The sequence below is a fragment of the Xenopus laevis genome, chromosome 2S (assembly GCF_017654675.1).
Source record: "Xenopus laevis strain J_2021 chromosome 2S, Xenopus_laevis_v10.1, whole genome shotgun sequence".
NCBI lineage: Eukaryota > Metazoa > Chordata > Amphibia > Anura > Pipidae > Xenopus > Xenopus laevis.
The window spans coordinates 84,982,497-85,037,780 of record NC_054374.1 but is presented as its reverse complement, the minus strand read 5'-3'; the positions used below and the strand labels follow the sequence as shown (position 1 = coordinate 85,037,780).

Sequence of the window (55,284 nt, the reverse complement as noted above, 5' to 3'; positions counted from 1 at the left end):
GCATACCTCCCAACATTTTGGAATTAAAAAGAGGGACAAATTTTTTTTTTCGCAAATAGTGCAGCAACATTTTTTACCACGCCCCTTTATGTGGCCACACCCCCTAATTACCTTGTTCATTTTACAAAATTTGCAGGTTATGAAAGTTTGAAAATAATTCTCCTTATCTAAACTGGTTTTTTTGTGTCTCAAAATTGTTACAAAGTATCTTATTTGCACCTGTTAGCTGTTCTGGGCTCTCTGCTAAAAGCCAATTAAGCTAGAAACTTTGTTTCTTTTTCTGGCTCTTCAGTGCAGAGAAAATAGGGACTTTCCAGTACAAATGAGGGACTGCAGGTTGAGCTGTCAAAAGAGGGACTGTCCCTCCGAAAAAGGGACAGTTGGGAGGTTTGCTATAGACAGTTCCCTTTCTTTGTACAAATGGGCAAACGAGTGTATCAAGCGTTGGAAAAATCCAAGTTTACCAAATCTGCTCTATCAGCACTGCCCAGCCTTCCCCTTAATGCACCATAAGGGCAGAGACACACGTGGAGATTCGGGGAGATTCAGTCGCCTCTTCTTCGGGCGACTAATCTCCCCGAACTGCCTTCCCGCTTGCTAGAATCTAAATCGCCGGCGAGATGGCAGTCGGAGCACTTTGTTTTCCGAAGTTGCCTCACGGGCAACTTCGGAAAACAAAGTGCTCCGAGTGCCATCCCGTCGGCCATTTAAATTCTAGCCGGTGGGAAGGCATGTCGCCAGGTGACTAATCTCCCTAAAAAGTAAACTCATTAACTAGACATGGCCTGTCCTTCATGAAACAATTATAATTACTACTTATAATATCTATTTGATATAATCTTAAAAGTGATCTCTTGACAAAACTTTAAGCTTCATCAATACAAATGGCAAACTTATAGACTTGCATTGCTTTGCTTAACTGTTTTATTATAATGTCCTATGTGAAGCCACTGACAATTTGGTTAGGATAAGCCTTTTGAATGACTATAGTGTCCTCAGACACTACTTTATTGTATATACTGAGGAAAAGTACTTGTTAAAAGGGAAAACTCCACCAATAAATGTTTGCATATTAAAAGAAATGCAACTTTCAAAAATACATTTATTAAATAGTCTCAGTGGTTATCAAGTTATTTTAAAGAGGCTTATTTATTAAAAGTTTAATTTTAGTGGTTTTAGGATTTTTTGAATTCACGACTTATCTCGCAAAAATATGGTCACTTTCAGTTTGGGTCTGAGGTGTGAATAGTACAGTTTACAAGTGTGAACAATATAAGTGCTACAGGTGTGCACAATCCAGGGGGTATACAGGTATGAACAATGCACGATTTTAGTAAGCAGTCACAGCAGGCAGACTTTCATGTGGGGGGCACACAAAATGGAATCGCAGGGCCAGATGTGGCCCATGGGCCGCCAGTTGGACAGCGCTGGTCTAGGTGGATTTGGACAGGCCATACATGACTTATATTTCTAATTTATTGGCATGGTTCACCCAGGCAGAGTGCTAAGAACCCAAGCTTTTTTGGGTGGGTTCCCTTCCCTACCAACAAAGTAGTATGGGTTCAATGGTTTCAGATGGTAGCCCTGTGTAGTTCTATGCTTCTTCTGAATATATATGTGCCAAAGTAAAGAGAAATTAGTTTTTCTGTAATTCCATGATTACAGACCCACTGGGAAAATTTAGATTCGATTATTTAACTCATACTTTTTGCTAATAAATGCATTGTACTCAGCCATGCTCAGGAGCATATCTAGAAACCCACAATGGTAATTTTACACTAATTTAAATAATAAACAAATAAACTGGTGAATTTGCATCCAATATTTATAAAGCTGCTGCCAAGGTACTCCTTAGGTTATGTCAACAATGTCAAAATTCTGGTTTGTCCAAGTCCAATATGTTTTATGCCAAAATAATACACTTGCCTGATTTGTTTTTAGCAAAAAAAAACAAAAACACAATTTAAGGCTGAGAGAGCACACTAATAAACAATTTTAAACTTATTAGCAAAAATGATTAGGTGCTTGTTTTTAGCTATGACAGTTCCCTCTATAAAATTGAATTCATGCGAGACTTTTATTATATCACTGCATGCCAGAAATGCATTATGATTCTGTATATATTAGCTATGAACATTATACAAAAAAGGTGCATTTGTGTTGCAGAATTCAACAACTATTTGTTGTGTATACAGACAGCATATTTTGTACTGCTAACCAATAGTGTCTATATACACAACATTGTACCTTGAGCTCAACTCTCCAGCATAAATATGTTGGCCAGTATAGCTTTCATACAACAAAACTACACCAATCTGCTCAGATGGAATTTAAAGGGGAAATACTATATACTTACCAGTCTTGTTATTTTGTTGCATGTACATGTTGCATGTACTTTAATCCCATGTACTGTAGATATACAGTAATTTTTAATATGTGTAGTTTTTTCCTGGCATACGAATAGAAAGTACAAAAGCTTTCTATTGTTTCCAGGGTCTCGCTAAACCTAGCAATGTGAAAATTTGAAATATGAGAGAAAGAGTAGCTAAATAAAAACAGAAGTACTAATAAAAAAAATGTATAATTAGAATGAATCTGCTTTCTAGTTACCAGATATCACTGACAATGCTAACTAAACATATTACTTTTTAGAGAAAAGAGAGATAATTAAAAGTTATAATTTAAAAATAAATAAATTAAAAATAAATTCATTTTAAAATTATATAAAAAAAGAAGAGCAATTGCAAATTGCTTCAGGATATCATTGACTATATTTTCAGTTAAATTACATTGCTAGTAATACAATTACTACTTTCCACATAATAGGGATTGCAATGGAAAAGAAAGGGTTCATTTAGGGGCCGATTCACAAAGGGTCGAATATCGAGGGTTAATTAACCCTCGATATTCGACTGGGAATTAAAATCCTTCGACTTCGAATATCGAAGTCGAAGGATTTTAGCGCAAATAGTGCGATCGAAGGATTATTCCTTCGATCGAACGATAAAATCCTTCGAATCGAACGATTCTAAGGATTTTAATCCAACAATCGAAGGAATATCCTTCGATCAAAAAAAGTTAGCCAAGCCTATGGGGACCTTCCCCATAGTTCGGTAGCTTTTAGACGGCGAACTAGGGGGTCGAAGTTTTTTCTTAAAGAGACAGTACTTCGACTATCGAATGGTCGAACGATTTTTAGTTCGAATAGTTCGATTCAAAGTCGTAGTCGAAGGTCGTAGTAGCCCATTCGATGGTCGAAGTAGCCCAAAAAACACTTCGAAATTCGAAGTTTTTTTACTTCGAATCCTTCACTCGAAGTTAATGAATCGGCCCCATAATGCACAAAACTCTTTCTGAAACCTTTAGTAACTTCCTTTAGCATTAAAGAGGAATAACACACAGCCCCCACAACCAATCAAATCAGAATGCAGAATAATGTTTGGTTGGTTTCGTTTCTCTTCAAAGGAGAACTAAATCTTAACTAAAGAAGTAGGCTAGAAATGTTGTACATTATGTTTTGGGCTTCTGTACCAGTCCAAGGCAACCACAACCCTTTAGCAGTAAAGATCTGTGCCACCAAAGATGCCCTAGTAGCTCCCCAACTTCTTTTCTGCTGATTCACTGCACATGCTCTGTGCTGCTGTCACTTACTGAGCTTAGGGACCCACTCACACTATACAGTACACATACAATAGAAATGTCACAATATGAGGCTGATTAGTACTTAATACAGATAATTACTACATGACAGCTCAGAAACCAATGCGACTAGCTTCAGAATTTAATAATCATCCCTGTAGCATCAGCTTATATTGCAGACAAACCTTATTTTCTGCTTGTAAATTTGCGACGACCCCTAAGCTTAGCTTCTCAACAGCTGCTCAGAGCCCAGTGATCATGTGAGTGTCACAGACACTTTCCAAGATGGTGACCCCCTGTGACAAGTTTGAAGTCCTGGATCATTGCTGCTTTTGTGATGCTGAAACTTTAGGCTGGTACAATAAGTTCAATACAGTATGTAAAATCAATAGGTCTTCCAACTAGCAGGTCAATGAAGAAAAATACTTTGCTTTCTATTTATTTTCTAAGTTATCCAGCTGAAAGAGCAGTTGTATACAACCATTGGCAAGAAAAAAACATTTTGTATCTGTGAATGACTGTAAATAAGTTTTCTAGACCACTGTCTATCAGAGCACTAGGAGAAATATCATGTTTATGATTCAAGAAATGGCAAAATAGCCATGGGGTGCAACATCCAAGGGGTTTGTAAGCAACATTTTGCTCATGAACCACTGATTGGGGACCACTGTTCTAGAGCATGACTATATTCCACATGGTTAGGGGCTGCTCATGTAGCAAAGGCTGTAAGTAGCTTTACTTTCCCTTTTCAGTCAAAGCAAGCACGCTGAGACACTGAAGAGGTGAATTAGCAGCATGGGAAAGCTAGCCATACATTTGTAATGAAAATGATTAAAATGATTAAAAGGAATAAAATCTGTAATTTTGGCCATTTGAGGGTTACTGGCAATGAGTGGATCAGGCAATAAAACTTAACTCAGATGTAAGGAAATTAATAGGAAAAAAGAGGAAATACTCACAGGAGCAGAGGTGAAATATTCAAGGAACACACATGGCACCATACTTTGGTGGCACAGATGCGACCAGAGACGATTGTTATGGCATCTCTAACCTATAATTATTACAGTTATTTTTTTTTTGTATATCAAACTCTGATGTATGCATTATCCAGTGCTTAAACTCAATGACATAATCATAGTACTGTGTAAAGTTACTATGGGTCAACTTTACAAAATATTGCTTTTTTTTGCCGCAATGGTAAAAAAAAATAGAATTTAAGAATCTTTTACAGTATTATTTTAGCTAAATAAAGCTGGAAAGATGTAACCAATTGGTGTCCCTATAAACATGCATTGTGTTAAAACTAAAGGGGACATAACCCCCAACACTGTTTTTACATAATGAAAGAAAATGTAATTCTAAACAACACTCCAAATGGGTTGTAAAGATCTTTGTAAATGTAGTTACAATTGACAGCATTTTTTATTTATCCCTTTCTGTTCTCAGGTTGTCCTCCTATCAAAGTAACGCACTCACATGCAACAATTACAAGAGTGCTTATTAGTCACCCGATGATTCTGTTTGTATGTCCACTTGGAATGTCTCTGTGTGGATATGTCGGCGTTCATTTCCCTGCCTCATTTCATTTACACAAACAGTTCCATGAACATCTATTGATACTTGTTTGCAAAGCAGATTTGAATAAATTCCCCCAAGGGAAACGTTTTCAGTCCTCAAGCAAAAACACAACAGTGTGAAAAAAAAAGTACCACTACAATTTGTATCATTTGTTTGTTTTGTGTATCTTTTTTTTTTTATTAAAGAGGTGGTTCACCTTTATTTTTGTCCAATCTATGTCATTCTGATTTTCCCTGTAGCCTGGATGAAGCACTTCTGCACATGCACCCTTAATTTGCATATCCATAATCTGACTGTCTGATGCGATTCATCCAATTGGATCAATCAACAGCAAAAACAGCTACGGAAGAGGCTTTGCCTGTGCCTCCCCTGTGTTGTGAGTCCCTGGCTTGCAGAGAGAAGATATTATATCCAGCACTACCACTGCAGGTAGATATATTAAAAACAATCCGTTTCTTTTTTAATTAAACAAAATTACAAATATCATGTAAATGACTGTCTCCTTTTTTTTTAAAAAGCTGTAATGAAGGTTAACTACCCCTTTAACTAATGAAAATTACAATTATGGATATTATAACACTGGGCTGAAAATGTATAACATTCTATTAAATATATTACTAAAGCATAAATCCTTTGTTATCAGTACTACTGCCACTTAGAAAATGAAATCGTTTTGCTGGTGCTTTGTGAATCATTCTTGCAGTAAATAGTTGGAAATGTGCAGATGAATATACATGGCCTTTGGATATCAGCTGAACAAAGCTTGCGTGTTCACTAAAGATGGTAGCGGAACAGACTGGCAAGCATTTAAAGAAAGCCACATGCATTGTTCAACGTTCAGCAAAAGTTATATCAGTAGAAGTCTAAATGTCACCAGCCAATGCAGATTTGCACAAAATATGACAACCACACAACCCCTGCAGGGTAGATCTTCCTTCTATAAAGGGGAACTGCACTCTGGTCTATAATATATCAATTTTTTTGACAGCACAGGTATGAGGTCTATTATCTAGACACCTTTTATAAGAAAAATGTCACTGTAATTTCACATAGCGCTCTATTTCATCTGGACTCTAGTAGACAGCTCTAATTGCAAACCGGAGAGCTGCTGAATAAAAAGCTAAATAACTCAAAACCACAATTAATAAAAAAAACAATTGCAAATTGCCTCAGAATGTCACTCTGTACATCAGAGTTAATTAAAGTTAACTTAAAGGTGAACAACCACGTTAATAAGAAGGCTTCACAGCTAAGTAGAGAATGTGCAATTCTAGGTCATAAGAATAACTCTGCTCACTTTCCATACCTGAGGTTAATGCCACTCCATTGAGGTTTTTGCAACCATGTTCCTGCTTTCAGCACAATGCAAATATATGTTATCATAATGATATGACTTGTTACCCAACTATAGAAGATTGCTCCAACTGCGCATGCGCTGATGACGGCACTTACTTCCTGAAGATTATAGCATTATAATAGGGGGGGTTGTGGGGAATGAGGGGGTTGCGGGCAGGAGCAGCTAAGAGCACTGCCCCCTCCCAAAAAATACCACATTCCCCTAGCACACGGTTGGCCAAATTAGGCAAAGATCTGCTCATTTGGCAACCATGCCAAACAAGTGAATCATAAGTGAATGGCCTTTACTTAGAGGAGAGACATTCGAGTTACTTCTTTATTAAGTCTGTTAATAACTTAATTACTTATGTTGTCTGGAGATCATAAGTAGTGATGATTTTCTAACCTGTCCAACATATACATTTTCAGACCAGAAATTAGTTGGATAGGTCCCATACATGAGCCAATAAGTTGTTGAATTGATCTGGAGGTGCTTTCGCTAATATCAAATACAAAATTTCAATATTGTCACTATTACAGAGGAAAGGGAAATCAGTCAAAAAAGTATGACTTGAATATTTAAACATCAGTCTATGTAAATTGGATTTTAGAGCTTTCTGGTTCATGGGCTTCCAAATAGTAGATCCCTTAGGTGGCCATGCAAAGGCCAATAAAAGCTGCAGACCAAGTCGACAGCTTATTGGCCAGTGTATGGGGCCCTCCAGCGAGCTTCCCCAACCAATATTTGGCTGAAAATTGTTCAGATGTTGACTGAGCAGGTTTAAAAATCTCCCCGGATTGAAGAGCACATCAGTTCGTTGATGCTTTCCTTGCCTGCATTGCTGACGTTGTGTTCCGATCATTGGACCCTAGAGTGGTGGGTTTATGGGGCAAGATCTGTTTGTTTGGCGACCTCTCCAAATTAGCAGATCTTCCCATGTATGGCCACCTTTTGCCTGTAAACAGATATTAAAATTGGAGTGGAAATGAACACCCATTCAATAAAAAGCACAACAAGGCATACAACTACAAACAAATGAAAAATATAATACCTGTTTATATAAAACTCAACAGGGCATTCTGTTATTAAATTAAAAATTAGGATGTCTCCTTTAAATTTATGTTGCTGGGTAATGATCATTTTATGTTGCTGGGAAATGGTCATTCTGAATTCTGCTAGTTGTATATATTTATAATACAAACACATCATTAGAAGAGTAGCAGCACCCTCTTGTGTCATTATGGAGATAGTACATGAATTCATGTTGCTCATGTATAAATATACATTATCTGCACAATCTCTACAGTATCTCTAAGGGCTCTTACACACAGAATCAGGCCCAGACCATCTCACTCCTTTCCTAGTGCAATCATAAGCGCGCTGGATGCATAGGAATAGGGTCCAGACCAAGGGTAGGCAAGAGAAGAGGTAAGTGCTTGACATCTGCAGTTTGTTGCACCCTAGGCGTGTGCCTCTTCTGCCTAACCCTAGTTCCAGCCCTGCACGGGATTTTCTAAATGTGTGTGTCACGTATTTTAGACATGGGTTTCAGCTCACCTAAATGCATCAGCTAATTGATTCCATTATATTCTGCCTGGCTGTACTCATGAGCATTCAGAGTTGTAGTTTATGGTGTTCGAGTTTCATCACGTTTATTTTAGACACCACTTGCTGCATGTTCTTGTGCATGAAGTGCCTTCAGAAAGCAATAGAATAGAAGGTTGCGCACTTAGGTGTGTTTTAAGGAACAGTAACACCAACAAATGAAAGTGTCCTAAAGTAATGAAAATATAATGTACTGTTAACTATAGTTTATATAAACAAGCTTCTGTGCAGTCATTCAAAGCTGAAAAAGGAGAAAAGGCACAGGATACACAGCAGATAACAAATACGTTCTTTACCATACAATGGGATTCTTCAGAACTTATCTGTTATCTACTATGTGTCCTGTGCTTAAATGGCTGTCCCCATCTTCTTTCCTTTGAAAAAAACCTTTCGTTTTATGGTGTTACTGTTCCTTTAAGAAACGCATATAAATGCAATATGTGTTTTATGCATTTATACACACATTAAAAATTAGGGATGCACCGAATCCAGGATTCGGCCTTTTTCAGCAGGATTCAGATTCGTCCGAATCCTTCTGCCCGGCCGAACCAAATCCTAATTTGCATATGCAAATTATAGGTGGGGAGGGAAATTGCATGACTTTTTGTCAGAAATCAAGGAAGTAAAAAATGTTTTCCCCTTCCCATCCCTAATTTGCATATGCAAATTGGGGTTCGGATTTGGTTTGTTATTCGGCCGAATCTTTCACAAAGGATTCGGAGGTTCGGCTGATTCCAATAAAGTGGATTTGGTGCATCCCTATTAAAATGTCCATGTGTGAGAACCCTAATATATATATGCAATCAAAGAAATAAATTAAAAGCATGGGCAAGGCCAACGCTGGCATGTAAGCAGATGCGTGTCCCTGCAGCTCCATCACTGCAAGATTAACTGCACTTGGCACTAAGCAAGCATCATTTTGGTGGTCCGGAGGGTCCGATGCTCCAAATTACACAGCCTAAAACCTCTTCACCAGGGAGAATCCAACAACTCCTCAAGTCTGTTTTCCTCAGCTCACAGCAATCTAGACCCAGAACAAACTGCAGATAAATATGAGCACATTGCACGATCGCTTACTAAACACAGCTTAAAGAAGAACTAACCCCCCCAATAAGAATAGCCCCATCTACTACCCCAGATAGTCCCCCCCTCCCTGCTTCCACACCAAACAGTACATTATTCCAAAAAGTGTCCCTGAATATTATTCTGACTTTATGCAAAGTAGAACAACGGAGCTCATGGGCGACACCTTTTGCAAAAACACACCACAGGATCTTAAAGCTGACCTACAAACTATAGAAACAAAGTTAGTTTCTGTACACAATAACATGGCTGACATGGTTAATGCTCAGGAGGAACTTCTGCAAACACTAATTGGCAGACACTGAGGACCGTTCCATCAGGTTTAGGGGTGTCCCTATGGACATACTGCAACAACAGGTATGCCAATATGCACAGAACTTAAAGTCAAAGTAAACTTTATTGTCATCTCAGCAGTATATGAATACACAGTGAGACGAGACAACGTGGCTCCAGCTAGTACAGATATCAGAGATATCAGCCGATTCGGTAATCTTCGGGTCTTCTCTCGGCGCATCGGAAATTTCCGTGAGTTCTAGGCAAAAGGAGCCCCCTATAAGATATATTGGATCATTTATCTGACACCCAACTCCTGAATGAAGGCAGAATGAGGAGAAACAGATGCCGAGAGTGAAGGTAAACTTGATTATTCCAGAAATGGTACAGAATTTATAATTGATTGTATTTAGAACGTTTCCTATTTCAGTATGCTGAAGCTTATATTAAATTAAAATTTTCGCGATAGTTCCCCTTTAAGGGGGAATTAACCCTAAAAACAATATGAAGTAGAAAAGACATTTTATATACTGAACTTACTGCACCAGCCTAAAGTCTCAGAACATCTATAACAATAATGATTCAGGCTCAAAGATGTATGCAGGGGGTCACCATCTTGCATTCTGTTAGGAGTGTTAGTGACACTGCGCATGCTCAGTGTGCGCTGGGCAGCTGTTGAGAAGCTAAGTATTCTTTAGTAATCTACTGTCTATGGTACAATTGTGACTATATGGGGGTGTTATGTAACGAACGGTCTAAAGATTGCTACTTGCCTAGTAACCCAATGAGCAGGTAGCATTTACTGGTCAGCAGTTTGAAAGGACATATTTGATTGGTTATTAATATGTTCCAGAAATGGCCAAACTTGAAATCTTTTTTTCTTCAAATGATGACCATCAGAGACGTCAATTCCCTAGATCTGGTTTCTGGGGTTTCACCCTGCCCTGGCCCTACACTGTTACACCCAGGCCATTCCACTACAACAAGCAAGAAGACTTATACAAAGTACAGGACAAGTTTCAGCCTCTTTCTTTTAGGGAGAATTAAGGTGGCCATACACGGGCCGATAAAAGCTGCCGACAGACCGAGTCGGCAGCTTATTGGCCCGTGTATGGGGCCCCCCAACGGGCTTCCCCAATCGAGATTTGGCTGAAAGTCGGCCAGATTTCGATCGGATGGGACAAAAAATCCCGATGAATCGCGGCCGCATCTGTTCATTGATGCGGTCCCGCGATCCGACCTCCCGTTTCCCATGCGTTAGGATCCGATCGTTGGGCCCTAGGGCCCATGATCAGATCAGCCCGATATTGCCCACCTCAAGGTGGGCATATTGGAGCGACATTGCCAAACGAGCGGATCTCTCCGTGTATGACCACGTCAAGAAAAGCAGGGGACATGGCTGCTACTTCGTGTACTACTGTTGGTCACAGGCTGCAGGGATGCTTTTAATTACAGGGATTAATTTACTGGGTCCCATGTGATGAGCAGTGTAATTAAGTCATCATACTGTGCTGATGCATAGCTTTATTAACTTGCTCTCATAAGAGATAAGAAGCAATTAAAAAATGAACCTCAGTTGCACAAGCTATACAGATGCTAGAAAGGAACAGTAGGGTTTCTTATATTTTGATTTATGGCAAAGAACTATGGCAACGAAATATCGAGTAATGGCCTATTTTTCCAATCGGACTAGTCCCTGGATCAACTAAGATCTAATAGCTACTTTCAGTAGCCCTGTATTTTCTAACTTGCTACCAATGTACATGTATATTAACTGGAGGTCAGTTTCCACAATTTTGCCCTTTTAGACTTACGCAGTGCATATTGTAGGGGAAGTTAGTTGCCGGGTATAAAGTGTGGGCAAGTTTCCCACTAAATTGCACTTGTGAAATGCAGAGGACCAGAAGTATCATCAGTGAAGAATGGCAATGTGGGAATGAGCAGTCTTCATCTGAGAAGTGATAGATGAGTGCAATCGGCTGCAAGACTTAATGTGCTCTGTCCTGCACAATGTTACTGTCTGCTGCCAAAGAACAATGTGACTAGGGAGGGAGGCTTGTTTGTATTTGTCTGACCCTAAATAAAGTGTCCAAGCGGCAAAACAATTGGTCTTTATTATTAGCACTTAAATTATTTGACTTACTTTTCTAGCTTTCAAATGAGGTCAGTGACCACAGCAGCAAGAAATATATTGCTCTGTGAGGCTACAATTTTTATTGTTATTTGTTAACACTTATATTTCTATTCAGTCTCTCTCCTATTCATATTCAGTTTGCTAGTGTAAATTGGACCCTAAGAAACAGAAAGCTGCTGATGCCATGCCCCCATGAGGGGTGATGAGGAGTAGTTTAGCTAGTGCAGGGAATGCATTTATATAATCTCTTTGCTAGAATAGCTAAAATTCTTAAAGGGGAACTTCCGGGTTCTGGCAAAAATCTCCCAAACTCCTATTTAGATTAAAACAACCTTTTCATCAATAGGAATGCATTTTTTTGTTTCACATTTTTTAGTCAATTTTGTTCCAAATTCCTTCCTAACGGTTACTTAGCCCTTATCCCTCCATCATCTCCGACTCCTGTTATAGACCTCTGAAGTGTAAAGTAGTCGGCATCACAAATCTTGAGGTTCTCACGCTCAGGAGAAAGCAGAACCTTAATCCCTGATAACCTCCCTTTCTTTCCGCCCCTCAGCTTGCGTTCAGAGATCCTTGGGCAGTGAGATTGATTAAGGTGATTAAGGTAAGGGGCAAGGGTGTTTTAACTTTTTCCTAGTTAATTTTTATTGCTGCTTAGGAGCTCAGATAGATGTGCAGGAAGGGGGGTGGGAGGAGCAAAGAAAAACGTGGTAAGAAGAAGAGCCAAATCACTGTCCCGGAGACTAATAAGCGACAAGGAGAGGCATTATGGGGGATGTAGTTTTTAGCCATGTAATTTGAAAAAGTAGTGGCGATGTCAGAAGCATGTTTAACACACCTACATTGGGAACCTTTTGAAAATAAACAGATTAATGCGGCTAATTTTCTGCATCAGAAAAGAGGTAAAATCATATTCCAAGATATCTTCTGCGCTCCTGCTCTTCCCAGCGGCACTGACAAGATGATGGCACCCAGGAGCTGCATGTGCCGTTGCGCAGCGCCGTGATGTCAGTGCGTAACGCCGGCACATCTGTAAGTGGTGCCAAATTTGAATTTTAAAGGACGCTGGAGCACCAGGTTACTTGCCTGAAAATAGGTTCCATACCTCCCAACTGTCCCTTTTTCAGAGAGGCAGTCCCTCTTTGGACAGCTCAACCTGAGGTCCCTCATTTGTACTGGAAAGTCCCTCTTTTCTCTGCACTGAACAGCCAGAAAAAGAAACAAAATTTCTAACTTACAAGAAGTCATCTGTAGTATGGGTACTTCAATGTGGTAAACAAATTACTCCCCACGCAGGGAAGTGGCCCAGGTGCACTGCCCTGAGCCCTCAGCATAGGGGGGGCGGACGAACCGAAATGTAAAAAGGAGCAGGCACTCAATGAACGCAGACTTCCAGCAGGCACCAATTCAAAGTGTTAAGATCTTTATTGTGTCCAAAATTTCTAACTTAATTGTCTTTTGGCAGAGAGACCAGTACAGCTAACAGGTGCAACTAAGATACTTTGTAACAATTTTGAGATAAGAAAATAAGTAATTTTAACAGTTTAAATAAGGAGAAATATTTTCAAACTTTTATAACCTGCCAAACTTTGTAAAATGAACATGGTAATTACGGGGTGTGACCACAAAAATGGGTGTGGTCAAAAAAAATCGCTGCACTACATGATAAAAAAATTTTTGTCTCTCTTTTTACTTCCAAAATGTTGGGAGGGATGGGTTCCACATCGTGTGTTCCTGGGTGCGCTGTTGAACTACCTTCTGATATGGATTCCCTGATCCTGACCTCGGCTTGTTTCCTGACTACAAATCTCTTCTGCCTGGATTGACCTTGTTGCCTGCCTTTAACCACAAACTTTCTTAACCCCTTGGATACATCACACTCGGACTTTGTTGCTAGAAGCTTCCTCTTTGGTCCTCCTTACTACCATTCCGTAGCCGTTGGCCCTGACATTCTGTGTGTCAGAGTTATTACATCAAACTATAAGTTCTGATATATAATTTCTGGAAAACAGTACTTAAAACTATAGGAAAGAGACTGAGATAAATATCAAACTAGTGTGCTAAGCATACAAGCAACATCATGTGGCCAAACTGCAGAGAACCAATTAACGTACCCAATTGGCCACATCTGATAACAGTAAAAGGGTTAGTGCAAACGTTCTTGGAAACAGGGTTGCAATTTAAAGCGGGTTTACTGAAATTTGTGAAAAACTTTGTCACATTGTATGTGGTTAAAGATTAAAAAACACATTCTCCTGAATTTGAAATGGATACCGATACCAACATAATTATTTCTATTTTCTCTTAATATTTCTTTTTATTTGATCGACTGAGTCCGCTCAGCTGCACCTGCTGGGAGAAGAAGACAGGCAAGGTGCGTGTGTCCTCCCAGATGTTGTGCAGATCCAGTGACGAGCGAATAAATTCATAGTCATGCACATAAAATTGTTGCGCGTCAAAATTTTTCGGACACCCATTGACTTTAATGCATTTGGACAAAATAGTCACGTGTATAAAAAAATCGGTGCTTGCTTCAAAATTGCTGTGTGTTAAAATTATTTTGACACCCATTGACTTCAACGTGTTTTGCAAATTTTTCACTAACTTTGCAAATTTTCTGGAAAATGCGCAAAATTTCCAGTAAATTTTCAAAATTTCTGTTAAATTCATGAATTTTTCAGCGAAACAAATGGCACCGAATTTTCTACGTGACGTCCCTGGCGCATGCCAAACCTGACCCATTGTAGAGAGCCTGTGTGCACATGTGAATGGATCTGCATGCATCCGGACCCAGCAGTAGCCTAGAAAGGGGACTGGATAAATAGTTCTTTCTACTCCAAATGACCTGAAACTGAACAGTTTTGCTAAAACAGATGTTTTTTTTGTGACATTTCTGAAAATCACTTGTGTGTTTCGCTTACAACAGGGCAGGCAGGAGTTGTATAAAGGTTACATTGAGGTTAGTATCTACATACATACTGGCTGCCTTTTATAGACCCGCCCGCCCGGCTGATGATGTCACAAAAGGTGTGGGATGAGCAGGCGCAGTGTCTATAAAAGAAGAACCCGGAAGTCAGAAGCAAGATGGCTGCCACCCGCAAAGAGGAGTTCAAGGTCAGCCCACACCTGCGGGTCCCGCGGCTATCGGGCCGGCCTGCACATCACAGACACACATAGAAAAAAAGTATAAAATAAAAGTGAACACTATTTATTAGGCCAATAAGTTTTTATTTTTTTTTAGCAATTACAGAATATAACAATGTTGGTTCCAAATATTTTCTGCACAGGTTTAGGATTTCAAATTACTGTGGGCGCAGATACAGTATATGCATAGACTAGAATGGAAATGACTGAACAGCAAGATATGTTTCTATAAATCGAGGCACAATGAGCAGCACTTTTCCTCCTTTCCGCATGAAGATTGAGCTTGGGTTTCATTTTCAGATTACAAATGGGATCAAGCCGCTGTCAGTACATGGGAATAGGAAAATAAGCAGATAAGTACCAAAGCTGGAAGATATTTTTACCATTATCATTAATTGACCCTTTTTCTTGAAACACATCATATAAAATTCTGTTTTTGTAGCTGCCCTAAATCCCATGGGTGGGGGCAACAGAGATATTTCCCTCCAGTGCAGAGTTTGGTGTATTCTGTTAGCATCAATATGATTTAGATTTCATGTGAGTGACCCTCCCACACGTGTGTTTAATGGGTGTAAATATGATACATAGTACCGGCAACCACTTATAACCAACACTGTACTTGTGCACCAACAACCCAATTTTCTAGAGATGGCTATATATTTCATATATATTTATATATATTTCTTTATCATAAATTTACGTAAAAAATGTCACTTTACCAAACTCACTAAGGCAACTCATGCATTAGATATTCTGGATTGAAACCGGATTGAAAGATTCCATACTAATAGACAAGACTTAAAACACATAAGTGAAGGCCACGTTCATTGCTGTGTAACTCTAGTAAAGATTATTGTCACAGACCAGGAGGCATCAACGCAGAGGGCAGATCTCACCCCTTAAGGATTTAGTGGTAGAGCAAAGTGTGGGTTACAAAACTGGACTATACAACCCCATGAGAAACATATCCCGTATTATACACTAGTGATCAGTGTAGAGTGATAAGCACAGAGAGCACTTGTAAGGCAATTCCTAGATGCTCTTTTCTTGTCTCCCACTGCGTCATTCCCAAAGCAATAGATCATTTGCCTGAAAGACACAGCACTGAGCCCCCCATCCACTAAATAAAACCCCATTTGTTGAAAGCAAGCACATGGTATTAGCACCCATATTACAAAGTATCACAAACAACACCACCTGCCATAAGTACAGGACAAATCATACCAAATGTTCAAAGTATCACATTTTAACGAAATATCATTGGTCCCAATTAATGCACTGCCCAACATACTGCTGGTTTTCCACATATTCCTATGGAACATCAGTACAAAACGAAAGGGCAGGACATGAGGAAAATGAGATCAAATAAAAAAAAAAAAAAAAAGAACACTTGCCAGATTTTTAGCATTTTTAGAAGGAAAAGGGGAACTGCAGTATATACTGTACCTCTTTAAATTCCACAATAACAATTAACATACCTTTTATGGTGTATATTTATTATGCTAAGTAACCCCATGAACCCCGACTCTAGTTTGTGGTAAATCAAATTGTTTTTATTGTATGCATCTATACATCTGACGTTTCGGCCCACATTAGGGCCTTTTTCAAGGATAAATGTATACAGGAATCTAGTGCATTTATACATATATATACACATATATATGCAGGGTACAATATAAAATAATTATATTGTATTTGTGCTCCTTCGAAAAGAGGGAGAAATCAATAATGAAGTGTATATATATATATACATACAGTCACATGAAAAAGCTGCCATTCACCTGAATATATGTGCAGGGTGCCTGGGTGCAAAGTGGAGAAAATGAAGTTTTGTATATGAAAAAAATCCACACTCACAGGTAAATATGAATCTCTTGGTGCTTTATTGAGCAGGCTAATGTTTCGGTTAAGTCCCTAGCATTTTTCATATAAAGCACCGCGAGTGCGGAGAGTGCAGTTTTTCCCATATGCTTTAAATATACAAATATATGCAGCAAAATGGCACCATTTGCTTCTTCAGCTGCAGGGTTTCTATTCTAAAGAACAGAATTTCATTTCTTGGTACTAAATTCGATTTTGAAATAACATCTATAAAAAGATAAAATCAGTAAAGTATTAAGCAACACTTCTTATTCTGTAAACAAAAAAAACAGTATACAAGAGTCATTGGGTTGTAACAGTAACCATATATGAAATTTGAGAGGTATTCCACAAATATGTGAGCACAAGACCTACTTATTAGAAGCAGAGATGATGCAATGTGTATTGGACAATATAATCTAGGGTAGAAACAGGCTTAATAATGACAAAAAAGTGCACAGGCAACTGGCAACCAGTGTTTCTCCCAGATCATTTTTGTTGGGCACATCGCATGGCATTTTCCCTCCACAACTGCCGTCTCCACTTTGGCCCCCACCACTCACTCCTATTGAGAAGCCGGTAGGAGCAAACATTTTATTTGCAGAAGCCCCCAGTCCAGTCAACTTCTCCTAAAACTGCTGTAATAGGGTACGAGAGGTGGGGAACACAAGGAACCAAGATGCTAAGGCTGCTTCTCAATCCAAAGAGAGGAGTTCTGTGCATTTGAAGCATGTTATGTTGAAGAAAGCACCATGTAATATTATATATATATATATATATATATATATATATATATATATATATATATATAATTTTAGCGAGAGTGAGATTTTTTCCCCCTGGGCCAGCAATGCTCTTATAATAGATTTAATAATACCCCCTTGCATTTAAAAATGGCAACAAATCATGGCAGATTCTCATTCTGTGCATTCTTACACAGACTCAGTACAACTTGCTCATAGGTTACGTCACATTGCTGTTTGTAGTAGAACCATAGTACATGTACATCCATTGTGTGCAGCCCTTTTTACCATGTGTCACATGTCACCTTCACTCATACCAAGAGGAGAATGTGCCGAGCGCTACTATAGTTTTTCATTTACTTCTAGGTACTGCTACCGTTAAGGGAAGGGATGACAGTTCCAAAAGGCAAGGTTTTTGCATTGAATTCAGCAGTAAAAGGCTTTTGGTACTTATGCCAAGGTGATTTATCAACAGAACCTACACACCAATCACCTTAAATGTTCAGTCAGGTTACTCGTAGCATCATCCTGCAGCCATTCAGCACCCCTGCCACCCTATAAACTGACTCCTATGATGGTGATGCCCTGCTCATCTTGTTATAACAGCATAGACTAAAAGTGCCTTAAAGCCCCAGCCTTCACTCTCAGGCCAGCGGCACACGTAGAGGCCCATTTGTCAAAGTCCAAATTTATCTCATTTTCTGAAAAATACTACAACCAAACCCACACAGTTTTTTTCCCCCGTTATTTATCAATATATTTTCCTGAAAATTTCCTGCGGGGGAAAAAAACCCCGAAAAAATCGTGAAAAAATTAATCATACACATTTTTCAGATTTGTTGTAGATCACATGGGCACCAAGTTATTTTCTGTTGCTGTAGGTGCATGTGGTGTAAGGTATAAATCTGCACAGCAAACACAACTGTATATTCTTGTGGGTACAAACCCTTGCTAAAACACCTCCATTCAATGCTATTTGTCAAAGAATCATCAGTGTAACAACAGCCAGTGTAATAACTGCTGCAATATTAAATACTGTTCAGCCTTGGCATAAAGTGTGTTTAATAGGAATGTGCAAAAGCCATATTAATTTGGACAATTACACAACATAAAGATAAGTGAATCCAACACCTAAGCCATGTAACTAGTACCACTACTGCTCAAGTCACATGTCTAAATCCCAAACCAAACCTTGCATTTGGGGCATCTCTTATGCAGTAAATGCAGTCAATACACCACTGGATGACTTGCAATTTTAAGGTTCCTTTTTTGTAAAACTAATTATACTATGTTATCATTATACTACTCCTTTGAGTGCTCTGGTCAAGAATGGGTCATATATTGTAATTAATTGTAAAGTATACCCATTTATATGCATGTATGCAGGAGCTAACATTTAGCTTGTTTTGGCCAAGGCTTACTTGAGGTCTATATCTCCAAAGTGGTTCTATCCATAGGCATAAATATCCCATGTGTTGAATGAATGTGCTATGCCCAAAATAAGCAATGTCTTCAGACTTCCCAGTTATGGCAAGGATATAAAAAGGTGGCAAGTCTGTATTTATTTATTTCAACCAAAGCCCTTAGCACACTCCTACAAGCAGGGCTGCGCTGGCTTTCCTCCCACCAAAGGGTTAAGTGACTGGTGCAGGAACAGACTCTGGGCAATTCTATGGACATTTTACCTGCTCTTATTTAAAGGGAATTATGCTGAGAAGTATCTGGAGACTGTTCCTGTGGTCCCCTAACCTTCCACCAGGCAGCCCTCTGAGCTATTTCTTTTATTAATGAACTGCATGTAGTGCACTAGAAGGTATATCCACATATAGTTTTGAGTTTACTCCCTTGTACAGGCTATGCCCTAAGAAATAAGAGGGAACCAATAAAGTTGGTTTACTAGAGAAGGATTTTATGAAGAAATCAGCCCTTTTTTTAGTTGCAGCAAATATTTATATTAAAATACATTTAGATATCAGCATATAGCTTGTAACATATATATTTTAATTTAGTGGGGGTGGAGGGAGGTTAGAGTGATTAAATGCCCTGAATTGCCCAGAACTATTGCTCTAAATGAAAACCGACACATTTAGGCTGTCGGATTTTTTTTTTTTTTGTAAATAACAGAAAGCTACGTAACATTTTTATTTACTTGTATAATCACACATGACATACAGGCCAATATAGTCTCTAACAGGAGACGGAGTTGCTCTGTGTTAAATTGCCTACTTATGTTACTAGTAAACTAGGTTACTGCATATAGCAGCCTTATGCTGTAGTCTTGTCCTTACCTACATAAGTATCAGCTACTGTATTACCTGCCATACTGAGATATACATGAAAGCTTTCATATTGGATGATGAGGAAAAACAGAAATAATCACTAGAATCTAGAATAGCAAAAATGGAACATGGACTAGCAGAGCTAAACTGGAAACACAAGAGATCAGGGGCCTAAATACACAAGAAATAAACTCTGTGACTGCTGAGGCAGCAGGTCTGGACTGGGATTCACAATAGGCCTTGGCATTCCAAGTACACAGAGGACAAAGCAGCCCCCACCAACCCAATAAATAGTGACTGTCTATGGCAGGGATCCCCAACCTTTTGAAGCCGTGAGCAACATTCAGAAGTAAAAGGAGTTGGGGAGCAACACAAGCATGAATAATGTTCTCGGGGTGCCAAATAAGGGCTGTGATTGGTCATTTGGCAGCCCCTATGTGGCTTGTCAACCTACATTGAGACTCTGTTTGGCAGTACACCTGGTTTTTATGAAACCAAAACTTGCCTCCAAGCCTGGTATTAAAATATAAGCATCTGCTGTGAGGCCACTGGGAGCAACATCCAAGGGGTTGGAGAGCAACATGTTGCTCACGAGCTACTGGTTGGGGACCACTGGTCTATGGTAACTTACAGCAGCCCCTATAGCATTTGCCAGAACCCACAGATTGCCAGTCCAGGCCTGGCTGAGGGGCCCAGTGGAAAACAGCTTCTGGCTTGATAAGCAGTTTCATTATAAGTTGATGAGAAAATCCCTTATTACAAAAGTTTAGGTGTGGCCCCACAATGATTTTACTGTGGGAACATTACCTTCTAATCATGCCAAGCACAAGATTTTTGGCTCACTCCATCTACTGAACAAAAGGATCACTGCCCAATCTAGAGATGGAAACTGGTTACTGTGGTGTATGTCAGTCTTTTCCTCTGTTTTTGCAGTTAGCAGAAAATGTAGAAGCAAATAGTGCTTTCAGCTGATGTTACATATGGACAGGATCATCAGTTGGGTAGTGTGCCTATTGAGTATCTGGTGGAATGACAAAGCAAACTTGCAAGTAGCAGCACACAATAAAATGGCCTTTAAAGGACATGTAAAGCCTACATTTTCCTACCATGTATATAGTTGGGCATGTCTTCCCCACCCAAGCCACATCGTTTTTACTGCATATACCCCCTTTATTTGTCAGCACCATTACATTTTTCTAAAACAAATAGCAGCTTTCACCCGGCGGCCATTTTCCATCTGACACATCATCAGTAACATTGAGACCCGTTTGCCGTATGCAATGCAGAATGCAGGTTTAAACAGGCACAACATACTTTGATAAAAAGTTCTGCTGGGGTTGAGCAATGTAATGGTAAAGCTGAGCTCAGGAGAAAAAAAATAGGATCAGACAGCTAGAGTTTTTATGGGAACCAGCAATGCGATCTCTTCATTGGCTGTTAGACTGGAGGGTGTGTTTAGTAATCTGAGCTGAGAAGAACTGAGCATGGTCATGAGCCAACAGCCAGAGCAAATTCATGAGGGAGGAAGCAGAGTGGGTTAGAGGAGAAGGATTTCTAAGTGATTGAGGGGATGATGCAGCCTTACTGTAAACCTTTTAACAACCAGAGTGGCAGTTTTCTAAAGATTTCAAAGAGGCAGTTCATTGATTACATTTTTGTGTGGGGGATTTACATGTCCTTTAAATAACAATGTAAATTTCAGGGTTTTTTCAAGCTTCTACAAATATAACATTTTGGTACTGGGAAGAGCCAAGTTAAGCAGTTACTCGTAATTTACTGCGTCTAAAAATACAGCAAACACATTAATCATTCACACAAGATTTCCTTCCGTGGCAAATTCAGTATGCCAGTTGAGATGGAGCTTTAAAAATAGTCTGGCTCTCAGCAGGCTGAAATGAAAATCCATACAAAAATAATAATTAGAAAATTGAAAATCATCTCTAAAAAGAACCAAACAGCTAATGGTTAAACAACACATACAGAAGACTAGGTGCCATTTGCTATGGAAAAGGTGTTTCTTCTTTTCAATTATTGCTGGATATAATATTGGATCACAACTACCTGCTTTATGATTTCAGCAGGCGTCGATAAAGGCAGCCAAGTATTAAGAGGCCTTACCTACAGGAAGGATGCCTTGTGCATTCAAATTCAACACTGAAGCAAAAGCAATCACTGAAAACGGCATACTTACATGGGTTTTACAAAACATGCTAAGGAGGCAGTAAATAAATCAGTTCACATAGCCGGGAGAAACAGTGACTTGCATTCCCTGTCTCTCTACTGAATGTAATACTAGACTATGTTTTCCTCCAAAAGTTGGCATGGATTAGGACTAGCTGCAAGAGGAACGTGTCACAGTTTGGAGAATGTGCTTCCCATTCATACACTGAATTGCTAGGGTGAACTAAAATACCTGTGTGAAAGCACCTGGCCCATGAAAAGCAGGGGGAAAAAAAAATCAATAAAACATTTATAAACTTATTAATTTTATTTGCATCTTCCTAATGGAGCTGCAAAACAATTTGAAACACAAGTTCAGTTTCCTCCTGCTTCACGTAGAAAAGGTGGTTTTAATTGGATTCCAGAGCAAACCTTCTACTCAACCCAAATCCGTTATCTGGGCCATGTTCCAAGAAGAATTTCTCTTTTCTTGTAATGTTTTTACAATTTCACAGTATGGATTTTTCCAGTTGTATGGGAAAAAAACAATTCTCAGTTTGTAGTTTTTTTTTTTAACAATTCTGTCCTTCCATGGTCTGTGACATGAGAAAAGACTGCACAACTTCTTCTGTTGATAGAGGGCTGGTGTTTACATCCTCAAGGGCATCAGTGACAGAAAACTGACGATCCCGTAACCGATTCCAGTTGGCCAATATATTGTGGTACTCAAATACTTTTTCATAATTGCCAACAGAATTATAAAGTTTTATGAGCCCTCTGTAGTCATACTCCAGTCCACTGTAACCTTCACCAAACAGTTTTTTCCCTAGAATTGGTCAGGTGAAAAAGAAAAAATGGAATTAGTTAACAAATCAATACCAAACAAAAAAAATTATCATTTGAATACTTACAATTGCTTCATTACACACAACTACACATTACAAATGCATTCACACTTCAGGCCAACTTGAGCAACTGATGACCATAAACACAACCCTCCCTTAAAACAGGAAATTGTTTATACATACCGTAATTTCTGTTTCCTGGTCACTCTCCATGGCAGCATTCACCAATGGGTTAACATCCCCGTGGGCCAGCGGACAGGACCTCCCCCAATAGTTCAAAAGGTTACACTTCCCTTCTCCCCTCAGTCTAATTATAAAGCTTGTCCTCAATGAGGGTGGGAAACTCCCTGGTGAATGCTGCCATGGAGAGTCACCAGGAAACAGAAATTACGGTATGTATAAACAATTTCCTGTTTTCCCATAGTCACCCATGGTCAGCATTCACCAATGGGAATTACCTAAGCTAAAATGAGGGGCGGGAATAATTGCATAACAGAAATTTTTATTCAACATAGTGTAATACAGATTGCAACACTTTTCTCCCAAATGCTGCTTCTTGGGAGGCCAATACATCTAATTTATAATGTTTCACAAACGTATTGATTGAAGACCACCTTGCTGATTTACAGATGCTGTCAGGCGACACCCCAGCCTCTGTCGCCCAGGAACTCGCCAACGCCCTGGTAGAGTGAGCCTTCAACCCTTTGGGAACCTTCCTGCCTGCCACATTGTAAGCCTTAGCGATGGCTGCAACAATCCAGGAACTGATGGTTCTCTTAGTTGGAGCTTGACCTTTCCTTGAACCGTTAGGAATTACAAACAGTTTGTCTGATTTTCTCCATGTCTTCGTCCTTTCCAAATAGATTTTAATGGCTCTCACTAAATCCAAAGTATGCCATACTACCTCTTCTTCTGACTTAGGATCTGGACAAAAGGACGGAAGAATCACCTCCAGATCTGAGTGAAACTTAGAAACGACTTTAGGTAAGAACCCAAATGCAGGTCTTAACACCACCTTGTCTTCAAATACCACTGTATGTGGCTCCGAGGCTGCTAAAGCAGACATTTCCCCTACTCTGCAAGCCGAGGTTATCGCCACTAGTAGGACTACTTTTAAAGTCATGTTCCATAATGAGGACTTTTGCAATGGCTCGAAAGGTGCTTTTGTTAATACTTTCAAGACAAAAGGAAGGTTCCATGGAGGAATAAAACTTTTCTTCATTGGTTTTATTCTTATTAGGGCATTAAAGAATCTCTTTACTAGAGGATCTTCTGCCCACGTATTACCAGTCAGGGCTGAGATTGCCGATATTTGACCTCTTAACGTACTTGATTGTAGATTTTTCTCATATCCTGAGAATAAAAAACTTACAACCATTGCAGAGGATGGAACCAAAGGATCTTCTCCTTTCCCTGCGACAAACTCCGCAAACTTTCCCCACACCTTGTAATATTGAGAAGAAGTATTACTTTTCCTTGACTTCAATAACATATTTATAACTTCATCTGTAAGCGAGAGGCTCCTCAATCTTTCCCTCTCAACCGCCAGGCCATCAAAGATAAATGATTGTGCTCTTGTATCTGGATTGCTCCCTGCGACAACCATCCTGGGAAGTTCGGAATTATCATTGGTTCCTCTATTGCCAACTTCTGGAGAAGAGGAAACCAAGGCCTCCTGGGCCAATAGGGAATTATTGCGATTGCCTCTACTTTCTCTCTCTTTATCTTTTTCAATATCCTCCAGATTAAGGGAAATGGTGGGAAAACATAGATCAAGTCCTCCGACCACCTTTGGCTCAGGCCATCCACTGCATAAGTCCCTTTGCAAGGGAATCTTGAATAGAATTGGCGACATTTCTTGTTCTGTGGGGATGCCATGACATCTATCTTTGGCTGCCCCCACCTTCTTACGACTTCCTTGAAAATGTTTTCGTGTAGGCTCCATTCCCCTGGGTCTATCACTGTTCTGCTGAGGAAGTCTGCTTTTAGATTCTCTCGGCCTGGAAGGTGCATCGCCGTCAATCCTTCCAGCCAGCCTTCTGCCCATTGAAACAAGGGTTTTACTTCTTCCATCAGTGACATGCTTCTGGTGCCCCCTTGTTTCACCACATATGCCACTGCCGTGGTGTTGTCGGTTACAATCTTTACTTGTTTGTCTTTCAACAGGTGTGCAAAAGAAAAAAGAGATTGCTTTATGGCTCTCAACTCTAGAATGTTTGATGAAACATTTTCTCCTTTCCAGGTGCCTTGCACGTATTTTTCGCCTATGTGGGCTCCCCACCCCACGCTTGATGCATCGGTGGTTACCATCACCCACTCTGGCTCTTCTAAGGGCACCCCTATTGCCAGGTTCTGCCGACTGCACCACCAAGTTAAACTTGTTTTTATCTCTTGTGGCACCTCTATTTTCTTTTGTAAATGTAAGTGAGGATGTCTCACCTTCCTTAGCAGAAAATTCTGCAAGGGCCTTGTGTGCCATCTTGCCCACCTGACTATTTGACAGGTTGCCGACATGGTTCCCAACACTTTTAAACATTGTTGTACTGAGACACTCTTCTGCTTTCTGAATGTTCTTATCAGCTCTATCACCTTTCTTTGTCTCTCCACTGGAAGACTGACTAGATTTTGATCTGTCTGAAAAAGGGCCCCCAGATATTGAAGAATTTGTTTGGGGTCCAGATTGCTTTTTCCTTCGTTTACTACCCATCCGTGGGCTAGAAGAAATTCTTTCACTCTGTAAGTATGTATCCTGGCTTCGGATCTTGAGTTTGCCACCACCAGAATATCGTCTAGATAGTGATACACTGCCAAACCTTCTTTCCTGAGTTCTGCTATAAGTGTCACTAGCACCTTCGTAAAAACTCTTGGAGACTGGGATAGACCGAATGGTAGGCACCTGAACTGCACATGCAGATCTCCTACTGCAAATCTCAAACTTCCTGTGCATGCTTGCCACTGGTATATGAAAATAAGCATCTCTCAGGTCTATGCTCGTCAGCCAATCGCCCACAGACACGGCTTGCATAATGGAGGCTAGAGACTCCATCTTGAATTTTCTGGCTCGCAAGAACTTGTTCACTCTTCTCATGTCGAGCACCGGTCTTAATGTTCCTGATGCCTTTTTTATCAGAAAAAGTCTTGAGTAAAGGCCCTTGAATTTTTCCTCTGGAGGAACTAGTTCTATCGCCTTTGACTCGAATAGCTGGTTCAAGTATTCTTGTACCACCTCTGCATTTTCGTTTCCTACTTTGAACACTGACTCGATGAAAAAATCTTTCCTGGGTACAGACTTGAATTCCAGTAGACATCCTGTCTCTATCACACCTTGCACCCAGGCATCTTGAATGGTTCTGGCCCAGACATGTGAGAACTTGGCTAATCTGCCTCCTACCATGCTCTGGGCCTTGCCACCTTCATTGCTGATTGGAAGTAGAAGGGGCTGAGGAGAAACCACTCGATCTTCTTGAGGTCCCCCTAGAGTTTTGACGTCCTGATCTCCACGAGGTTTGCCTAGAATATTCTCGCCCCGGCTTATATTGTCTGGAGCTTTTAAATGTTTTATCCCTAGCTTTTCCATAGCTGGGTTCATAACGGCCTTTCTTAGCTGGATTTTCTTGTGGGAGAAACACACTCTTGCCTCCAGATATTTTCTTTATAATAGCATCTAGCTTTTCACCGAATAACATTTCTCCTTCGAACGGTAGTTGGCATAGGTTAGATTTGGATGCAGTATCTGCTGCCCAAGATTTTAACCATAGTGCTCTCCTGGCTGCCACTGATAAGGCCATGGATCTAGCCGACAAATGCACGAGATCGATTGAAGCTTCCGACATAAACTCTGTCGCCATTTTACAATCTGATAGCATTTCCAATAGCTTTGGTCTCTTTACATTAGATGAAATTGCCTCACCAAGCTCGGACAGCCATACTTTTAACGCTCTAGATACTGAGGTTAGTGCAACCGCTGGCTTACAGGCTGCTCCTGCTGCTCCAAATGCCTTTCTCAGATTAAACTCCATCTTCTTTTCCATTGTTTCTCGAAATAATGCCCCATCATCTACTGGAAGGGTCGTCTTTTTGGCCAATCTAACTATGGCTGCATCTACTTTTGGTGGTGACTCCCAAAACTTCGACTCTTGTTCCTCAAAGGGGTATTTCTTATTGAATTTCCCCGCTGTTTGGGCTCTCTTTTCCGTCTTCTTCCATTCTGTCATGATAATCTCCTTGATGGAAGAATGCACAGGAAAACCTACCGCCTTCCTCCTTGAAGAGGGAAATAGCTTATCTGCTGAAGAGACTTTTGCCGATTCCACCGGAAAAGTCAGGGTTTGTCTGACTGCTTTTATCAGGGGATCAATAACAGCTATATCAAAAGTGGATTCTTCTTCTGATTCCACTTCTCCTTCCTCTGATCCCACCTGTGAAAAAGCTTCGGGATCTTCCGACAAATCTCCTTCTGAGACATCAGACAGTGATTCCATCTGTCTTGAATGTCTAGGTCTCTTTTTGGCATTCGATACTTCCTGGAATCCTTGAATAACTGCTTGTTTTATCACTGAAGCCAAGGACTCCGCAAACATCTGATTTTCCTGCGACATAGAAGTACCAGGTTCCTGACGTGCTTCTGCAGAAACTGAAGGCTTTTCAGGTGACTTTTCTTTTCTTCCTTCTGAGGCAGGAAGGCTGAACATAAATAACAATGTATTAAAATCAAGCCTGCTGTCCTGCATAATTATTCCACTCTCTTAAAACCTCACCTTTTCCCTCTGGGTTGAGAGGTTTTCCCCGTCATACCAGGTTCCATAGTTGAACTAGGTAAAGAGAGTAACATAATTCAGCAACTTTCCTTTTTTACAAAAAGGGGGTTTTTCCAGCTGAAAACTTACATAAAATATCACATACCTGTAACAAGTGCTCTTACTGCTCAGCATACACTGCTTGGCAAAATGGCACCCACAGGAAGTGTGGTCTCTTTAAATAGGGGGAGGTTGAACTCTGCCCCTATGAACTTTATCCCAGAGTGTAAGGGCCTTGCGCAACCTTGCGCCTGTATAAGCGCTACTTTTGCTTTACTTTTGGCGCCGCATCGTCCATTCAAACTTGCGCTGCCTTCCCTTATCCAAAATGGCCGCCCGGCCACTTCCGCCCTTACCTCCTGTCTTCCCCAGCTATGCGTCTCTCCATTACCAAGATGGCCGCCGGGAACTTGCACGCGGACATCATTTCCACTGCCCGCATGCTGCTATGCAAGTCTTCCGCGTCTCTTTCAGCGCGCACATCCCTGCACCGGCTTCCCCTAACCCATTCACAGGGAGGATCGCCGTGAGACAGCACACTGTCCCTCTGCTTACAGAAATCACCTGACCCGCAAGCGGGAGGAGAGATCTTGCTCCAGGTAAACTCGACCCTGCTAACCCCTGAAAGGGGAGCTTTTTAGGCATTTACCCTCCTGTTCCATAGTTAGTCTTCTTCCTATAAGATAATACTATCCACCGGCCCGGACAGGACAAAAAAGACTGAGGGGAGAAGGGAAGTGTAACCTTTTGAACTATTGGGGGAGGTCCTGTCCGCTGGCCCACGGGGATGTTAACCCATTGGTGAATGCTGACCATGGGTGACTATGGGAAATTTGCATGCTTACCAGCATACCTTCTCACTGATCTCTCTCAGAACTCTAACACAGAAACCAACCCAAACACAGATTTCATCTGAAGTCTCAGATAAACCCAGGCTGTTCTTGCAAATAGGAGAAATTAGTAATGTGAAAAGTGGAAGCCAGGGCCCAAGGTGAAAACTGAAATACTTCAAAGCAAAAGTGAAAGCACAAGAGTTGGAGGCTGAGCATTTGATGTGATATATAACAATAAAGGGGGGTAGGAACCCATATAATATTCAGAATTACCTATTATTTTATAACCAAAACATTTTCAACTGTTCGTTGTTTTATCTTACTGTGCCATTTTTTAGATAAATACTGTGCATAAACATGCACTCCTTCTCAATAAGCAATTTATAGCACAAAACAAGAGACCTGCGGCACAACTGTTGCAATTGAATAAGTGATTAGTATTTATTCATCTCATATGAGATGAATAAATACTAATCACTTATTCAATTGCAACAGTTGTGCCGCAGGTCTCTTGTTTTGTGATACACAATTTTTGGGCTTTTTGGGCAGTATTGAGCCCGACACCTGAAGGCACCTGACACCAACCCGGTGATACAGACCTGTGACAGCACTCCAATCTTGGGATTTAAGCAATTTATAGCGACATGCTTTGTTCCAACATCCTATTTATCTTATGACCTAATTTCTGCCTCATCCATGAACAGTAATATATTTCCCCTTTAAAGTACCAAAAATGAAAACACACTGACTATATTTGAGAGAAAAAAAAAAATATATATAAGGCTACCCACCAATGGCTATTGACCGCAGATAAAGCTTTTCTGCATTTTCATACTGACTCATGTCATAGTTGTACAAAGAAGCCAAATGCCCCACTGATAGAGCTACTTCATAATCCTCTTGACCCAGGAGCTGTTCCTTTATCTGGATTGCTTTGATGTGCATTTCTTCAGCTTCCTAGAAAAAAACCCATAAATAAATAGTGTTTAAGACTACATGAGTAAATTACCACCTAGCTTAGGGTTGGGGCAGACAAACAGATTAGCGGAGATTTAGTCGCCTGGCGACTAATCGCCTCTTCTGCGTGGCGACAATCTCCCCGAACTGCCTTCCGTATGCTTGAATAAAGAATCGCCTTTGCGAATACACTCTCGCCGCCTCGATTTCCGAAGTTGCCCGAAGTTTCCTCGTGGGCAAGGGGAACACAATCTACTCCAAATTAGTTTATTGGCAAAGAAGCTTATATTTATGGCAACTCAAAAACAAGAGATAAAGTATACAAAGCCCATTGTGCCTGGCTGCTCAAAGTTTTCTGTGACAGAAATTAAAAGGGTAGTTTATCTTTAAAATTAGCTGTGTTTTAAAATATCTCTGTCATATCATATGTGCAATTGATCAAAACTTTAATACCTTAAACTTTCTCATGGACTGATACAGACGGCCAAGGTTTCCATAGTGTTTAGCAGTCTGTACATTGAATTCTCCAAAGGCTTTTTTTGCCAGCTGTAGTGAAGATAGATGGAGGTCATGCGCTTCCTGAAGCAGCTTTTGTTCTGTCTCCTTGTTGTGACAATCAATAGCAATTTCCTCCAATATTAGTGCTGGACAAAAGAATTTCCGCAGTATTGAACAAAATAATTATAAATGTAAAAAACAATGCATGCTGGCAATATAGGTGAACTTTACTACAACTGCTTTCCCAACTACAGAGGTCTGTTACGAGACGTATTGGAGATATGCACATTTCTTTTGGTTGTTCCCAAAGTAATCAGAATACACTGTCCAATACTAACACGCTATAGAATCCCAACATCTATCCCTTAGTGGGGTTTATTTAGTGCAGGTCCTATTAGGATTAAAAAGAGGCACTAGACAAGGGTGCTCCCTGTCCCCCATCCTAATTGTGTTAGCCATCAAAACTTTAGTTGCTCTCATTCGCCAATAATATCCGACAATATAATCTTAGCTATTCGACCGAGACACCAAATCTGCAAATAATTTTTCTATGCAAACACATACTTATGCTTATTACCAAGCCCTTGACATCTCTACCTAATCTAATTCACCTAGATAACCTTAAACCTATAAAATAGGGACCCCCAAATGTATTATTTTTATTCACAAGTCACATTCAAATGTAAAAAGAGTTGGGGAACAACACAAGCATGAAAAAAGCAGACATGGAGTGCCAAATAAGGACTGTGGTTTACTATTTGGTAGAATCATGTTGACTGGCATCCTACAGGAAACTCTGAACTCTGAAACTCCTAGTAGTGCACATGGTTTATATGGCTCAAAAACTTGCCTCCAAGACAGGAATTATAAGCCCCGAGGTCCCTGGGAGCAAGATCAAATATGTTGGAGAGCAATGTGTGGCTCATGAGCCAATAGTTGGGAGAGATATATATATAATAATATATATATATATATATAGCTTTTCACTGAAGTATTGCGTTAAAAATGTGAACAAGTGCTTTACTAAGACAGATCAATTTTTCCACTTTTGCTTTACCACGTTTTCCTAATCTTAAATTAAGGTGCCAATAAACAGGCACGGATAGCAATTCTCAGCTAAAAAGGACATCTATTGTCCCTTCCAAATCATGTGACTAGGGCACATTCCAAATATAGTATCAGCTTAGCAAACACAGCCCAAGGCAATTTAATGTAAGCTAAGGCGATTTTTAATAAGCCCAAAGGCCAAAAGTTTGCATTATCAAAATTCAACCAACGGTGTGGCTGGGTAAATTAGGTAAAAACTTGCCTATTTAGCAACTGGACCAAATAAGCAGACTACCACATGTATGGCCTTTCAGATAAACTTCTGTGCATGATTATTCTCCAAGGTAAAGGTAATACTCCAGTAGGGAAAGTATAATCTCTTTGTGTGCCTTATACCTTGATTTGTTCGTTTCACTTTATTGAATTTCGTTTTGTCCTTTTATTAATTTACCATTTTTGGATTATTACTGTGATTGGACTTATGGATCTAAATGGACTATTGTTTCAAATAATGTTTTTTGAGCAAAAATTTTTCTTTTCTGTAAGAACAAAAAAATGTTTTTTGAGTAAAGTTTTTTGACGTTTTTTTCTGTTGGTGGGAGGGCCGATAGGCTATTTAAGGGCTGTTTGTATTAGCTTGCCATATCACCTGACGAAGGGGCCTGCCCCCGAAACGTTGTGCTTGTTTGACACAATAAATGCATAGGGGTATATCCCCTTTTGCATTCAACTCTGTGTGTCGTTTCCTCAATTCTTCGTTTCCTGGCTATATATTAGGACACTTTACTTAGTTTATTTATTTGTTTGCTCCTGTACTATTTATGTTAAGTGTTTATAATATCAGCTAAAAGAAATGGAATACACAAAAAATAAGTAAAAAATTATTTTGAGACCGTGCAGATTACCTTTTACTCTTTTAGAAGAGGCAAGTAAAAGATGGTCTTCTGGAAGAATATGAGTAATGATCTCTATGGCACGTTCAGCATGAAATCTAGAACAAAAAAATAACAAAAACAAATCATAAAATAAACCATTTTCAAGAGGAGTGCATGCCTATATAGGGGGTGGAGGCTGCAAGATATACAGTAGTTAGAATAATTATATAGCATTAGGCTGTTCAACCAAAAGTGAGCAGTGTGTAACTGTCAAATTCCACATACCTAAATATAGAATATATTATAGGTAGGAACCCAACATACCTTCACTTTTCAGTGCCATAAAAATTGACGGGTACTCTACACACTCTTCTAAACAATAATTTACGCTGCCAGAGAAATTACCTTTATCATTTCAAAAGTCACTCAAGAAATACTGTGGTTAAAGATATAGCCTTAATAAGTAGTGATTAATATAGATTCATACTGTATGATGTTTCAATGGTGCAAGATTCAGTGCTTGCAAAATCCCTTGTGACTTCTTAATGGATATTAGGGCACGGAATCTGCAATTAAGTCATTAGGTATTAGGAAAATAAATCAGTTGTAATACTCACAGTGCATTGTCAAACTTTCCCGAACTGTACTGATGAACATAAGAAGAGTATGCCAAGTCTTCATGAGCTGTTGCCACATGAATATTTTTACCTCCAAACACTGACTGTCGAATATCAAGGGCAGTCTAAAACAGGAAACAAAACATTCAAAAAGAAGTTCTTGTAGCACCGAATAACCAAAACCACAGCTGCACTTGCTGATGTATGATATGGATAGAATATACCCTCTTTTAACATTAGTTTAATGAATAGAGTTGTGCTGAACATACCTTTTTCTTGTTTTATTTAGAAAGGTTTATGTTTTTTAGATTTTTTAAAACAAAGATAAAATCTTAAACTGAAAGTAAAATTCACATTCTACTTGAGGTTCGTATGAGCATGCCCTCTATAAAATTTGCTACCTTTATCGAAAAGCCCAACAAGCCAATGCTGGGGGGAGGGAATGGTTTGTTTATACAAAGTGCTGCTTAGTGAAATGCTGATTTGTTTTGATTTAGTTTTTGAAGTACTACATTTAATTTCGTTTTATATTTTGCCCTCTGTTTTGAAGACAAATAATAAAAAATAGTATCAATAAAATGCTTTCTGGTTGCTGGAGTCAGTAAACAACTGTGGGCCGGTCCATCCTAGTAGGCCTGAAGCAGTGAATGATGGCTCCCACAGGACGGTCAATTGGGGCTGCCTTGTCAAGTCATGCTTGGAAACAAAGATTTTGTTTGATAAAGAACTGCACCCATGCTTACCATACACATGAATGGGTGGGAACAGAGAATATTTTGTTCCCCTCCTGTAATGCCAATAGCCCCTAGAAATCACCTGTGTGCTACTTTGCAAAAGGAAGTTTTCTTCAACATGGCAGTCTCAAGATTACCTGCTTAATCCTCAGTAGGGTGACATTATCCTTAGAAAATGTTGAATTAGTTATTATATTATCATCATTCATATATATCGTGCCAGCAAATCGTGACGTTTTTTATTATAATGAAAATAACAGGGAATATTGAAATAATTAGACAAACAAGGGTTACAGAACAAAACTTTATGAACTATAGTTTCTAGCATGATATTTGTCATCCCAAAAATGTCAAACATGTTAATATGACACAAACTGTAATAAATTTGAAAAAAAAACCAAGTCCATACCTGATATATTGCGACAGACTGACAAATGTTATCTACATTGAGAAGGTAAAATCCATAGTCTAGGAGCGCATCAGAATATTTGGGATGTTTAGGACCAAAGTTTTCCCTGTAGATAGATGTTCCACATTAATAATTCAAAAAAAATATTCAGTGTGAAAAAAAGTCTATTCAGAAAAAAAAAAAAAAATTACCGTGCAAGGTAAACCGCATGCTTTATTAACTGCTCTGCCTTTTTGAACTCCCGCTTTACTACACAAGCCTAAAAGGAAGAGATATTGATTTATGAATGCAATACAGAAAAAGGATAGACATAAACAAGCTTCCATTACAGCAATAAAACACTTCACAAAGAACTGTTCTATGTAAGTTGTAAATAGGGATGCACCGAATCCACTATTTTTTACTTTTTCTCACGGTTATAAAAAAAAACAATTCGACCAAACTAGCAAACCTGAATCCCCTTAATTTACCAATAATTATTTTGAAAAAAGGGTACAACTTTTTAGCAGCTTTAGAGCTTAATATATCTAAAAAAAATTTGTTTTTTCCCCCTCTTAAAATGTTTTCTCCCCTTTAAAAACTCGACCAAAAAAATATGAGGTTTAATAAATAGGCCCCTTAGTCTACCTCCCAGTGGATCAACGATTTGAATTGAATACATATTCCCAATTCTAAATATTTGAAATCTTTCTATTGCAGAATACATGATACAACAATATCTTCAACTACCAGTAATCTTGTTATGAATGGTAGCCCTAACCAACAAATTAACTGGTAGTCTTACCTTGGATGCCTGCCTTAAAACATCCACAATTACTTTGACAGGAAGTCCACTTGTGATTTCCTTCATAGCTTCTATACACCATTTATATGCCTGTAGAATAAAGTTAAGGAACAAAAAATATTTTTTGGTAAGGTGAATTAAAATAAATTGCAATCTACTACACGACAAAAGACACAGAAGATCCTTTACCAGTGATCTCCAACCAGTGGCTCACGAGCAAGCCCTTGGATGTTGCTCTCAGAGGCTCAAAACAGGTGCTTGTTTCTGAATTCCAGGCTTGGAGGCAAGTTTTGGTTGCATAAAAACCAGGTGTACTGCCAAACAGAGCCTCCTGTAGGCTGTCAGTCCGTATAGGGGCTACCAAATAGCCAGTGACAGCCCATATTAGGCATCACCAGGGGCTCACGGGTATAAAAGGTTGGAGACCCCTGTGCTATAGTATGGGACTATACTATAGCACACTCATTATTTTATTAAAACAACTTCGACCATACTCCATCCACAATTTTATCTTATTCATCAATAAAATAATTCCACGAAAAAATTTGTTTCCCATTTAAAACTCTGACCACAAAAATTATTTTTAGTAAATATATAACCCCCCTAATCTAACACCTTTCCTGAATACTACATCCCTGTATATAACACTTTTAGAAATCATAAGGTGATTTTACATATAGCTCTCACCATAGGTACCTGCTGACACCAATGCCTAAATTAAAGTCCTGAAACCTTATCTTTGATCCCCAAAGACTGCTGGGAATCAACTGTTTGAAATGTGTAAGGAGCTTCACTTTATAAGAACTGCATGTACATGAATAAAATACTTTGGCAAAAATGTTTTGCCTTCCACTACAATTATTTCCTTTTCATCTCAGCATTCTTCCCATACTCTGAGGTCTCTCCCTGTATGAATCCTGGAGACCTTCAGGTGTTAGTGAGTGGTCAGCCACAACCTTAATTCTATGGCACTTATGTACACTGAAAACCCTAAATAGATTAATTTAAGAAAAATCTTTGGTTTTGTAATTTTTTGGGATAAACAGGGCAAACAGAATTTGAAACGACTCCATTTTTGTAAGTGTCCCGTGTATTTCACTGGAACCAAATGTTTGCAATAGGGATGCTGGCAATCTATGAATATACTTTGTATCTAAATATTTTACCTCATCATAGTGGCTTTTAGCAAAGAGGAGAGCACATAGCTCCCCATACAAAGCTGCTTTATTTGCATATTGTCTGTGCTTCGCCAGTTTGTCCATGTAGGTCTGTGCACGTTTAAAGGTTTCTTCTCCCAAATGGTACTTGCAGTTGCCATTCCTTACATGGAGTAGCCTATAGATGGTAAAAAAAAAAATGTAATCAATAATAATAGCTTTAAAAATGTTTGCTGCTGCTTTCATTTTTTCCCACTGACTGGACATATCAGATTGCACTTCACTTGTGTAGAGGGGAAAATGCCAATTACCTATAAACAAGAAGCAGGAATGAAGGGATGACATTTTTACAATGGGGTGACTTGGTCTGTGTGGAAAAGCAAATGCACAACCTTTTGAGATGATGGGGAACAAGAATAAAGGGCTAGGGTAGTAAAAATATAAGGGTGGAAATCAACAATAAACAAATACAGTTTTACAACACAAACAGGGAGGGCAAACGTAATAAATAAATATACAGAGGTTAATTGCCATGTTGTAAGAGATATCGAAAGCATGGGGTCCCTACCCTGTAGAGCTTACAATCTAAGTGGGTGGTTAACAAAAGCAAAAATAGAAGGGTATAAATGCACAAAGTTCTGGGCACTAAAAGGACAAGACCACAGTTATAGTATAGTTGGTACATGTTTTCATCAAGTTAGTGCTTATTTTGGAAGTTGTGCCAAGCCTCCATTTTACAATTTACCTAGGCATCCCTAGCGTATGTCTATGGGGCAGATTTATTAAAATGTGAGATTAAAGTTTTTCACAGAAAAACTAACCTGCGTTCTATTGATTCTTTTAAAAGATTTCTTCTTTTAAAAGTAATCTGCCCCTTTGACTCATGTGTGCGCTGTACATTAAGATTAAAAAAAGAATCTACTAGAAGAGGGACACCTATCACAAAGTTAGGGTGGCGGCACAGCGCCAAGTGATTCCATTCACTTGTTGGTGCCTAACATATAGTAACCACACACACAATGAAGAGGAGTTTCTTTGTGCCAAGACTGAATCACATAATGTTGTGCTCCCAAACAGGTTGGATATGAGTTTGACGGGTTGAGATAGCAAGATAGAAAGTTTTAAGATGAGCGATTGTGGTGGGTGTGGATTAGACAGAAAGGAGATGGCCAGTAATAAGCAGGGAGACGATTATCAAATGTAAAGAGAAGTCACGGGTTTAAAATATTAGCAGATGGATGTTGTATATAAGGGGTAAGGAATAAATGAAAGTCACGTGTCTCCTTCCACTGTGATGGAAGAGATTAAAACCCCAATAATCTCCTTGCGAATTAAAGGACTCTGAGCTCTTTTGCAATGTAATTGTCTTTATAACACTCTAGTTTTTTTAAACTTCTCTCATTTGGTAAGCAATTTAGCCAATTTTAAGATGCAACAATTATTTTAAAAAAATATGTACAGTCATATGGAAATGTTTTGGAAACCCTCTTAATTCTTTGGAGTTTTGTCATTGGCTGCGTTTTCAAAGTAGCAACTTCCTTTTTAATATATAACATGCCTTATGGGAACAGTAGTATTTAAGCAGTGACATAAAGTTTATTGGATTAACAGAAAATACGCATCATGACAAAATTAGACAGATGCATAAATCAATACTTAGTTGAGCCTCCTTTTGCAAATGTAACAGCCTCTAGACGCCTCCTATAGCCTTTGATGAGTGTCTGGATTCTGGATGGCGGTATTTTTGGCCATTGTCCATACAAAATCTCTCCAGTTCAGTTAAATTTGATGGCTGCCGAGCATGGACAGCCTGCTTCAAATCATCCCATAGATTTTCCATGATATTCAAGTCGGGGATTGTGACGGCCATTCCAGAATATTGTACATAAATGCCTTTGTAGATTTCAAAGTGTGTTTAGGGTCATTGTCTTGTTGGAATATTCAACCCCTGCGTGACTTCAACTTTGTGACTGATGCTTGAACATTATCCTGAAGAATTTGTTAATATTGGGTTTAATTCATCCAACCCTCAACTTAAACAAGGGCCCCAGTCCCTGAACTAGCCACACAGCCCCACAGCATGATGGAACCTCCACCAAATTTAACAGTAGGTAGCAGGTGTTTTTCTTGGAATGAGGTGTTCTTCTTCCGCCATGCAAAGGGCTTTTTGTTATGACCAAATAACTACATTTTTGTCTCCTCAGTCCAAAGCACTTTGTTACAAAATGACTGTGGCTTGCCTAAATGAGCTTTTGCATACAACAAGCGACAGTTTGTGGCGTGAGTGCAGAAAGGCAGAAAGGGCTTATTTCTCATCACCCTGCCATACAGATGTTCTTTTTGCAAATTGTGCTGAATTGTAGAACGACGTACAGATACACCATCTGCAGCAAGATGTTCTTGCAGGTCTTTGGAGGTGATCTTTGGGTTGTCTGTAACCACTCACAACTCTCCACATATGCCGTTCCTGTATTTTTCTTGGCCTGCCAGACCTGGGTTTTACAGCAACTGTGCCTGTGGCCTTCCATTTGCTGATTACATTCCTTACAGCTGAAACGACAGTTTAAACCTCTGAGATAGCTTTTTGTAGCCTTCCCCCATACCATGAAACAAACTTTTTTTCAGATCGTTTGAGAGTTGCTTTGAGGATCCCATGCTGTCACTCTTCAGAGGAGAGTCAAACAGAAGCACATCTTGCAATTGGCCACCTTAAATACCTTTTCTCGTGATTGGACACACTTGCCTATGAAGTTCAAGGCTTAACAAGCTAATCCAACCAATTTGGTGTTGCCAGTAATCAGTATTGAGCAGTTACATGCATTCAAATTAGCAAAATTACAAGGGCACCCACATTTTTGCAAAGCCAGTTTTTCACATTTGATTTAATCTCATACAACTGAATACTGCTTCACTAAAAATCTTTTTTCAGAAAACACCCCAGTGCTCAGATGTTCCTGGGAAATGAAAGACATACCACTGGTATCTTTTTTATTGAAAGTGGAGTAAATTCTTATGCAGGCTGAGAGGGGTTCTCAAACTTTTTCATATGTATATAAACGGTTAAAATCTACCAAGAAGTAGTAATTTGTTTAATATTCACAACAACAGGGTCAGGCAGAGGAGAAAATAGCATCAATTTTTTTCTGTTTAAAGCTTGTTAGCAGCCAGGGTAAAAAAAATATGTTGTTTTTCAAACTATTTTGGGTTACCTTTGAAGCCATTATGCCAATTATATTCATTTACCATTGTTGTTTTCCAACCCTTTTTGAACATAGAACAACACTGGCAACATGAACATAGAGTTTAAAGCCAGTGAAAAGTGAAAGATTTGGTGAGAAAGACAAAACCACTTTTTTTGGGCAAATGAAATAGCAACTAACAAATCAGCTACTTGCCACTAAATTTAATATGTGTACATAATAATAAAGTACCAACATATTAAAGGGTGTATTGTATACAGATACTAAAGGTTACTCCTTTGACACTGATGTAAGCTTTTAAAAATTGTTTAGGGAAAAAGGGAATATTTAAATTGGTTTTAGAAGTGATTTTAGAATGGTTTTCAGTTCAGTTTTCAGAATCATTCACCTCAGAATGACTGCCAACTAGCAGTAATGCATATTCTGCAAACCATGTTAAAGTAAAAACAAGAACAATCGACACTTGGCATGATTTTGATGATTTTTGTCCCTCCACATTTGGCATAACAGAACAATGCTTTTTCTTAACATCACAGACGGAGCAGATTGTGACCTCATTGCTAGCAAGCAAAGTTAGTGGGTGCACAGACAAATGAACAGAACAAGAGACAATGGGAAATAAGTGGGCGTGTCTAGAGAGTGATCATTCAGAGAAAGGTCAGCTCCTACTCTTATAAACCCATACAGTGTATATAAAGAGTAATAAGGCCCCTGTACTTCAACAATTCTAAATTAATTTTAAAAAGGAGTTGTGTATACAATAGTTCACTGGGGGAAACCCAAACACACAGTAATCTATACCACTGACTTTTTCCTCTGTGCATACCTAACACTACATTCCACTGCACGGAAGCAGTGTAGCATCTCATTTTGAAAACCACACAGCTGTAGACAAGATTGAAACACCTTCTCAGCATCGCCATACCATCCAGCATCTGATAAGAACCCACCTGTATAAGAAACAAAAAGGAAACATTAGCACATATGTTAAATGAAAACCTACAAATGTTTACTTTATATCAAATCAAGAACAGGGCTACTCGGCACTCAGATATAGTTAAAAAAAGTCTTTATCAGTCAAAGTTAAAAATATATTCGCATCTCGGTGTTCCCCGTGCGTTTCGTACCCACAGGGGTACTTCACATGGGCTGTGATATCCCCCACAGAAAATGAGCATTTATACGAAGAAAAACCAATCAAAAACTAGGAACTACTTTGTACAAATGCTCATTTCTTGTGGGGCATATCAAAGCTCATGTGTATTACTCTTGAGTGCTGGATAGCCCTGTTCTTTTCGTATATCCTGGTTTGCCGCTCCCTAAAGCTGGGGGTTTGAGGCTGGGGCAACTGAACCACATCAACTATTTGGTGTGCTATTTACATTATGTTCTGGAGCACCTTGTTCTCTCAATCATTATTTTATATCAAAAACATTAAAAAACTGTAAATAAACATATCCAAAAAAGTGAACAAAGAAGTAGCATACCTTTATTCTGATAAAAAAAAAGGACTAATTCTGTAGATTTAGAAACCAGATGGTTCACAAGGTAATGTGCAGGATCAAGTACCCTTAATCCAAAACACTTATTTACATTTATAACAGTACTTGGTAGGCCATAAAAGGTGTCCATACAAATAAAAGCTTTTAATTCGTTCCATGCAGACTGTCTTAAAATCGTGTTGGGCGAGGACTGAATCAATACACCAATGAACACCACATCTAACAAGAGTTTCAAATTGGTCTGTAGGCCCCAGTTTATGATCCTGTCCCCAATGCCAACAATTGTATCAGCACAATTAAGCCCTGCTAGTGGGTAGCCAAATTGGACCTAGACACGTTTGTTTGACGATACTGTCAAACAGAAGCATCTGGCAGTATATAGCCACCTATTCAGCAGGCAGAGAGCGGAGGCAGAAAAAAAAACTCAGTTGCATATATGTACTCCTAAGTAACAAAAAAAATCAAAAAAAAACTATTAAAGGAACAGTAACTCCAAAAAATAAAAGTGTTTTAAAGTGATGGAAATATAATGTAGCATTGTCCTGCAATGAAAAAACTGTGTGGTTGCTTCAGAAACACTAAGAATGTCCATTACAAATTTTGCACTTGTGATTAGTAAATGCCTTTACTTAAGATGGCCATAGACGCAAAGATCTTCAAAGATCCTCGATTTGCATGATTTTTGGACCGTGTGTGGAGAGTCCCAACATTTTTCGCCTGGCGATCGATTGGACAGGTTAAAAGATTTATGTTGGCTGCCGATAATATCTCTGCATGTATTGCCGATCGTACGATTTTCAGTGGGAGACTGTCACTAGCTTTGGACGGATATAACTTTCGTACGATTGCTGTCAGGGGCTGAACATTGGCTGATCTGTTCTTTTGTACTTTATTTGCCCGGAATTGTTAGTGGCAGGTCGGGAGATGGGAAAGTCCAATCGTACGATGATTCGTATGATCGGATCTTTGCGTCTATGGCCAGCTTTTAAAGACACATGCACAGTATAAGAGACAGGGATTCAACATCAAATTTACATTTTCACACTATGGAAAATTCTGGAACATAATTTGTATTAACATACCAAGGACAAAGCCAATCTGAATTGCTTTCTCTTTAACTTGGGAATCAGATTCAGCAATGTAGGAACAACGCCTGCTGAAAGAACATGCTAACACAGAAGCAACTTTTACACCATGGTCCATTAATGCTTGAAAACAGTGGTGAAGCAGATGTCTGAAAATATAAAAAAGCAGAGCATACATAATTAAAACAAACATGCTAAGATGTCGTACCAAGAGGCTACAAGTGTTAACATTTTTCACAAGAAGATATCAGCAGTGAATGGTAACTTGTCTTGGCTTTTGCAAGCAAAAGTAACGTGTGTTATCCCTGGGAAGAGAAATACTACTCCTACGGATACGGGGGCTTATTTAGTAATATAGTATAACTCCAATATTACAGCAAAAATCAGCATGCACAAGAGGTAATGTCATCAAACCACGAGGCAAATTTACTAAAGTGCGAAGCGGCTAACGGTAGCGCAAATTCGCCAGCATGACGTCATTTCGTTACTTCGCCAATTTACTAAGGGGTGCTGGGGTAAATTCACTAGCGAAGTGGACCTACTCTAGCGCTACTTCGCACCCTTACGCCAGGTGAAGCTGCGCTCTGTTGAATGGACGTAACTAGGCTAATTCACTAACTTGCGCATTTTACTGAACGTTACCCTCTTGCGCCAGACTTTAATTCGCCAGGTCAGACCAGGCGAAGTTCAACACAATAGATAGGAGTTTGTCCAAAAATAGTTGAAATTTTTTCTAAGTCCCAAAAAACGGTGGCGTCTTTTACTTTGTTAAGGGTGATAGGCTGAAATATAGCATAAATTTTTTTGGGGGTACCCTCCTTCCCCCCTACATTTCCTAACATATGGCAACTCAACGATACAGTGGGCACATGTATAGGGCAATAGAACACCTTTATTTTATTTTTTAAAGGTTTCCTGGGCTTGTGTAGTGTAATGTAGTTGCTGCATCATACACATATATTTTAACTTTGTGCCGTATGCAAATTAGGCATCGCTAGCGTAACTTCGCTTTGCCTGACAAAGTAGCGGTAGCGCAACTTCGCTATCGTTCGCCTCCCTGAGCGCAACTTCGCATTTTAGTAAATTTGCTTAGCGCTGGCGAAACTACACCTGGCGAAGCTGTCGCAACTTCGGATCTTAGTGAATTTGCCCCTACATCTTTTTATGACAGCAATAAAAGGTATATACAGGTATGGGACCTGTTATCCAGAATGCTCAGGAACTGGGGTTTTCCGGATAATGGATCTTTCCGTAATTTGGGTCTTCGTGCCTTAAGTCTACTAGAAATCCATTTAGACATTAAATAAACCCAATAGGCTGATTTTGCTTCCAATAAGGATTAATTATATCTTAGTTGGGATCAAGTACAAGCTACTGTTTTATTATTACAGAGAAAAAGGAAATCATTTTTAAGAAGTTGGATTATTTGACTATAATGGAGTCTATGGGAGACAGCCATTCCGTAATTCGGAGCTTTCTGGATATCGGGTTTCAGGATAAGGGATCCTATACCTGTACTGACAACCTTTGACCGTTAAGCCTTTAATTAGCCTCTAGGTCACTATAGATAAAACAGAAGCCTTATACTTTAAAATTCAACTCTTCAGTTACATTTCTAAGCAAAAGACAGATCACATGAGCCAATTAACGGACAAAGTTCTGTCTTGTATGGTTTGTGTGTACAGTGAATCATAGGATCCCATGATGGTGGCCCTAAGTACTTAAAATGGCAATTTTCTATTTAGGATGACACAATAGCACATACATATTTTTTATAGAGACCTACATTGTTCAGGGGTATAGTTTTCCTTCAAATAACATTTATTTATGCACTCTAAAGATCAAGAATACTCACCGTTTGTCTACAGCACGTAGAACTTTGGCAAAGACCTCCAGTTCACAAAATTCACTTCCAAGCTGGCATAATCTTCCTTGCTGGTAAAGCTGAAAGATAAGTATTGTTATTACCTACATTGTTGTAAGATACAAGTTTCAGTTGTATATAATAGAGAGCCTACTCCCCAGATAAAAATTGTAAAACTTACTCCATCCTGGGAAAAAAAAAAAACTAAAGGTGGCTATTCACTGGTCAATAAAAGCTGCCAACAGCCCAAGTCGCTAGAATTAAAGCAGGCCATACACACAAAAAAACAGTAATGTTTTCCACGACGGGTCGTTACAAATATAGTTCAGTAGTGGTTTACAGTGGTTCCAATATGAGGGGCTGGTTCCACTAAGGAGGCAGAAGATAAAATACGTATTTCCTCTTCTAGTAACAGCTGAAAGCCTAGATATTCTTGGAACTGTGGTTAAATGACTGAAACAACAATATTTTCCTATATTTGTGACCCTCTTACAACTAAAGGGGGCTTGAACAAAGTGTAAACATCCAAGGGGGGTTTGAACTGAAAATATCTGACAACATATTAAATATGAAATGCTTTTCATAGGGTTAAACAGAACAAAAATGGGACGTTTTTAAAATGCTGCTTAAAAAATATACATGTCAGAATATTACGCTTGTAAGCAAGGAACATTGTTGCAAAACAAACCCGTTGTGGTTCAATAGAAGTGTTGGTGTTGAGGTGGGACTATGAAAAGACATGCTTTTAAGGCTTTCAAGTTAGCTGGGACAGCAGAAATGTTTATCAGTAACAAGGAGTCCAATAAATCATCAATAGTAAAAATAATTAGGCAGTAAGGGTTGGGAGGGAGGTCAGCTGGTTGATGAGAACAGAAAAAAGCAGAGATTCTGAACTTGTATTTTCCGTCTGTACACAAACGAGGAACCAATCAATGAAGGTTTCCTTCTTAATAGTCCCAATCCTGGTACAGGTATGGGATCCGTTATCCAGAAACCCGTTATCCAGAAAGTTCCGAATTATGGAAAGGCTGTCTCCCATAGACTCCATTATAATCAAATAATCCAAAATTTTAAAAATGATTTCCCTTTTCTCTTTAATAATAAAACAGTAGCTTGTACTTGATCCCAACTAAGATATAATTAATCCTTATTGGAAGTAAAACCAGCCTATTGGGTCTATTTAATGTTTACATGGTTTTCTAGTAGTCTTAAGGTGTAAAGACCCAAATTACGGAAAGACCCGTTATTCGGAAAGCCCCAGGTCTCGATGATTCCGGATAAAAGGCTCAATACCTGTAATACAACTAATGTTGCATGGTTCACGCACGAGGAAATTCTTAAGAGACTAGAACATGTTGAGATAAAAAAAAAAAAAAAAAAGGCCTGTGACTGTAAGGTATTCAAACTGCCATTTTTCAGGATTCATTGAGATCTGGCTCAAGAGGTATTAAGGGATAAGATACTTGACTTCATTGCAAATCATAATACTACGAGTTTGTGCCAGTATGGTTTTATGCGTAATATATCTTTCCAGACTATTTTAATTTCCTTTATGAGAAGGTGAGCAGGAACCTCGATTCTGGAAAGGCAGTGGATGTGATCTACTAAGACTTTGATAAAACATTTGGTACAGTGCCAAACAGAAGGTTACTGGTTAAATTAAGGAATGGCGGCCTGTAAAATAGTATTTGTACCTGGATAGAGAACTGGCTAAAAGACTACAAAGAGTGGTGGTAAATGGAACATTTTCTAATTGGACCAGTGTTGTTAGCGGAGTTCCGCAGGGCTCTGTACTTGGTTCTTTACTTTTCAACTTGTTTATTAATGACCTGGAGATGGGCATTGAAAGTACTGTTTCTATTTTTGCTGATGATAATAAACTGTGCAGAACTATACACTTTGCAGAGTGATTTGACTAAATTGGAAAAATGGGCAGCAAACTGGAAAATGAGGTTCAATGTTGATAAATGCAAGGTTATGCACTTTAGCAAAAATATATTAAAGGACATTATAGACAAATAGCAGGGGACCTTTTTACCCATAAAGAGGATCACCGTACCAGAGGCCACCCCTTCAAACTAGAAGAAAAGAACTTTCATTTGAAGCAACGTAGGGGGTTCTTCACAGTGAGGTTGTGGAATGCACTGTCGGATGTTGTGATGCTGATTCCGTTAATGCCTTTAAGAATGGCTTGAATGATTACTTGGACAAGCATAATATTCAAGGCTATTGTGATACTAAACTCTATAGTTAGTGTATGAGTATATACTCATGTATGTGGGTATATGGAGGGATCAGTGTATGTATGATTGCCGAGTTCCATTTGGAGGGGTTGAACGTGATGGATTTTGGTCTTTTTTCAACCCAATCTAACTATGTAACTATGTAACTACTGCATGAACATATAGACTAAAAACCTAACAAATATGAAGGTGGAAACAAAATGATCGTTCAATTGTTATAGCCAGATTAACATATGCATTCCAATATTATCATTCATTTAAGTCAACCCATATGAACTGACAAGACATCTAATGTTACAAGGACAGAATCATCTGGCCATATATTCATCCCAAAAATTAAGCATAATAGCTCATTGGAACATGCATGGCTAAATTAAAAAACAAGGAATTCCCACCAATACTGCTCTAAAATCTGAACAAAACATCTGCAGAGATGCTTAAGAAACTGACAACCAATCAAAATACAGTCCTACAGCTCCATGTGCCAATCATATATGAAACAAAGGTGTGTGTGAAAATTTGTTAACTTCAGGTATCCTCTGAGGAATGAATGATTTAAGGCCCTGACACAGCGCCCACAATGCATATATATATTCAAAACAAATTGCTATTTTGAAAGCTTAGCCAATGATATACAAATTAAGAGGGATTCCCAAACTTTTTCATATGACTGTAAATGTAATGATTTGCTTGGGAAACAACAACAACAGTTTGGGATTTGAACATTTCTTTTTTCATGCTGGAACTAATAACTTCCTTTTTAGATTGAGGGCTATTATTACACAGCCCTGTTGATAAACTTTGTTGTGAACCAATATATCGTGTTTGACATGAATTAACACCTTTATCTGTTTTGACAATCAAAAAGGCTTGGATAAAACCATAAACAAATTTAAATACTGGGAATCCTTACAATATTATTCAGCATTATCAAGATACTTTAAAAGGATTAGGAAAGTAATATTCACTTCTCGGCAACCCCTGTAATTATTAGCACTTACTTGTTACCCATCACTGGCACTCTTCTACTGTTAAAAATGTACTGGGCAGGATACTTTCTGAGCAACATGCCACATTCTTGACAGCTTTTCTGAGGGGCCCCATGTAATTATTCACAACTGACGTGTGTTATAGTAAAATTCCCGGCTTTACTATGCTGAGCTTGTGTCAGTTCTGGGCTGTCACAAGGGATCTTGATGAAAATAAGGCTAGTTGGCTGTGTCAGCAGTCACACAGACACACAAAAAGTAGAGTAAAAGTAAGTGATTATATTTTTAACAAATTACTCTCCCCCCCGACCAACTGAAATTCACTTACATTGCCTTTTAAAGGTATGACAGAACTAAAGATGCACACATTGTAGCATTGTTGTAAAACTACAAAACTGTAGGAAATAGTTTGACATGTTTTTAAGGCCAACTCACAGTTATTCATTTTCATGCCAAAATAACAATTGTGATGGCCATTCAGCAAGTAGAAAGGGTATAAACAAAAATATGAAACATAATCTGGTAGTGCTGTAACACCGGTCAAAATTCAAGAAGTAAAGATAAAAAGCGCGGAAGCCCAAAACCAGTGTGGCCAAAACAGGCTGAAAGAAATTACAGTGCAAAAAATTACAGTGCAAAAAGTAATAATGTTTTACAGCCTCTTTCTGACCCAGATATAAGATTAGCAACACCCTAATACACTAGCTGGCCAGTTTTACCACAAAACACAATGAAGAAACAGCTACTCATTCGCTGTATTAATTGGTTGGCTGGCCAAAGGCCTGACAGACCAACTACTTATTTTGTAACTGGATCACACACACACCGAATTAGTCCAAACGCAGAACAAACTGCCCAGCTATACTGCATTTGAGTACAGAAGAGTGGATCAAACATGATTAAGCTGACATCCTGAAGAAGGTGAACAGAATACAGTATCTTTTATATTTCTCAAAGTTGGCTCTAATTGTTTACCTACTGGACACCCACCCCTATTGTTGACATGAATGCAAAATGGCAGCTAAAAACTGATCTTTTTCAGGCTGGAAACTACCGATCCCCAGTGGTGACAGATAGTCTCAATATATGTCGATGACAGGAGACACCAGGAAGAGGATAATGCATATTCTATCAAAAAAACAGCTTGCACTAAAGCAATATTGTTATTGCAAGATAATATAAAGATACAACAATTAGATGGCTTAATAAAGGGAAAAAAACATGTGGGTGGGTTTCATGCAGTTTCCCAATGTAAAGATGTGTGTTAGCAAGTTAAACACAAGCTTCGCGTTTATATCACAAATGCTCTTCCATCACTGAACTAGCTATGAATGAGGCATACACATAGATACTGCATTGTGACAAAGGATGCATACTTTGACAGAAATCACTTAACATCCATCCTACCTTTAGAAAAGGAATAAAACACTTTTACATTACTTTGAAGTTAACTCTATAATTAAAAAAAATAATAATTCAGACCAACTTCATTCAAAACCTTGTTTATATAACTAATGGCTACTCTGAGTCTAAGGCCACTGTCACACAGTGATTTAACCACGGCTTAAATCTCCCGATGGAGAAAACACTGATCCCCTGGCTTTCGACTGGTCTTCTGTGTGCAATGACCAGTGGGATTTCTTTCACATCGGACATAAGAGCATGGACAGTGCTCATAGCACATCAGTGTTCTCAGGGCTGGTGGATTTGCGCAGCAAGAGAAAACACAGAGTGTGACACTAGCCTTAGAACTCATTAAAAACTCATTAATAATGCAAAGAGTGGCTGTCAGAGAGGATCTGAACCCAAAGTGTTCCAAATGCTTATGTTAGCTATAATCATAGCAATACTAATAGATAAATAAAACAGTGTGTCTTTGTGACACCGACCTAAGAGCATCGCATATGATATGGGACCGCTTTCAGCCCATTTTTTTTTTTTTTTAAAAATCCCAAACACACAACTAACTGCAAAATGCTCACAGCAGCACATCCACACTATTCCACCAGAAATCTAACTCAGCAGTTACGTACAGGGCTTTCTTGTGCCAAACTAAGTGTAACTGTGCTCCTAGCACAAAAATTAAAAAAAAGTGTATATTTAGTCAAAAATATATAAACATTCCAACACTACAGTTGGAATGTCCAAACTGTAACACTTTATTATCAAACCACAATGCTCAGCTTTACCACCCCCAAACCTTTTGGTTTTTAGTAAATCTTTAATGAGCACTATACTGCCTAGATTTCCAGTGCACAGATAATCCCCCTGCATAATGAACTCCTGTTTCTGTGACGTAAGGTGGTTGTATACTGGTAATCTAATTATCTACCTTGCAAAAAACAAACATTCAAACAAGCTTCAAGTTCCCAGGAAAGCGCAACAAAAAGCATATTTTTTTCTCAATTAAAGCAATAGGCAAAACAAATGATCAGCAGAATCCCTATTTATTGAAGTTATGCTGAACAAATCAGTACACTGCCCCATTAAAGATATTATTGAACAATAATTTTAAATGACACCATCATCAAAAGAATGTGTTTTTTACCTCTCAAGGGACCTGATGTCCAGAATGCTCAGGACCTGAGGTTTTCTGGATAACGGATTTTTCCATAATTTGGATCTTCATACCTTAAAGGACCAGTAACATCAAAAAATTTTATATAAAAAATCCATTCTATATGCTAAAATTAATGGGCATGACCTAATAAATTAATGTAACACACCTAGCGTTTTTTTAAAAAAAAATTCAAAATACCTTTTCTCCATGATATTGGAAAACGGCGAAAAGGCGACCTGTCGCCATGGCGTGCGCACTCCCGACACTGTTCCTGTACACAGAACCGGAAGTAAGGAGCCGGAAGTCAGAGCACAGAGCAGCCCATTAGGTAAGTAAGGGGGACAGAATGGATGCTGGTAGAGGAGAGGGAAAGGCTACGGGGGCAGAACGGCTGCAGAGAGAGAGGCTGCGGGGGACAGAACGGGTGCCGGCAGACGGGAGGGAAAGGCTGAGGGGGCAGAATGGATGCCGGCAGAGGGGGGGGGAAAGGCTGCGGGGGCAGAATGGATACCGGCAGAGGGGAGGGAAAGGCTGCGGGGGCAGAAAGGATGCCGGCAGAGGAGAGGGAAAGGCTGCGAGGGCAGAACGGGTGCAGAGAGAGAGAGAGAGAGGCTGAGGGGACAGAACGGGTGCCGGCAGAGGGGAGGGAAAGGCTGCGGGGGCAGAATGGATGCCGGCAGAATGGAGGGAAAGGCTGCGGGGGCAGAACAGGTGCAGATAGAGAAAGGCTGCAGGGGACAGAACGGGTGCCGGCAGAGGAGAGGGAAAGGCTGCGGGGGCAGAACAGCTGCAGAGAGAGAGAGGCTTCGGGGTACAGAATGGGTGCCGGCAGACGGGAGGGAAAGGCTGCGGGGGCAGAACAGCTGCAGAGAGAGAGAGAGAGGCTGCGGGGGACAGAACGGGTGCCAGCAGAAGGGAGGGAAAGGCTGCGGGGGCAGAACAGCTGCAGAGAGAGAGAGAGGCTGCGGGGGACAGAACGGGTGCCGGCAGACGGGAGGGAAAGGCTACGGGGGCAGAACGGCTGCAGAGAGAGAGGCTGCGGGGGACAGAACAGATGCCGGCAGAGGAGAGGGAAAGGCTGCGGGGGCAGAATGGATGCCGGCAGAAGGGAGGGAAAGGCTGCGGGGGCAGAACAGGTGCAGAGAGAGAAAGGCTGAGGGGACAGAATGGATGCCGGTAGAGGGGAGGGAAAGGATGCGGGAAAGAGCGATAAATTCAGAAAGGCTTGACAAAAGATCCTGGGGGGGGGGAGAGAGAGAGACATGCTGGGGGAGGGAACATAACTGCTGGGCAAAAGAGTGGGGAGAGAACGTAACGGAATGGCAGAGTTTCTGTCAGCGTGAGCAGGGAAAAGCATCCAGAAGTGACGTCATGGACCCGGAAGTCAGTCCCGGAAGAGACACACAGCAGCGCGCACGTAGGGGAACAAGCAAGAAGATGCCGGAGACCCCTTGGACGCCGTGGGACAGTGCCGGTTTGAGTTTTCTCCTATGTCTTATCCAAACAGCAGGAAAGATCAGCATATTGGAGGTAAGTAATTTGTATGAATTTGTTTTTTTTTATTTTTAAAAATTGTGTTACTGGTCCTTTAAGTCTACTAGAAAATCATGTAAACATTAAATGAACTCAAAATGCTGGATGTGCTTCAAATAAGGATTAATTATATCTTAGTGTGGATCAAGTACAAGGCACTGCTTTATTATCACACGAGAAAAAAGAAATCATTTTTAAATGTTTGGATTATTTGGATAAAATGTATTCCACAGGAGATGGCCTTTCCGTAATTCAGATCTATCTGGATAAAGGATTTTCAGATAATGGATCCCATACCGGTTTGGTTCAAGAACAAGAGCAGGGTTTTACAGATTTTCTTTAACTTCTAAAAATGTAAAGCTACTTTTCTACTTGCATTTTTCCTGGTGCACATGACCTGGCTGCCTTATCAAAGTACTAGTGGTTCTAGCTCAGTCTTGCTTTCAAACAAAACAACAACAACAAAAAAAAAAAAGCATATCTGAATTTTATTTGTTCTGTTAAAACCATGGTGTAAGGCAAAAGGCACATGGATCAATTTCTCGGCTGATGTAAATATGTCAACGGTTAAAAAGCTGATCCACTACTTTCCATCCACTGACAGGATCAACGCTCACACAGAGTGGATTTTGACGTGGAAGCGCTTAAGTATGTATTTACACACTGAATTAAGGTGGCCATACACGGGCCGATAAAAGCTGCCGACAGACCGTGTCGGCAGCTTATTGGCCCGTGTATGGGGGCCCCCGACGGCCTTCCCCGATCGAGATCTGGCCGAAAGTCGGCCAGATCTCGATCGGATGGGATTAAAAATCCCGTCGGATCGCGGCCGCATCTGTTCATTGATGCGGTCCCGCGATCCGACCGCCCGTTTGGTGAACGCTAGGATCCGATCGTTGGGCCCTAGGGCCCACGATCGGATCAGCCCGATATTGCCCACCTCAAGGTGGGCATATCGGAGGGAGATCCGCTCGTTTGGCGACATCGCCAAACGAGCGGATCTATCCGTGTATGGCCACCTTTACACACTGAATCACACTCTGTAAGCTAGCAGGGTGATCCTGTGCCGGTCAGTGCACACATGGGGGTATATATATCAAAAAGTGAAGAGATCCCCTAGAGTGAAATTCTGCCACTCTCCATTCATTTGAATAGGATTTATCAATGGGTGAAAGTTCATCGTTAGATAAATATGCCTTTCAAAATCCCATAAAAATGAATGGAGATCGGCAGAATTTCACTCTAGAGGACCATGGTGATCTCTAACTTTTTCGTAAATATACCCCATATAGAGGAAAAGGAAGGCAGCCAGGAAAATGATCCGTGTGCCTTTAGCCTAAGCATACGATTATAGCATACACCTACCTTTTTTTCTTTTTAAATCTCTTGAAGTTTTAAATTTAATGCAAACGTGTGCAATTTTGTTTTTCTCAACAGCGGGGAAAAAAACCCACCAGTGTCGGCTCAATACTACATCTGCCGTTCATGCAATTTGCATCCACTTGTTGAAGTGGACCTGTCACCCAGACATAAAAAGCTGAATATTAAGGGGCCGATTCATCAATAGTCGAATATCGAGGGTTAATTAACCCTCGATATTCGACTGGGAACTAAAATCATTCGACTTCGAATATCGAAGTCGAACAATTTAGCGCTAATCCTGCGTTCGATCGATCGAAGGATTTTTCGTTCAATCGAACGATTAAATCCTTCGAATCGAACGATTCGAACGATTTTAATCCAACGATCGAAGGAAAATCCTTCGATCAAAAAAAGGTTAGCAAGCCTATGGGGACCTTCCCCATAGGCTAACATTGACTTCGGTAGCTTTTAGCTGCCGAAGTAGGGGGGTCGAAGTTTTTTTTAAAGGGAAAGTACTTCGACTATCGAATGGTCGAATAGTCGAACGATTTTTACTTCGAATCGTTCGATTTCGTTCGAATTCGAACGAATTTAACCAATTCGATGGTCGAAGTACCCAAAAAATACTTCGAAATTCGAATTTATTTCATTCGAATCCTTCACTCGAGCTTAGTGAATCGGCCCCTAAAAGTCCTTTTCAAATTAAATATGAAATCCAAATTCTTTTTTTTTTTTTTTATTAAAGTGTTCATAGCTGTTGTAAACTGATTTAAAAAGCTCAGCTGTCAATTAAATATTGTCTGCCCCTTCTCTATGTCTTAAGCTGGCCATAGATGTTGAGATTTTTAAAAGATCAGATCCTGATCGTGAGACCCCGATCTTCTCAGAACGATCGTATGATCGTATGAATTTACCATCAACTAAAAAGACCAATTTGCCAGGAAACCAAAGGGGAGCTGCCTGCTTGGCCCTGCAAACATAGATACATTGCACTGGGACCGACAAAGATTTTTTGACCTGGCCGATCAATTTCCCGACAGATGTCGGACGAAAAATCGTAAGATGTACGATCCTTCGAATACCACTAACCACATGATAATTTCGAAGGATTGGTCGGACTTCCCTAAAATCGGTCGTTCGGCAAGACGAATCGTCGCGTCTATCGGGAGCTTTAGGCATAGAGGCGGAGCAATCAATAACTTTCACTTTCCATTCAGCACTTCCTAGATGTCACTGCTCTCCCCACATTCCCCCAGTTCTCTTTATCATTTAATTGTGTAGTCAGGACATGGGAATGGACATCAGGTTCCCCATTCTGGTGCACAAATAAGATTCTGAGATAATGCAAGGCTTGTCTTAATAACAGTGTCCACAAAATGGCTCCTGCCTACTTGCTATAATTATGAATTCCCAGACTGATGGAAACTAGATTCAATTAATTTATACGGTGTAATTAACGTTCATTTTGCTTGACTCACATGATAAAATAGGATTTGGATTAATTTTTTTGGGTGACGGGTCTCCTTTAACGGTGCATGTGGAGCGGGTTTTGGCCCAAAAATATGAATACCTGAGTGTTGGGTGGCAAAAGGCTGTCCCCTGTCATCCATGTGATTTCTGTGCTCATGGGAAGGTAGTGAGGCAACAGGTTTAACATTTTGCCTTCTCTGACAACATACACATGAACAGAAGGTTTTAATTGTGAATGGGAAGATGCTGCATGCAAAAATGAAAGAATTCAAAAGAAAAGCTAGTGTCCCTGCATTGATCCATACACAATGATCTAGCACTGCACTCATAATATTAGGCTAGGAAGTGTTAGACAGAAGAGTAAACAGCACTGGCCCCCCTTCTCAGTGTCAAGCTACAATCACACCGTGTGACAGAAGAGAGAAATATTAAATAAGCACATATGGAGCTCCAGCCTGCCTCACTACAGGATCTGATTGAATCACTATTCCTGCCTATTGTATAAACAAGTGTAGGTGTAATGTATAGACGTAACGTAAAGCATGATGTGCCTGTCCCAACCATACTGACAGCTTCCTAATGAACCCTGTGCCGGTCACAAACCCATAGAGACAGACAGACGGCTCCCGTGCTCCATCACCTTGTAGTACACATCAAACTGGATGTTTTCGGGCAGGCTGCGGATATCCCTGCGCGCTCGGCTGTAGTTATCCACCACGGCGGAGATTGCCGTGTTATACAGAGTCTCTGGGATCCACTCCAACTCCGCCGCCGCCATGTTCCAGCTGTCCGAGCCAGGCTGTGGAGCAGTGACAGCCCGGACTGTCTTCTCCACCTTCTCCTGCACAACTCGAAGGGCCTCGGGTTCCGTGTTTCCTTAAGCACCGCTACACATCGAGAAGCCTCCTCTTCTTTTGCCTTAAAGACAATGGGTTGTCGTACACCCACCAGCCCTCTACCGGGGGAGGAGTACAAACCCTCGGTATTCCTAGCGTTATTCCCGTCCGCAGAACACCGAATTCTAGATCGCCTTCTTACCCACTGCGCAAGCGGCAGCAACAGTGACGTCCGCACGCAGAACGTGTAGCGATATGACTAGGAGAGGGTTGGCATTGTACTGTAGAAAGTGAGAGTCACGTGATGTGACAGAAGGGATGATGTCAGCACACATAAGTGCTGCTGCTTTACTGCAAAATTGGAAAAGAAACCGGATTAATGTTGTGTTACTGCGCCTCTACCTAAAGGGATCCTGTCATCGGAAAACATGTTTTTTTCAAAACACATCAGTTAATAGTGCTACTCCAGCAGAATTCTGCGCTGAAATCCATTTCTCAAAAGAGCAAACAGATTTTTTTTATATTCAATTTTCAATCTGACATGGGGCTAGACATTTTGTCAATTTCCCAGCTGCCCCCAGTCATGTGACTTGTGCCTGCACTTTAGGAGAGCAATGCTTTGTGACAGGCTGCTGTTTTTGCTTCTCAATGTAACTGAATGTGTCTCAGTTAGAGTTGCCACCCAGCCGGTATAATACCGGCCTAGCCGGTAAAACACCTGCCAAGGCCGGGGCCGGCATTACAAATTTACCGGCAATGCAGTTGCCAGTAATTTGTAATACCCCCTGGCCTGCCCCCAATTCGCACAGAACTTACTTTTTTTCCAGCACTGTGGACATCGCTACGATGCTGCTCCGCCCCTTTTGCGGCATGTCACTTAGCGCCGCCCCTTTTGGTGCCCGCCCCCCACTGGCCGGTAATATTTTTCAGTAAAGGTGGCAGCCCTAGTCTCAGTGGGACATGGGTTTTTACTATTGAGTGTTGTTCTTAGATCTACCAGGCAGCTATCTTGTGTTAGGGAGCTGTTATCTGGTTACCTTCCCATTGTTCTTTTGTTTGGCTGCTGGGGGGGGGGAAAGAGAGGGGGTGATATCACTCCAACTTGCAGTACAGCTGTAAAGAGTGATTGAAGTTTATCAGAGAACAAGTCACATCATCACTTGGGGCCAGGGCCGCCATTAGAAATCACGGGGCCCCGTACAACAAAATTTTTGGGGCCCCCTGGGCCCCGCCCACACTGACGACCAAGCTCCG

General features: G+C 39.9%; 1 protein-coding gene across 1 annotated transcript; it reads right to left on the bottom strand.

Annotated features, from left to right (window-relative positions):
- Positions 1-22,147: 22,147 nt before the first annotated feature.
- Positions 22,148-54,225, bottom strand: appbp2.S (amyloid beta precursor protein (cytoplasmic tail) binding protein 2 S homeolog). Its single transcript, NM_001093550.1, is given in 15 exon segments — positions 22,148-22,660; positions 29,100-29,265; positions 29,719-29,799; positions 29,802-29,854; positions 29,856-29,909; positions 31,716-31,801; positions 32,303-32,427; positions 33,446-33,551; positions 33,637-33,704; positions 34,230-34,319; positions 35,396-35,564; positions 39,413-39,536; positions 41,171-41,322; positions 43,029-43,117; positions 53,835-54,225. Coding segments are annotated over 15 exon segments (1,755 nt in total). The 5' UTR covers positions 53,973-54,225; the 3' UTR covers positions 22,148-22,406.
- Between the last annotated feature and the right edge of the window lie 1,059 nt (positions 54,226-55,284).